Here is a 72,089-nt window from a genome sequence, read left to right on the forward strand (position 1 = left end):
GCTGCAAAAAATTAAAAGCCATATTACATACAGAGAGTGTGTCATGAGATATAAATTGAATTAAGAGGACTTAAAGGACACTAAATGATCTCGAATATAGCTACAAATGAGGCATAATGATGCAATATGTACATATAGCTAGCCTAAATAGCATGTTAGCATCGATTATCTTGCAGTCATGCAGTGACCAAATATGTCTGATTAGCACTCCACACAAAATTTGTCCCGGGAGGTTTTCGGGAGAGACGCTGAATTTCGGGAGTCTCCCGGAAAATCCGGGAGGGTTGGCAAGTATGCCCCCAGGGGTACGCGTACCCCCATTTGAGAACCACTGCCCTAGAGGGTCCTCTCCAAGATTTCTCATAGTCATACACATCGACGTCCCATTGGGTTGTGAGTTTTTCCTTGCCCTTATGTGGGCTCTGAACCGAGGATGTCGTTGTGGTTTGTGCAGCCCTTTGAGACACTTGTGATTTAGGGCTATATAAATGAACATTGATTGATTGATAAAGTGTTACCAAAGATACTTGCTGCATTATGCTTTCACTGACAGTGACAGGCTTGGTATATTCATTCAATGATTCAACGCACCAACGTCATGTTTTCAACTGAAACCTTTTATTAAACACGTTGACATTATTGGAAAAACAAAAATCACAAATATTGCCATTTTAAATAAATTAGATTCAAATGCTTCGCCGTATTTGTGACTACACAGAGGAATCACGCTATCAACCTAAGGCATGAATATTGCAAGTTGAAGTCGCTGCAGTACAGACAACGTCAAGTGTCGTCCTATGAAATGTGGATCTCCAAGTGTTCTGCTGGTGTCGAGCCCAGGCAAACAGGGACCTTTACATCTGAATCCATTTTCAAGTAACACTACGAGCAGTCCGTTCTTTTCGGTCGTGTGTGGCTTTTTTTTTTTTTTTTTTAAGGCAGTGCAGTTATTGGGCTCAGTGTGAATTGGTGGCGGACCGGGGACTGCAGGCAAGAGGTAGGGAAAGTGAATACAGACGGCTCGAAGGATTTGGTGTTGAAAGCGGTGATGTCGCTGGCGAAGAAGGACGCAGACTCTAGGACGCTCGGCGTGGTGGGCTCCGGCGTGGCGGCGTGCGCCGGCGCCGTGGAAAGGACCTCTGATTCGAACTGCAGCAGCTGGCCCATGAAACTAAAGTTGGGCGAGACCACGGCCCGCCGCTGCTTGATGATGTCGAATGCTGCATCCAGTCTCAGCTGCTGGGTTCTCATGATGTACGCCATGCAGATGGTGGGAGAACGTGAGATGCCCGCTTCACAGTGGACCAGGACCTTTCCCCCCGTTTGCTTCACGTGGTCTGGAGGACAAAAAAAAAGCACGCCGGTCAATGATTTGAGATCGAGGCCCAAACATTAACAATGTAGTGAGGAACACAAACTGCTTTGTCAGGAAACTTATTTGGATTTTTAAAGTCAAGTGACTAGAAAATACACCTCATATATATACATTTTAAAGGGGAACATTATCACAATTTCAGAAGGGTTAAAACCATTAAAAATCAGTTCCCAGTGGCTTATTTTATTTTTCGAAGTTTTTTTCTAAATTTTACCCATCACGCAATATCCCTAAAAAAAGCTTCAAAGTGCCTGATTTTAACCATCGTTATAAACACCCGTCCATTTTCCTGTGACGTCACATGGTGATGCCAACACAAACAAACATGGCGCATAGAACAGCAAGCTATAGCGACATTAGCTCGGATTCAGACTCGGATTTCAGCGGTTTAAGCGATTCAACAGATTACGCATGTATTGAAACGGATGGTTGTAGTGTGGAGGCAGGTAGCGAAAACGAAATTGAAGAAGAAACTGAAGCTATTGAGCCATATCGGTTTGAACCGTATGCAAGCGAAACCGACGAAAACGACACGACAGCCAGCGACACGGGAGAAAGCGAGGACGAATTCGGCGATCGCCTTCTAACCAACGATTGGTATGTGTTTGTTTGGCATTAAAGGAAACTAACAACTATGAACTAGGTTTACAGCTTTGAAATACATTTGGCAACAACATGCACTTTGAGAGTGCAGACAGCCCAATTTTCATCAATTAATATATTCTGTAGACATACCCTCATGTCAGCAGGCCAGCTAGGGTCGATATTCTTCTCTTGATCATCTTCGGTGGCATAAGGGACGGTGTGCGCCAAGACATCCAGGGGGTTTAGCTCGCTCGTCTGCGGGAACAAACTGCCGCCATTGTTTGCCGTGCTACCGAGGTCCTTTGTCCCTGAATTGCTCACACACTCCGGCAGATTCAATGGGGGTCTGGCGGCAGATTTCTTTGACTTTATCGTTGGAGATGCATCTGCTTTGAGTGTCGCAGGATATCCACACATTCTTGCCATCTCTGTCGTAGCATAGCTTTCGTCGGTAAAGTGTGCGGAACAAACGTCCAATTTCTTGCCACTTTCGCATCTTTGGGCCACTGGTGCAACTTGAATCCGTCCCTGTTCGTGTTGTTACACCCTCCGACAACACACCGACGAAAGTGAGAAAATGGCGGATTGCTTCCCGATGTGACGTCACGTTGTGACGTCATCGCTCCGAGAGCGAATACTAGAAAGGCGTTTAACTCGCCAAAATTTACCCATTTAGAGTTCGGAAATCGGTTAAAAAAATATATGGTCTTTTTTCTGCAACATCAAGGTATATATTGACGCTTACATAGGTCTGGTGATAATGTTCCCCTTTAAGGAATTGCTTTACCCTATTCAAGATTCAAGATTGTTTATTGTCATATGCACAGTTAAACAGACAGTTTGCCGTACAATGAAAATCTTACTTTGCTAGTCCACCCTTCAACAAGTCACACGGTACTTAGGTAAAAATAAAAATGTATACACAAGGCACAGTAAGTAGCATTACATCATTGCACAATCTGATTGACAGTCAACAGTATAAATATGGAGGTGACATTTGGTCACAGCAGCAGTTAAAGTGTCTTTAGTGATCAAAGGTGAAAAGTGTCTACAGTGACGGTTCACAGTTCGGGGGTGGTCATGGTAGCTGTCTTTTGTCCAAAAAGAAAAAAGTAAAACGGGTGGGGGGGAAGCTAGCATTCATAAGTTAGTCACCCTATACCCACTAATTATGCACAGGTGCGTCAAAGTAAGTGGCGAAGATGGGCTTTTGTGGAGTTTCAAGCTTTTTTTTGTCTGTCATTTAATCAGTGATTCTCAAACTGTGGTACGCCAAAGAATCACTTGGTTAAATATTCAAACACAGTGTGACTGTTCAAACTCTGTGTTATGTTACAGTGACCAAACAGATGCAATATGCTTGTTAAATAAAACCTTTGTCTTGTTTTTAATGAATACTTAGGCCTAATGTGTTACTGTATTTTAATGTTGGTCATTGTGGTGACACTTGGAGAGCCGATTGTTTTCTGAGAGGGTACTTGGTAAAAAAAATAAAATAAATAAAAAAAAAACCCACTGATGTAAGTTATAAAATACGACGTCATAAATGTTAATGTGAAATTAATATAGCCGTGAATGTTTAATAATAGACAACGTTTACTTACACCCTCCTATTTGTACCGCCGGGATAGTGGAACTCATCACTTCACACAAACGTCACTTTTAAGCATTCACACACAGCACCGACATTTTGGAACAACGATAATCTATAAAATAAAATATAATAAATATTTTTGTGGCTGCATAGGAGAAAGTTATGTATAAGTTTCACTTTTGCATCTCATTGTCCGTAACTGTGGTGCATTCAAGGAGCCTCGATTAAAGTTATAAACAAAGGCGACACTAGTTTTAAAAGACGGGGGGAGACTTAACTCCCAGGAGATTCACTAATAATGACATCATCATGATGATGTATCATTAATCACTTAATTCCACATGAATCAGCTCATCTCCACATTACACTCTGAGGGAAAGGAAATAGTGATTATAATCATATTCAAGTGAGTAATGACAATATGAATATTCTAATTCATGTATATTAAATCTGTAGGCACTTTTTAAATGATTTCGGGGGTTTTTCTCAATAGGTTCTTGATATGTTAATCCCATCTTTAAGACTTAGACTTAGACAAACTTTATTGATCCACAAGGGAACTTGTTCCAAATTGTTTAAAAAGACAAAAAAATGTGTTTTACGAAGCTGGTTTCAACCAAACCCATGCAATAATTAGTTTTTTCATGCATGTAAACATACCAAGTGTGTGTGTGTGTGTGGGGCTTTAGGTTTAGGGTGGGATGGGGGTCCAGAGTTCAGTGCTACCCCCATGCTTACTCCAACCCACTAATTATACACATTACAGTTACGTAAACAGCATAATAGTAATTATCCATACTATTTGAAATAAATCTTTGGTTGATTATGAAACCATTGTGGGGGCGATGGGTGGTGTCGATGTGACACCGGAGGGCATCATTGAAAGTCCGAGCACTCCTAAGTGAATGAGGTCGTTCTAAAACCATATCCGCCTGTCATGGTCATGAATAAGTGATTTACATTTTAACCACTTCCCTCGCAGGTCATGTCAATCATGACCATAACTCATCCTCATCCTGTCATTTCAAAGGAAGGAGCAATAATGTTGACTTTTGCCCACTAAATCAGCGGTTCCCAAACTATTTTTTGCCACGCCACATTTTGGCACATAAGAATAGATCATACATCGAGGGTGTGTACAAAAAATACAGTGTAATCCGACAATAACATGGTTTGCAGTCAAACATGTGTATTCTTTATAATGAAAACAGAAACAGGAGGTTACATTTCAACAAAAATATCAAGGCTTTGTGTTCACCAACATGAAGTGTGTGTTATTGTTAGGTAATGATTATTTATAGCATTTCAGCGTTTGCTCATTTGCAGGTTTCTTTTTTGTTTAGTAATTTAATTTGAGAGGCCAGAAAAAAGCGACAAATGTTCATTGTCACTTTTGTGTCACCCTCCCCCATTTTGGTGCATCGCTTCATTTTCTTTGTCTGCTTTTTTTTTTGTCATTGTCTCTTCCCCAAACGTCATAAAACCCATTTTTATTTTCTGGCTTTTAAAACGGTGTGAGTCGTGTGGTCCTCTGTGTCTTTAATTGGACCCATTACCCCCCTGCTTGGCACTCAGCATCAAGGGTTGGAATTGGGGGTTAAAGCACCAAAAATGATTCCCGGGCGCGGCCACCACTGCTGCCCACTGCTCCCCTCACCTCCCAGGGGGTGGAACAAGGGGATGGGTCAAATGCAGAGGACACATTTCACCACATCTCGTGTGTGTGTGTGACAATCATTGGTACTTTAACTTTAACTTTATTCTATGTTATAGATGAGTTTTTACATATTTTGATGTTTTTATTGTTATTATTATCATAATTTTATATTATCAAATTTTATTTATTTATTTAATTATAATTTTTTAAAATTGATTTTATTATTATATCTATTGTTATTTTAAATGATCGCATCTAAATGACTTTTTATGTTTTTAAGCCATTATTAGTGCATTGTTTAATTGTATTTTTTTTTAAATTGTATTGTTTTCACCCCCAAACATCTTAAAACCCATTTTTATTTTCTGTCTTTTAAATCAGCGTGAGTCGTGTGGTCGGTCCTCTGTGTCTTTAATTGTTTTATTCTATTTTATAGTTTAGTTTTTACTTATTTTGATGTTTTTTATTATTATTATTGTTATCGTCATTATTTTATTTTTTTATTAAACATTTTATTTAATTATTTATAATTTTTTTCTAATTGATTTTATTATTATATCTATGGTTATTTTAAATGATCTTATCCTAATGAATGTTTATGTTTTTAAGCCAGTATTACTGAATTGTTTAATTTTATTTGTCTGGTTTTTTTTTATCGTTGTCTCCCCCAAACATCTTAAAACCCATTTTTATTTTCTGGCTTTTAAATCGGCATGAGTCGTGTGGTCCTCTGTGTCTTTAATTGTTTTATTCTATTTTATAGTTTAGTTTTTACTTATTTTGATGTTTTCTATTATTATTAGTATCGTCATTATTTTATTTTTTTATTAAACATTTTATTTATTTATTTATAATTTTTTTCTAACTGATTTTATTATTATATCTATGGTTATTTTAAATGATCTTATCCTAATGCATTTTTATGTTTTTAAGCCAGTATTACTGAATTGTTTAATTTTATTTGTCTGTTTTTTTTTTTATCGTTGTCTCCCCCAAACATCTTAAAACCCATTTTTATTTTCTGGCTTTTAAATCAGCGTGAGTCGTGTGGTCCTCTGTGTCTTTAATTGTTTTATTCTATTTTATAGATTAGTTTTTACTTATTTTTATTTATTTTATTATTATTATTATTATCGTCATTATTAAAAAATTTTATTAAACATTTTATTTATTTATTTATCATTTTTTTCAAATTGATTTTATTATTATATCTATGGTTATTTTAAATGATCTTATCCTAATGAATTTTTATGTTTTTAAGCCAGTATTACTGAATTGTTTAATTTTATTTGTCTGGGTTTTTTTTATCGTTGTCTCGCCCAAACATCTGAAAACCCATTTTTACTTTCTGGCTTTTAAATCGGCGTGAGACGTGTGGTCCTCTGTCTTTAAATGTTTTATTCTATTTTATAGATTAGTTTTTACTTATTTTTATTTATTTTATTATTATTATTATTATTATCGTCATTATTTAATTTTTTTATTAAACATTTTATTTATTTATTTATCATTTTTTTCAAATGGATTTTATTATTATATCTATGGTTATTTTAAATGATCTTATCTAAATTACTTTTTATGTTTTTAAGCCAGTATTACTGAATTGTTTGATTTTATTTGTCTGGTTTTTTTTTTATCATTGTCTCCCCCAAACATCTGAAAACCCACTTTTATTTTCTGGCTTTTAAAATCTACATGAGTCGGATGGTCCTTTGTGTCTTTTATCGTTTTATTCTATTTTATTGACTAGTTATTACCTATTTGTGTTTTCATTATATTTTTTGTTTGTTTTTTTAATAGATTTTATGATTTTATCTATCGTTATTTTGAATGCTCTTAATTGAAAATCGTGTTATTGTTTATTTTAAGTGCACCACTCTGGAAACAGTCTTGTTGTTAATAGTGCTATTATATAAATCAGGTGGATTGTCATTGTGTCGCGCTTTAGCAGAGGGGACGCATGACCCACTTTGGGAATAACCGCGGCTAAGTCGATGAATTGTAGGAGTCCTTGCTAAATGTAGGCGAAAGCTGCTCCTGGTACAAGTGGCTGCCTTATGCAATGTGCAGGCTTACGAGTGTAGGCTGCATCCTCACACAATACACAATGGCGACAATAGCAGCCAAGCAATACTGGACGAGTTCTGTCCTTGCTTATGCCTGGCTAAAAATAACCGTTCAGCATCGCTCTCCCACACATCCAACAGGCTGCCGCCCTCAGGCCCACCTGTGAGCAAACCGTCTTCCTTCCTGTTTACCCTCCCCACCCAGTCGTCCTTCATCCTCCTCCGCCTATTCATTACTGCTCAACCCACTTGTCACACTGACTGACTGCCGCCCCGGCCCCGCCCGACGGATTAGACAACTCGGGGATGTCTTTTTCCCAGCTCAGGAGGGATTCGTGAGGGTGGGACATGAGCAAATCCTGAAACGGCTCGCTGTGTTGGTAGAGGCGATCAAGCTAAACTGATTACCGCTGGCTTTCCGAGAACCCTCTATTTGTGAATGGTAGCAGGCCAGGGGCTTATTGCAGAATGAGGACTTTTAAAAATAAATGCCTATGTATAGGAGTGCAGGTACGCTGCCTGCGTACAATCTGCAAGTATAAATAAATAAGCAGTCACTAAAGATGAGGTTATTCTGGGTAGAGACTTCATCCTTAGGAAGTTGGATGTCAGTCAAGACAAAAAAAAAAATGCACAAGGCGATTCTGAAATAAACCTTCAGACCAAAGCCTCGAATAAAACAAAAACTGGATGTTCTTGAACTCACCGATGAATTCTATTGCTTCCTGGAAGTGGGAGCTGATGTCCGCCATGTGGTTGTCCTCCACCGGGATCCACTTGTAGTCGTAGCGGCCCTTAGCCGGCTGCATGTCCCTGCGCGACACGTTGAGCAAGGCAGTGATGTGAAGGTCGGCGAGATAGTCCTGCCTGGAGGCGTGGTAGGCACTACCGAGGTAGAGGAAAGGCAGGATCTCGACAGGTTTACCCTGGAAGAGAGAGCGGCGAGAGAGATGTGAGTCGAGATAAGCGAGACCAATCCGCGACAAGGTGTGATTTTTGAAGCCCTAAGCGACAAACATCATCACTCTTCTCACCTCGTCTTTGAATTTGTGGCAGTAAAAGGCAAATAACAGTGGAACCTCAAAAGTGTTACAATTTGGACTTCGACCACAACGTAATAATCAAAAATAATGTTAACAAAATGGTGCGTTTTAAAGTCCTTTTTTGCCTCTTATTTGTTTGTTTTTTAAGGTTTCTGTGATGACACCCCAAAAATGTGCCAGTAAATATGTGACGATAACCACAGAACTACTATTTTACAGGTTTGGACTTCGACCACAACGTAATGATCAAAAATAATGTTAACAAAATGGTGCGTTTTAAAGTACTTTTTTGCCTCTTATTTGTTTGTTTTTTAAGGTTTTTGTGATGACACCCCAAAAATGTGCTAGTAAATATGTGATGATCACCACAGAACTACTATTTTACAGCCCATCCATCCAGTTTCTACCGCTTGTCCCTCTCAGGGTCGCGGGGGTACTGGAGCCTATCCCAGCTGCACTCATAAATAATAATAATAATGGATTCGATTTTATATCGCACTTTTTCTATTATTAGATACTCAAAGCGTTCACAGAGAAGTGGGAACCCATCATTCAATCACACCTGGTGGTGGTAAGCTACATTTGTAGCCACAGCTGCCCTGGGGTAGACTGAGGGAAGCAATGCTAAATATGTAATTCCTCAATATTGAAGACGCAACCAAATTGCTCAAATCGTGTTGTCATAAACACACATACACTGCAAAAAAAGAGCTGTCAAAATATAAAATAAAAAGACTGGATTTTAGGGAAAAATTGTAAAAACTAGTGAAATTAGTGGACAGATCATTTTATATGATAAAACATCCTAAATTAAGATTTGTATATCTATAAATTATAGTGAATTTTTTAAAATATATAAATAATGATCTTATTTTGAAAACAAGCATTATTCAACTTGCAAAATTAAGCATCCTTAGTCTTTAAACAATATTTTCATTGTGGAGGAAAACCAAAATATCTTATTTGAATAGTTATTTTCTCAGTTTTAAGAAACAAGGAAAATATGTAATAATTATTCATGCTAAGATCAATACTAGTCAATGACTAAAAATAAGTAAATAGCTCTAAAAAAAAACAGGACAATTTCTAGAAATACATTTTGAAATCTTGGCAGGTGGAAAATAATTTGCAGTGTAAATATCTCATTCTCATCAGAAACTGCATCCCCTGCAGTGGGTAATTGTTTTTGGTATATTTTTATTGCCAGAGGTGAACATTTGGGGGAGAAACCATACAATAAATGTCCACAGCAGAGGACGGCGGAGCTGAAGAGATAACATACACAGTAGCAGTACCTATAAAACACCACTTGGTGACAGCACAGCTTAGCAAACACCCCCCCTTGTTCTCCATTTTCCGTAGTAGTTTTACTGTATTTTACTTACATTTTCTTGAGAGTATGAACATATTACTTCAAACAGTTACAGTTGGAAACGGGTTTTAGACTATTCCTGTCAGATTTGTTATTTCCTAAGAGGGAAATTTTGTCTTGCAATTTTTGAATTTGGAGGTTGTGATGATATCTCGACTTTATTTCAATTGAATTTGAATTAGTTGAGCAAAGGCACCACTTTTATTACTAGTAAGAATAATAGAAATGTATCTGTGCTTTATATGTTGAGCTCCACCAATTCCATGTATTTACGTTCGTGAAATACTTGCCTACTATCAATTAGTTGAAATGTGTGTTTTTCAATGTCCTGATTGATTTGAGTGAGAGAATTAGAAAAGTCATGGACAAAAGACTGCTTTTCTCCATGGAAGCCTCTGACCTGATCCTTTTCAGAGCTCCATGGGGTCAGGAAATATCACAACAATGTATGTTTGGTATGCTGTCGGAAGCCAATGTTATTGGGGTCTTAATGGCCGTGATTACCTGATCATAATCCGGTTTGAGGTGAGACAGTTTCTCGCTGTTGGCCCGTTTTTCGCTTTCGCTTCCGTTCTGCTCGATGCTTTTCACCTCAGTGCAAAGGTCTGGGTATTGCGAGTGGAAGTTCTCGTATCCTCCTGCGAGAAGGGGGAGGAGGGCATAAACACATCATGTAAGAAATAAGCCTAGAATAATCACACCCGCCCGCCCGCCTCCTTTCACCACCCCCCGAATACACACCTTGTGAAACAACACTGTTTATGAAACAGACTTAAAGCCGGATTATAACCTGATTATAAGAACGCAATTAATTACTGTTAGCAACCGCTAATCCCCCTCATTTCCCCAGGATGTAAAGGTGGCAGACGGAACACGGTATATAACTTTGCAGTCTTTGCTTCTTCTTTCTTGCCACACAAAGTCGTTTGCACAATTTGTTCATATTTCTCAGCACTGACTCATCGGCTGTGTTGACGCACGTTCATATAGGGAGCGCATAACAGACTGTTTGATATAAATAATGGCTTAAACTAAGGCTTCTCAATTGTTTTCTCTTAGGGAGAAAACATTTCGCACGACTATTAGAAAATTGTTATAGGTACACCTCTGCATAAAGACGTGTCATTAAAGACAACAATAAAATAATAAATGTAACATTATTTACAAGTCTGTAATAGAAAATATTTAAAGTGCATCAATTTGCCTGAAAAATTTTTTTTATATCCTTATTTGTATGTATGTATATTATGTATGTAAAACGCTGTATTTGATGTCCAGGACAAATGTCCCCTCTGAGACAATAAAGCTAATTATCATTATTATTATAACTATAAAAAAAATTGACTAACGTGAACCATTTGATACTGACAAATAAAATGAGATAAACTCAGTAAGTAATAATGCATTTAAATTGATCAGCAACATTAACTCAGGAGCACAATAGGTGAAACACTTTGACCTTCAAAACAAAAATGAATACCACAGTTGTGCTAATGTAATTGAATGTATTTATAAAAAAAAAAGAAAAAAAAAAAGACAAAGTCAGGTTTAATGGGTAGTAGTCATGCATCTTTTCGAAGCGAGGTTTGTAGTGTGATACTAAAAATGCATGTTTTCCAGAGTTCTCATGTGAAAAACTGGTTTAAATAGTCCCCAAACGAGACAAATGACTGGTTGAAGAACATTGGATTTAGTCCGCATGTTTTTATCAAGGGCAAGAAGGACACCGAACAATTAAAGGCTGCAAGGGACTTCTTATATATATTTATTTTATTATTTGGTGCTTGAAAAAAATATTATTGTGCCTTTTTGCTGTATTTCTTCACATTTTGTAAATATAAATAGATAAATAGATAGTACTTTATTGATTCCTTCAGGAAAATTACAATTCCAGCAGAATTGAGACGAATTTAAAACGTAAATAATGGAGGTATAAATGGAAATAAAATAGAAAATATAACAATAAGAATACAAATAAAAAGCAACAATAAGAATTAAAAATATAACAGTAAAAATAAGAATATAACAAGAGATTTAATATTTAACTGGTGGACAATAAAAAAAAATCATAGACTGCTAATGGCCCCCGTACCGCACTTTGGACACCCGTGTACAAAATGACCATTTAAAAAAAAATAAAAAAATAAAAAATGTAATAAATGTTACCTTTCAAGAAGCAGATGTTGGTCCCGCTGGCCAGGTGAGACAAGGTGTTTATTACTATTTGTGCTACGCTGTCCTTCCTCAGCTTCTGCCAGTGGGACGTCCTGTCGTCCAACGCGACCACCGCCGAGATGCTCCCCTCCCGTAGCCGACGGAGGGCCCTCTCGTCCGGGATGACGAACTGCAGAGGCACCGGCCCTCCCCGCGACCTCCGCACTACCACGGAGTTTAAGTTGACGTTGACGGAGCCTTCGACGTGGGAGTTGGTGAAGGACAGATAAGGTCGGCAATCCAAGATAAGGCAGTCCTCCTTCCTGATCATCTTCCTCAGACGGCGGCAGTCAATGCTGGACATTTTCATGATGGCGTCCTGGAGTCTTTTCTTGTTATTATTGCCCAAAGAATGCGTGCGGGTTCCCGATCAGAGAGTGGCGGCGATCAGCCCTGAGCGCCTCTGTGCCTACATTTCCTCCAAGGGGATTCCGGCCGAGCCTTTTTGATGTGAATGACTGGCTTTGTGACGTCACGACCCATGTATGGACGCCGGTGGGGCGTGGCGGCAGACAAAGACACGCCCACCGGCAACGACAGCAGGCCTCTAACTCCGCCCCTTGGCTGTGTGACGTAGTGAGAACGCCGATTGATTAAACCGTTACTCACGGGGGACCGTGCACACATCCTGTTCTTTTGACGATATGCTTGCATCACTTTGAAGAAATATGAGCTTTGATGAAACTAAAATACGAATATATGAATCATTATGGGCCAAGTATGATGAATCCCACTGGGGCCATTTGGGGCCCGCATCTAATTACACGCGCACATTCTACAAATATTATTAAAAATAAAATGCATTAAAAAAAGCGAGATAAAAGAGCAAAAGTAATGCAAATATAACACAAAGCTGCCATTAAAACTGCCATTACTCAAAATATACCAATGAATAAAAATCAATGTTATTATTTACCCATTCAAGGCTCCAATTACTTCACATTAAATGCCATTAAAAAATAGGGATTTGACAAAAAGGGCATAAAACTTAAAAAACAAAAACTTCATAGCAACAGACAGACAAAGTTAAGGGAGAGATCAAATCAATTAAAAAATGCAAAAAAAATTATGACTTATTTAAAAAAAAATATGACTGAGCCCAGTTGGGTCATAAACATATCTGAATTATGTTTATGGGCCAAGTATGATGAATCCCACTAGGACAGGGGTGTCCAAAGTGCGGTCTGGGGCCCATTTGTGGCCCGCATCTAATTACACCCGGACATTCTACAAAAATTATTAAAAATAAAATACAAAAAAAAAGCGAGATAAAAGAGCAAAAGTAATGCAAAATAACACAAAGCTGCCATTAAAACTGTCATTACTCAAAATATAACAATAAATCAAAATCAATGTTATGGATTTTTTTTTACTAATTTAAGGCTCCAATTACTTCACATCATAGGTGAACATTTTTGGTGGGGAATGTGTTTGCCATAAAAAACCCAAAAAGGGCATACAACTTAAAAAACAAAAACTTCATAGCAACAGACAGACAAAGTTGAGGGAGAGATCAAATAAAAAATGCAAAAAAAATTATGACTTACTAAAAAAAAATTATGACTGAGCCCAGTTGGGTCATAAACATATCTGAATCATTATAGGCTAAGTATGATGAATCCCATTAGGACAGGGGTGTCCAAAGTGCGGCCCGGACATTCTACAAATATTATTAAAAATAAAATACAAAAAAAAAGCGAGATAAAAGAGCAAAATTAATGTAAATTAACACAAAACTGACATTAAAACGGTCATTACTCAAAATATAACAATAAATCAAAATCAATGTTATGGATCTTTTCTTGGACTTACGCCCCTCACTCAACACGCACCTTCCACAACTCCCTGTAACACTCAACACATAACCACTACACATAGTCGCACACATATACATTTTGGTTTAGTTACACGCCTCATTGCATATTTTATATATAAAATAAATAGAGCTAAAACGACATCCCTGCTGTCTGCGCCGTCTTCTTCTTCTGTACTGTAACAGTTAAAGGCCTACTGAAACTCACTACTACCGACCACACAGTCTGATAGTTTATACATCAATGATGAAATCTTAACATTGCAACACATGCCAATACGGCCGGGTTAGCTTACTAAAGTGCAATTTTAAATTTCGCGCAAAATATCCTGCTGAAAACGTCTCGGTATGATGACGTCTGCGCGTGACGTCACGGATTGTAGAGGACATTTTGGGAAAGCATGGTGGCCAGCTATTAAGTCGTCTGTTTTCATCGCAAAATTCCACAGTATTCTGGACATCTGTGTTGGTGAATCTTTTGCAATTTGTTCAATGAACAATGGAGACAGCAAAGAAGAAAGCTGTAGGTGGGAAGTGACTGCAGCAACACAAACACAGCCGGTGTTTCATTGTTTACATTCCCGGAAAATGACAGTCAAGCTTTACCATTGGCCTGTGGAGAACTGGGTCAACAGAGACTCTTACCAGGAGGACTTTGAGTTGGATGCGCAGACGCGGTACCGTGAGTACGCATGCAGCTGCGGCTTCCAAACATTTGATCGCTATGTGCATGTCACGTACGTAACTTTGGGGAGGTGAACAGTACTTTGGGCTGTGGGATTGAGTGTGTTGTGCAGGTGTTTGAGTTGTATTAGTGGGTTACATGGACGGGAGGGGGGAGGTGTTTGTTATGCGGGATTAATTTGTGGCATATTAAATATAAGGCTGGTTGTGTTGTGGCTAAAAGAGTATATATATGTCTTGTGTTTATTTACTGTTTTAGTCATTCCCAGCTGAATATCAGGTCCCACCCGCCTCTCACACCATCTTCCCTATCTGAATCGCTCCCACTGCCCTCTAGTCCTTCACTCTCACTTTCCTCATCCACGAATCTTTCATCCTCACTCAAATTAATGGGGAAATCGTCACTTTCTCGGTCCGAATCGCTCTCGCTGCTGATGGCCATGATTGTAAACAATGTGCAGATGTGAGGAGCTCCACAACCTGTGACGTCACGCTACTTGTCTGCTACTTCCGGTACAGGCAAGGCTTTTTTATCAGCGACCAAAAGTTGCAAACTTTATCGTCGATGTTCTCTACTAAATCCTTTCAGCAAAAATATGGCAATATCGCGAAATGATCAAGTATGACACATAGAATGGACCTGCTATCCCCGTTTGAATAAGAAAATCGCATTTCAGTAGGCCTTTAAGTGATGAAGGAACAAGTGCATCAATAGGTTAAGTATGATAAAATATTATTCACATTCAACTACATTCATTTAACTCTTTGATCGTGTCAGTCAAATCTCAGCATTATATTGTTGCATGAATACAGAAACTTTGATATGTGGATCTTAATAAAGTGCAGTAGGTACTGGGCAGTTACAGTGTAACAAAGTCTGGCCATTACTGGGACTGGACAAGTAGCTGACCCAGGCAAAGCGTTAACTTCCTCTTAGTCCCATGTATAGCAAAGTGAACCGGACTGTATATCCGCTGGCATGTAAGCCTAAGCCGGCCAGTGAATTAACAGGTTTAAATGTCCCACTGCATGCACTCACATGACATGCAATCAATCCCGGGGGGCTGAGAAGTACCTGTGTTGGGTTGGTGTAGGAAAGCTGTGTGCTATAGATGTAAATACTCTCAGGAAGCAACTATGAATTGTTTTAACTGCATGTCACAAAATGTATTTTTGCAGCAGTTTCTTCTTTCATGTACGGTAAATGCAGGACAAGCACGTGTACAGCAGTGATTTTCAACCACTGTGCCGCGGCACACTGGTGTGCCGTGATATGTTGCCTGGTGTGCCGTGGGAAATTATGCAACTTCACCTAATTGGTCCAAAAAATATTTTTTGCAAATCAATAGTCATAATAATGTGCCGTTGTCTAGTGCCTGTGCTCTGTAGAGCTTGGCAGGGTAACCATGTAATACTCCATATCAGTAGGTGGCGGCAGGTAGTTCATTGCTTTGTAGAAGTCGGAACGCGTCGAGGATGGTTTGTCGTGATCCCAATAGGCAGAGCACAGCGGGTGACAGCGTGCAGGTAAAAAGGTATGTAACGCTTAAACCAAAAATCAACAAAAGGCAAGTCCCGCTAGGAAAAGGCACTGAAGCAAAGGGATGGCTATGTAAAACAAAAGTAAAACTGAACTGGCTACAAAGTCAACAAAAACAGAATGCTGGACGACAGCAAAAACTTACAGCGTGTGGAGCAAATACGGCGTCCACAAAGCACATCCCGTACATGACATGACAATCAACAATGTCCCCACAAAGAAGGATAGCGTACGCACAACTTAAATAGTCTTGATTGCGAAAACAAAGCAGGGGCGGGCAATAGCGCTCAAAGGAAGGCGTGAAGCTGCTACAAGAAAACACCAACAAAACAGGAAGGGTCACCAGAATAACAGCGCAAGACAGGAACTAAAGCAATACACACAGGAAACAACAACAAACTCAAAATAAGGCACGACAACCTGGTGGAGTTTAAGTTTTTAACCTTTTCTGCTGGTGGTGCGCCTCCGTATTTTTTTTTATGAAAAAAATGTGCCTTGGCTCAAAAAAGGTTGAAAAACACTGGTGTACAGAATACATGATTACACAAAAGTTTGTAACGCAATAATATTTCCTCCTAGTCGCCAAAGTTGCGCACGCTAATAAGATAGTTAGTGTCAGTTTGAAGTGAACGCTACTTAACTCACGACCGCCACTTTGTTGCTTCATCAACCCAACTGTCCAGTGATCCACAGGCCAATATTAATCCACTCAAAAAAGTGAACATTTTATTTACAGAATACACACGAATGTGAGTGGGAACGTTGTCTGTGTTGGCCCTGCGATGAGGTGGCGACTTGCCCAGGGTGTACCGCGCCTTCCGCCCGAATGCAGCTGGGATAGGCTCCAGCGCCCCCCGCGACCCCGAAAAGGACAAGCGGTAGAAAATGGATGGATATGCGACACAGACACATGGTCACTGCCGTTGTGTCCTAGAGCAAGACAATTTACCCACCTGCTCCCAGTGCCACCCACACTGGTTTAAATGTACAAACCCCGTTTCCATATGAGTTTGTAAATTGTGTTAGATGTAAATATAAACGGAATACAATGATTTGCAAATCATTTTCAACCCATATTCAGTTGAATATGCTACAAAGACAACATATTTGATGTTCAAACTGATAAACTTTTTTTTTTCTGCAAATAATCATTAACTTTAGAATTTGATGCCAGCAACACGTGACAAAGAAGTTGGGAAAGGTGGCAATAAATACTGATAAAGTTGAGGAATGCTCATCAAACACTTATTTGGAACATCCCACAGGTGAACAGGCAAATTAACAGGTGGGTGCCATAATTGGGTATAAAAGTAGATTCCATGAAATGCTCAGTCATTCACAAACAAGGATGGGGCGACGGTCACCACTTTGTCAACAAATGCGTGAGCAAATTGTTGAACAGTTTAAGAAAAACCATTCTCAACCAGCTATTGCAAGGAATTTAGGGATTTCACCATCTACGGTCCGTAATATCATCAAAGGGTTCAGAGAATCTGGAAAAATCACTGCACGTAAGCAGCTAAGCCCGTGACCTTCGATCCCTCAGGCTGTACTGCATCAAAAAGCGACATCGGTGTGTAAAGGATATCACCACATGGGCTCAGGAACACTTCAGAAACCCACTGTCAGTAACTACAGTTGGTCCTTACATCTGTAAGTGCCAGTTAAAACTCTCCTATGCAAGGCGAAAACCGTTTATCAACAACACCCAGAAACGCCGTCGGCTTCGCTGGGCCTGAGCTCATCTAAGATGGACTGATACAAAGTGGAAAAGTGTTCTGTGGTCTGACGAGTCCACATTAGAAAATTTTGTTTTTGGAAACTGTGGACGTCGTGTCATCCGGACCAAAAAGGAAAATAACCATCCGGATTGTTTTAGGCGCAAAGTTGAAAAGCCAGCATCTGTGATGGTATGGGGGTGTATTAGTGCCCAAGACATGGGTAACTTACACATCTGTGAAGGCGCCATTAATGTTGAAAGGTACATACAGGTTTTGGAGCAACATATGTTGCCATTCAAGAAATGTTACCATGGACGCCCCTGCTTATTTCAGCAAGACAATGCCAAGCCATGTGTTACATCTACGTGGCTTCATAGTAAAAGAGTGCGGGTACTAGACTGGCCTGCCTGTAGTCCAGACCTGTCTCCCATTGAAAATGTGTGGCGCATTATGAAGCCTAAAATACCACAACGGAGACCCCCGGACTGTTGAACAACTTAAGCTGTACATCAAGCAAGAATAAGAAATAATTCCACCTGAGAAGCTAAAAAAATGTGTCTCCTCAGTTCCCAAACGTTTACTGAGTGTTGTTAAAAGGAAAGGCCATGTAACACAGTGGTGAACATGCCCTTTCACAACTACTTTGGCACGTAGTCATGAAAATAAAGAAAACGCATTGAAATGTGAAGGCGTGTCCAAACTTTTGGCCTGTACTGTACATCCCAGGACCGGTTCTAGGCAGGCATATACTGTATGAGGGAGTCATCATGTATACAAGCTGTTCCATCCACTCCACAAACTCCATCCTGCAGAAGTGGATTCCTCTTAGTCAGGCCTCGACCTTTAGACCTGTACAACTTGGGTGTCTCACCTGAGGACTAAACTCCGGCTTATTGACCACAATAAGGTGGCAATCCCTCAGTTCTTAAACTGAATTTAACCTTAATACACAATAGTCAAGATTTACAAAACTGAAAAGTACAGTAGTCTTATGAATAATACAAAACCATTCTTCTCAAATTAGTTTATCATCAGGTCAGCTGCTTAATGTCTCAAAGTTTCTGCATTCTCCACTCATTTACACAGAGAAACTGTGCTGTGCCTCCGGCTAAACAGGCATGTACAAAAGTATGCTTGTTGTGAAACTGAGTTATGATGCATGCCTGCAGCATCATCTGTTTACGAGTGCGGTAGAAGCAGCAACTACACATAGCTAACTTGCAGTTGTTTACATGTCACGACGACTCGCCTGCTGATGGCATCATATAACGTCAAAAATAAAATATCTGCTCTTCACTTCCCCTCAGGTGTTCACATTAGAGCCACGATTTTTTGTTTTGGCGCCGCCTGTGAGGAATTCAACTTCCTTATCCAACAAGGAAAAGCATTGATTCTGCTTTGTTGCAAATCCCCACCCTCTGTCATATGTACGCTATTAAAGAACGGTGATTGGTGTGTGTCCGTGTGTGCCCCTATGTAGAGCTGGCCTCCATACATCCCTATAACTACTACTAATAATAATACGCACTTGGTCACCTATAACAGTGGTTCTCAAATGAGGGTACGCGTACCCCTGGGGGTACTTGAAGGTATGCCAAGGGGTACGTGAGATTTTTTTAAAATGTTCTAAAAATAGCAACAATTCAAAAATCCGTTATAAATATAAATAAAAAGCTATCTTTTTTTCCAAATAGTTCCAGAAAGACCACTACAATTGAGCAATATTTTGCACTGTTATACAATTTAATAAATCAGAAACTGATGACATAGTGCTGTATTTTACTTCGTTATCTCTTCTTTTCAACCAAAAATGCTTTGCTCTGATTGGGGGGTACTTGAATTAAAAAAAAAATGTTCACAGGGGGTACATCACTGAAAAAAGGTTGAGAACCACTGACCTATAACATCGAGCTGACAATGTTTGTCTTATAATTTCTGTATTTAGCTTCTTTTTTTTTTGTGTGTGTGGTGTTCGGGTCTGTGGGACCCGTTTTAATTTTTTATTAAAAGAAAAATGATACAATTAAGTAATTTTTCAAACTGAGACTCACTGACTTTGGCTCATTTTCTGTGAAGAACATATATCAGAATACATATTTAATGACCACACACCCCCCCTACACATTTCTATTACATATAAGATGTCCGGGTCCGGGGCTAATAGAAGTGTGGAAATTGTTGTTCTGTCTACCACATGCACCCCCCACCCACACACACACACAGCAGGCCTAGACAGGAGGAGGACAGAGTGCAGGTGCACAGAACATCAGAGGGTCAAATGTGCGAGAAAATGAGAGCAGACAGTGTTGACAAACAATGTTGTTTGAACGTGCAGAAACACAAAAGAAGAATCCCTGTGGGATGCAGAAACCGGCAGAGAAATTTTCCGTGCAACATTCATATTGTTGTTACTCAGCCAGCATTTGTGGGTCTGATGGACCCGTTGCATTGTGTGGCTTTTAATGCCTCAGAATCAAACACTTTTATGTTAAAATACTGAACAGATGTTTATTGGGATAAGGTAAACACCTGGCCTACATACATCCCTATAACTACTACTAATAATAATACGCAGTTGGTCACCTATAACATCAAGCTGACAATGTTTGTCTTTTAATTTCTGTGTTATAGGGATGTATGTAGACACTTTTATGTTAAAATACTGAACAGATGTTTATTGGGATAAGGTAAACACCTGTTCAGTATTTTAACATAAAAGTGTTTGATTGTGAGGCATTAAAAGCCACAAAATGCAACGGGTCCATCAGACCCACAAATGCTGGCTGAGTAACAACAATATGAACATTACACAAGGGTTAAATATCAAAATGGCCTTGCATGCTTTCAGTTTTTTTGTGTATGGACTTTGGTGGAAAAAGTTTGGACACCCGTGATATAAATATTTTTCAATTTCTTCATTAATGATGTTCACAAAGTACTTATTGAAGCTTTTAACTACTTCGTTCATATTGTCATTTTTTACATTTCCATCTAAGAAGCATTTAAGATAGTCCTTTTTAGCACCATTTTTTATAATGCTATTTAGGACGCCCCATGGCAGCACGGTGAAACAGGGGTTAGTATATGTGTCTCGCAACACAAAGGTCCTGGGTTCGATCCCCGGGCTCAGGGTGTTTCTGTGTGGAGTTTGCATGTTCTCCCAGTGACGGCGTGGGTTCCCTCCGGGTACTCCGGCTTCCTCCCACCTCCAAAGACATGCACCTGGGGATAGGTTGATTGGCAACACTAAACTGGCCCTAGTGTGTGAATGTGAGTGTGAATGTTGTCTGTCTATCTGTGTTGGGACAGGCCTTACTTGCCAACCCTCCCGATTTTCCCGGGAGACTCCCGAATTTCAGTGCCCCTCCCGGGGCAACCATTCTCCCGAATTTCTCCCGATTTCCACCCGGACAACAATATTGGGGATGTGCCTTAAAGGCACTGCCTTTAGCGTCCTCTCTCACCTGAAAAGGAGACTATTATATATGTCTCCGTTATCCATAGGTTTATCTATAACCCATTAAGTAGGCAGGTACGGAGCTATTTCTCAGTGTGTGTGTATTCCAGCCGGCACGTAAATACACTGACACACAACATCCGGATTCCCATCACGCATTGCTTCAAAACTACGGCAAGTAGTAATGTCCAAAAACATAACAGAGACGAAGCAGAAGAACGAAGAAGAGACATGGCGACGACAAGTAAGAAGAAGAAGTACGCTTGCAAGTTCTAAAATGATTGGAAAAAATAATTTCAGTTCATCCAGGACAGCTCGAAGGGGAAGGGGTATGCTGCCTGCAAATTTTGTAGATCAGTCTTCTCCACCCCACCTCAACCCCGCCCACATCTACCGAATTCGGACGTCTCAAGGTTGGCAAGTATGGGATAGGCTCCAGCGCCCCCCGCGACCCTGAGAGAGACAAGCGGTAGAAAATGGATGGATGGAGGATGCCCCATGTTGCTCTCATATTGTTTTTGTTCTGGTCCAATGATTGACTGTAATATTATTTTCTACATGTTCTTAGTATGCCAGTTAGCTCGGTCTTATACGTTTTGTACTTGTTTTCTGCTTCTGTAGATCGTTGTGTTATAATGTTCTATCAATGTTCATCAATCAATGTTTATTTATATAGCCCTAAATCACAAGTGTCTCAAAGGGCTGCACAAGCCACAACGACATCCTCGGCTCAGATCCCACATCAGGGCAAGGAAAAACTCAACCCAATGGGACAATGAGAAACCTTGGAGAGGACCGCAGATGTGGGGACCCCCCCCCCAGGGCGACCGATGCAATGGATGTCGAGTGGATCTAACATAATAGTGAGAGTCCAGTCCATAGTGGATCTAACATAATAGTGAGAGTCCAGTCCATAGTGGATCTAACATAATATTGTGAGAGTCCAGTCCATAGTGCCATTTTCTACCGCTTATTCCCTTTTGGGGTCGCGGGGGGCGCTGGAGCCTATCTCAGCTACAATCGGGCGGAAGGCGGGGTACACCCTGGACAAGTCGCCACCTCATCGCAGGGCCAACACAGATAGACAGACAACATTCACATTCACACTCACATCCACACACTAGGGCCAATTTAGTGTTGCCAATCAACTTATCCCCAGGTGCATGTCTTTGGAGGTGGGAGGAAGCCGGAGTACCCGGAGGGAACCCACGCAGATCTAACATAATAGTGAGAGTCCAGTCCATAGTGGATCTAACATAATAGTGAGAGTCCAGTCCATAGTGGATCTAGCATAATAGTGTGAGAGTCCAGTCCAAAGTGGATCTAACATAATAGTGAGAGTCCAGTCCATAGTGGATCTAACATAATAGTGAGAGTCCAGTCCATAGTGGATCTAACATAATAGTGAGAGTCCAGTCCATAGTGGATCTAGCATAATATTGTGAGAGTCCAGTCCATAGTCGATCTAACATAATAGTGAGAGTCCAGTCCATAGTCGATCTAACATAATAGTGAGAGTCCAGTCCATGCAATGGACGTCGAGTGGATCTAGCATAATTTTGTGAGAGTCCAGTCCATAGTGGATCTAACATAATAGTGAGAGTCCAGTCCATAGTGGATCTAACATAATATTGTGAGAGTCCAGTCCATAGTGGATCTAACATAATAGTGAGAGTCCAGTCCATAGTGGATCTAGCATAATATTGTGAGAGTCCAGTCCATAGTTGATCTAACATAATAGTGAGAGTCCAGTCCATAGTGGATTTAACATAATAGTGAGAGTCCAGTCCATAGTGGATCTAACATAATAATGAGAGTCCAGTCCATAGTGGATCTAACATAATAGTGAGAGTCCAGTCCATAGTGGATCTAACATAATAGTGAGAGTCCAGTCCATAGTGGATCTAACATAATATTGTGAGAGTCCAGTCCATAGTGGATCTAACATAATAGTGAGAGTCCAGTCCATAGTGGGGCCAGCAGGAGACCATCCCGAGTGGAGACAGGTCAGCAGCGCAGAGACGTCCCCAACCGATGCACAGGCGAGCGGCCCACCCCGATGTAATGTTTTCTTCTTTTTTGCAAGCATTTTTCAGTCAGGTTAGAGTGTCCGCCCTGAGATTGGTAGGTCGTGAGTTCAAACCCCGGCCGAGTCATACCAAAGACTATACAAATGGGACCCATTACCTCCCTGCTTGGCACTCAGCATCAAGGGTTGGAATTGGGGGTTACATTACCTAAAATGATTCCCGGGGCGTGACCACCGCTGCTGCTCACTGCTCCCCTCACCTCCCAGGGGGTGATCTAGGGTGATGGGTCAAATGCAGAGAATAATTTTGCCACACCTAGTGTGTCTGTGACAATCATTGGTACTTTAACTTTAATATTTTACTTTTGCTTCTTACCAAGTTGTTTCAATAGACAGTGTTTGTCATAATTTCTTCATTAATATTTGTGTTATTTCTTATCCGGACTACTTTAAGTTGATTTCATTTTAAAATAACAACAATTTAGCCACAATTCACACATTAGGCATGTCCCGGGATTCTCACTCAGTCCTGTTACCCTCACATCTCTGTTCTTTTGTGTCCACCCTGAGATCGGTAGGTCGTGAGTTCAAACCCCAGCCGAGTCATACCAAAGACTATAAAAATGGGAGCCATTACCTCCCTGCTTGGCACTCAGCATCAAGGGTTGGAATTGGGGTTAAAGGCCTACTGAAACCCACTACTACCGACCACGCAGTCTGATAGTTTATACATCAAAAATGAAATCTTAACATTGCAACACATGCCAATACGGCCGGGTTAACTTATAGAGTGCAATTTTAAATTTCCTGCGAAACTTCCGGTTGAAAACGTCTAGGTATGATGACGTATGCGCGTGACGTCGATGGTTGAAACGGAAGTATTGGGACGCCATTGTATCTAATACAAAAAGCTCAGTTTTCATCGCAAAATTCCACAGTATTCTGGACATCTGTGTTGGTGAATCTTTTGCAATTTTTTTAATGAACAATGGAGACTGCAAAGAAGAAAGCTGTAGGTGCGATCTGGCTACAGCAACACAACCAGGAGGACTTTGACTTGGATAGCAGATGCGCTATCTGACGCTAGCCGCCGACCGCATCGATGATCGGGTGAAGTCCTGGAACGCAGGTGAGCTTCGGTGTTGATGAGCAGATGAGGGTTGGCATAGGTGGAGAGCTAATGTTTTTATCATAGCTCTGTCGAGGTCCGTAGCTAAGTTAGATTCAATGGCGTCGTTAGCAACAGCATTGTTAAGCTTCGCCAGGCTGGAAAGCATTAACCGTGTAGTTACAGGTCCATGGTTTAATAGTATTGTTGATTTTCTGTCTATCCTTCCAGTCAGGGGTTTATTTCTTTTGTTTCTATCTGCAGTTAAGCCCGATGCTATCACGTTAGCTCCGTAGCTAAAGTGCTTCACCGATGTATTGTCGTGGAGATAAAAGTCACCGTGAATGTCCATTTCGCATTCTCGACTCTCATTTTCAATAGAATATAGTATCCGAGGTGGTTTAAAATACAAATCCGTGATCCACAATAGAAAAAGGAGAGAGTGTGGAATCCAATGAGCTCTTGTACCTAAGTTACGGTCAGAGCGAAAAAAGATGCGTCCTGCACTGCACTCTAATCCTTCACTCTCACGTTCCACATCCACGAATCTTTCATCCTGGCTCAAATTAATGGGGTAATCGTCGCTTTCTCGGTCCCAATCGCTCTCGCTGCTGGTGTAAACAATGGGGAAATGTGAGGAGACTTTCAACTTGTGACGTCACGCTACTTCCGGTACAGGCAAGGTTTTTTTTTTATCAGCGACCAAAAGTTGCGAACTTTATCGTCGTCGTTCTATACTAAATCCTTTCAGCAAAAATATGGCAATATCGCGAAATGATCAAGTATGACACATAGAATGGATCCGCTATCCCCGTTTAAATAAAAAAAAATCATTTCAGTAGGCCTTTAAATCACCAAGAATTATTCCCGGGCGCGGCCACCGCTGCAGCTCACTGGTCCCCTCACCTCCCAGGGGGTGATCAAGGGTGATGGGTCAAATGCAGAGAATAATTTCGCCACACATAGAGTGTGTGTGACTATCATTGGTACATTAACTTTTTATTTTTTATTGTCGACTGCATGTGGGAGGCGGGAGGTCAAATGACTTGCAGCGTGTACAGTGTGGGATGTTGTGTTGTGTTGTGTCTGCACTAATGTTGCACACAGTCAGACGCGTCGACAACTCACGAGACAGACACTAGACAGTGTCAGCGCAAAATCTTAGAAGCCATCATGGCGTCAGAGAGATATATGGAGCATGTTAAGAGTGGTTTCTGCTTGAGGATATAGAGGAGGCGGAATGAATGAATGAATGTGGGGCGAATACAACATGGAGGCTGAGGCAGAGAAGTCTGGAAGGCAGAGGATTAGAGGGCCAGCAGGCAGCGTGCCATATGGTCCGGTCTAATCTGGGCTTGTGACATCACGGCCGATGAGCGTGGAGGCCCACCATCCGTTTCCAAGCCCTCATTTCATTACGGGGGTTTGGTGGTGTCAGCTGTAAATAACAACAGTGGACTGCTGTGAGCCAGACAAACATACTGTGTCTTCTTCTTGCCATCACTAAAGCCTTTGCTTTTCCCCCCCCCCCTTCTTGACTGGCTGTCACATGCGGTGTGAGCTCCTACACACTAATGACCACGCTGCATGTGTTAGTTTTATCGATTGAGCTGCGAAGACAAACAATGGACAGAGAAACCTCCGCCTCTGTGCTTGTCAACATATTTGGAGCATCAGAAATAAAAATCATATACCGTACATATTGTTTATTCAGCAATATCATCTACAGCTGCTGTTATGACTTACGGAACTGATTAAAAATAATACATTTAAAAATTAATAATAATAAAATACATTTTGTTGTCTGCTTGCGTTCTATGATCACTAGCGCCCTCTACCACCGGGAGGCGGGATTACTGCGAGCCTCACACAGTGCGTCTTCGCAGCCGTTTTATGATTGCTCAGCACAAGAAATACGTTACACACATACAGTTGTTGACAAAATACACTGTACATTATATACCTCAGCTAACTAAACTATGGAAATGTATAATATAATTCATATAGCAATACGGTCTCACTGCACAGCAGGCCAGCAGTTAGCCGAGTCATTGCGCAATCCATGGTGAGGCTCAACTGGCTGGTGACTCACCGCAAGTCTCTTCTCAGTATTTGAACGGCAAATGTGAAAATTCAGCGATTTTGAATAAAAATAATCTAGAACTGGTGAAGTTAAATGGAAAATAACTTTATAGTATAATCACTGGATACATAACAATTTAAATTTTTTTTTTTCTTTCCATGATGGCACGTGAGGCCCCGCCTCACCTGCCTCCCCTGACTGCACGTCACTGATACACACACACATACATACAGTATATATATTAGGGATGTCTGATAATATCGGATCGCCGATATTATCGGCCGATAAATGCTTTAAAAAGTAATATCGGAAGTTATCGATATCAGTTTCCAAAAGTAAAATTTGTGACTTTCTAAAACGCCGCTGTGTACACGGACGCAGGAAGATGTACAGAGCGCCAACTAATCCTTGACGGCGCTGCCTTTGCGTACCGGCCCAGTCACATACCATCTACGGCTTGACACACGCACTGGCGAATGCAACCATACTTAGTCAACAGCCATACAGGTCACGCTGAGGGTGGCCGTATAAACAACTTTAACACTGTTACAAATATGCGCCACACTGTGAACCCACACCAAACAAGAATGACAAACACATATCGGGAGAACATACGCACCGTAACACAACATAAACACAACAGAACAAATACCCAGAACCCCTTGCAGATGCTTGTTTTCATTCAGAAAAATCTACCTCTCACATGTGAGGACAAGGAGAAAAAGAATTAGCCCACTCTTTGAGCGTCATCTGTTGCACAAATAGACTAATAGTCTGGACTCAGTGAAGCTGTTTTATTTATGTTTTGTGCCTTTTTTCCCCATGCACTTTAAAGGATGGCTGTGTTTCCTACTCGTCTAGACTGAAGCAGTTGTATTAATGTTTATGCACTTTAAAGGATGGCTGTGTTATCTACTAGTCTAGACTGAAGCAGTTGTTTTATTTTTGTGCCTTTCTTGCTTTTATTTGCACATTTTTGTTACTCATACGAATACGTTAAGAACAGGGCAGATTGAGCCCAGTTTATAGTATACTTTGGACTGAAGCTGTGTGCCTTCATTGTTTTTGTAGCTGTTGTTTTGAGGCATGTTTAAAAAAAAAAAGCACTTTGTGAAAGTCAAAGTACAGTGTTTCCTATAGTTGTAGTGGGTATCAGGATTATTTCAGGGAGAGCATGTCCCACATTTCAAGCTGCTATATTGAGGCATGTTAAAAAAATAATGCACTTTGTGACTTCAATAATAAATATGGCAGTGCCATGTTGCCACTTTTTTCCATAACTTGAGTTGATTTATTTTGGAAAACCTTGTTACATTGTTTAATGCATCCAGCGGGGAATCACAACAGAATTAGGCATAATAATGTGTTAATTCCACGACTGTATATATCGGTATTGGTTGATATCGGTATCGGTAATTAAGAGTTGGACAATATCGGAATATCGAATATCGGCAAAAAAGCCATTATCGAACATCCCTAATATATATATATATATATATATATATATATATATATATATATATACATACATATATATATATATATATTAGGGATATATATATATATACATATATATATATATATATATATATATATATATATATATATATACACACACACTTATATATGTATATATACAGTTGTGCTCATAAGTTTACATACCCTGGGAGAATTTATGATTTCTTGGCCATTCTTCAGAGAATATGAATGATAACACAAAAACCTTTCTTCTACTAATGCTTAATGGTTGTGTGAAGCTATTTATTGGCAAACAACTGTGTTTACTCTTTTTAAATCAAAATGGCAAAAGAAAGTACCCAAATGACCCTGATCAAAAGTTTACATACACCATTGACTTTGATCTGATAACATGCACAAAAGTTGACACAAACAGGTTTGAATGGCTAATCAAGGTTCCAATCCTCAACTGTGACCTGTTTGTTTGTAATTAATGTGCGTGTATAAAAGGTCAGTGAGTTTCTGGGCTTCTGACAGACCATTGCATCTTTCATCCAGTGCTGCACAGATGTTTCTGGATTCTGAGTCATGGGGAAGGCAAAATAATTGTCAAAGGATCTGCGAGAAAAGGTAATTGAACTGCATAAAACAGGAAAGGGGTATAAAAAGATATCCAAGGAATTGAGAATGCCAATCAGCAGTGTTCAAACGCTGATTAAGAAGTGGAAAATTAGGGATTCAGGTAGACCAGCAAAGATTTCAGCCACAACTGCCAGAAAAATTGTTCGAGATGCAAAGAAAAATCCACAAATAACTTCAGCTGAAATACAGGACTCTCTGAAAAATTGTGGTGTGGCTGTTTCAGGATGCACAATAAAGAGCCACTTGAAGAAAAATGGGCTGCATGGTCGAGTTGCCAGAAGAAAGCCATTTCTGCGCAAATGTCACAAAGTATCCCACTCACATTACGCCAAACAGCACAGAGATAAGCCTCAAAACTTCTGGAACAAAGTAATTTGGAGTAATGGCTTTCTTCTGGCTTGTTATTTTGCAGAATATACAGTACAGGCCAAACGTTTGGACACACCTTCCCATTTCAATGCGTTTTCTTTATTTTCAAACTGTTCGTAGTTTGTGTTTCTATTGGAAACACAATAGAAATAATCAGGAATCATACATAATGAGGCTCTCCTCCATGTGTTTACTTTGACATGTTATCTAAGCGGAGACTGAGGGCAGCAAGACAACTGTCAGCTACAGCAAACAATCCTGTACGAATAGAAATACGTTTAAAATTGACAATTTATTTTTAATTACTTCACTGCAAAATTTTGCAACAAAGTGGAGACTGTGGGATGGCAACAGGGTAAGCTAACAAACAACAGTGGCCTCCCAATTAACTCACATTTTAGTAAATGTGAGAAAAAAAATGACGCAATTTTTTTCTCTACAAATAGTAACATAATGCACTTACCATCCCAATTAACATACTTTTAAATATACTGTATATATACAGTATAGGCCAAAAGTTTGGACACACCTTGTCATTTCAATGCATTTTCTTTATTTTCATGACTATTTACATTGTAGATTGTCACTGAAGGCATCAAAACTATGACACCTGTGAAGTGAAAACCACTTCAGGTGACTACCCCTTGAAGCTCATCGAGAGAATGCCAAGAGTGTGCAAAACAGTAATCAGACCAAAGGGTGGCTATTTTGAAGAAACTAGAATATAAAACATGTTTTCAGTTATTTCACCTTTTTTTTTTTTTGTTAAGTACATAACTCCACATGTGTTCATTCATAGTTGTTGTTCAGTGACAATCTACAATGTAAATAGTCATGAAAATAAAGAAAACACATTGAATGAGGAGAAGGTGTGTCCAAACTTTTTGGCCAGTACTGTACATACAACAATGACGGCGGTTTTAGACCTTTTTTTCTTAGAGTGGTTTAGACAGAATAGAGCAAATCCTATTACTGTACCTCCATTGTTGGCTGACTTTTGCTAGCGTTCATTTACTAGTTAGAATGCATTAAAAAAAACAATTGGATTGTAAATTTAGGTAAAATTCCAAAAAAGGGCAGTTCCCCTTTAAGTTTAAGAAATTGCCGTCATTTATAAATTATTGAATATTTCTGTGCGGCCGAGTCGCAAACGCGTCACAGACCCCAAGAATGCAGAGAATGGCTGTCAGAATGCAAGTAAAAAAACAATTTATTACTCACAAGAAAGCAGGGAACAAATAGAAACAGCACACTCAGCATCAGTTTCTGAGGAACGAGGATCCAGCACCGACGGAGGCACCCAGGTGGAACTCAATAAAACTAATTAAACGAGGAACAGGTGTAATGACAGGACATGGACCAGAAAGTAAAAGGTGCTTCAAAACACAGAGACCAAACAGGAAACACTTACAAAACAAGAGCACCAGGACAGGAGGTGATACACAGAAAAACCCAAACTGTGACGATCTGTGAAATTTCAGTTCTTATGTGTCTTGTACATGTTAAAGAATGGACAATAATAAAGCATCTTGAATCTTGAATATTGAATTTCTTTTCTGTTCGTTTCCTTGTTTTTGTATTTACTTCCCATCAGTGCTCTTATTTTGTTCCATTTCCTGTTTGTCCCTGAGCACTGTTTGATCGCTCACCTGCCGTTGATTGGCAGGCGGTCAATCAGCGTGTCCTATTTATGCCTCGTCTTCGAGCACTGAGATGGCTTTATGTTGTGGAAACGTTTATGTGCGAGACTGCTTTATTTCTGTTGACGATATTAAAAAAAAACCATCTTACCTTCTCGTCGTCTCCTGGTTACTGCATCTTGGGGTCTCAAAAACTGCAGCCAATGCGAGTTTCTCACACAAACATAACCAAACTGTCAGTAACAATTCTAAAAAAAAAAAATACATCTAAAAAAAAGAAAATAGATTCTTCATGGACATATTAATTTGATGTGTGGTGAGGAATTACCAAACAACAAAAAATAAACGCGAAAATTAATTTTTGATCTAATACTTTTGCTCCAGATGCACGTTTTGTCATGTTCTGTGGTCTGGATTATGTTTTGCTATTTTTTTGACTCTTTTAGTTCCTGTTTGCGCTTCCTTGTTTGTTTTGTCACCATGGCGACTCATTAGTTTCACCTGCCTCATTTGTTCAGGACAAGCACCTGCTTTAATCAGGAGATGACTATTTAAACCGCCTTAAACGTTTTGAGTTTATTTATATTTTTGTTAATTTAGAGGTCAGGTTAGTTCTGTTTTTGACAGCCTGTTTTGTTTCTCCCATTTTGGACCCTTTCCCTTGTCGGAATAAATATCTGTTTCCAAAATCCTGCATCTGTGTCCAGAGTCCTATTCGGGTCGTGGCAGTACACTCTGGCCAGTATGGACAAAGATGCAGGAATTCGGAAACAGGTATTTATTCCGACAAGGGAAAGGGTCCAAAAGGGGAGAAACAAAACAGGCTATCAAAAACAGAACTAACCTGACCTCTAAACTAACAAAAATATCAATAAACTCAAAACGCTCAAGGCGGTTTAAATAGTCATCTCCTGATTAAAGCAGGTGCGTGTCCTGAACAAATGAGGCAGGTGAAACTAATGAGTCGCCATGGCGACAAAACAAACAAGGAAGCGCAAACAGGAACTAAAAGAGTCCAAAAAATAACAAAAAATAACAAAACATAATCCAGACCACAGAACATGACACATTTCAGGAAAAAAAAAAATCCTTCTTATGCAGAACACAAATGTCCACTGCAGTGGCTCTCAAGATGCAACATGATCGGTAGGTTGTGAGTTCAAACCCCTGGCCGAGTCATACCAAAGATTATAAAAATGGGACCCATTGCCTCCCTGTTTGGCACTCAGCATCAAGGGTTGGAATTGGGGGTTAATAACCAAAAAATGATTCCCGGGCACGGCCATCGCTGCTGCTCACTGCTCCCCTCACCTCCCAGGGGGTGATCAAGGGTGATGGGTCAAATGCAGAGAATAATTTCACCACAACTAGCGTGTGTGTGACAATCATTGGTACTTTAACTGTTATTATGTGTTACATAAATATTTTACATGTTTTATAAACCTGCATGTTCACCGCCAAAGTAGTTTTTTTTTTTTTGGCGAGGGAGATACAAAGTGTTCCAGCCGAATGTTGTTTATGCTTCATGCAAATCCTGTCACACTTTTCATTTTCACGACTGACAATACCGCGAGGACGGTATGCGAGTGCGTCATGTCACTTCCTGTCCAGCGAGTCCCCCCTTTTTTTTTTTTTTCCGTGCGACTTATAAAAAGCACCCAAACACAATAGGCCCACCCCCTCCTCGGCTGCACAGGTGTTTCCTGGTTTGCCAGCGGCGTCTGCAAAACCGTGCTGTGTCTCAATAAGGCCGCATGACTCATTTGCAGTCACATGACCCCCCCCCCACCGCAGTGTGCAGTCTCAAAATACAATAGTTCCAAAACCTGCATTAGGCTGCACTGCAAAAAGTCAGTGTTCAAAAAGAATAAAACAAAATACAAAAATTAGGGGTATTTTATTTGAACTAAGCAAAGTTATCTGCCAATAGAACAAGAAAATTTGGCTTGTCAAGACTTTCCAAAACAAGTAAAATTAGCTTACTTCAATGAACCCAAAAATACCTTAAAATAAGTATATTCTCACTAATAATAACTCTACTACTATATGAGTACGTATTTTCTATTGTTTCATTGAAAATAAAACAGCAAAGTCCATTTGGCTGTCATCCGTTTTTAATATGAGACACAATTGTGTCAAAGTCATGATTTTTTTTTTTTTGTACATGCTTGAAATAAGAAATGATTACTTTAAAAAAGTAGTTTTATACTTGTGAGTGTTGATGACACAGCTTTGCAACAGTTGATATTCTAGTTTCAAGCATGTTTTACTCAATATAGGTCATAACATCTCAGCAAAGAGCTGTAATATCTTACTGAGATCATTTAGGACCAAAACCCTTAAAACAAGTAAAACACTATCATAAAACCTGCTTAGTGAGAAGAATTATCTTATCAGACAGAAAATAAGCAAATATCACCCTTATTTGAGATATTTAATCTTGCTTAGATTGCAGTTTTTGCAGTGTGTTGGTTGTCAAACTACTGCAGACATTTCATTTTGGTATTTTTTCGTCAGTTACAGGGGCGCTCTGCTGATTTTAGGGACCTTCTGCACAAAAAAAATAAAAAAAACAAGATCATATCCAGGATAGCACCCTCGTGTTTTTAGGAATCCGCTGAGTGTGAGTCTTTTTGAACTGAACTCACGGGCCACCAGATGAATAGCCCTAATAATGCAAAATGGAAGATCAAAAATAGAACACTAGCAGTAGAACTAAAGACATTGAGCAAATGAGTACTGTAGAAGCCAATAACAACACCGTAGTTACCATATTTCACGGGACTATACGCCACTACATTTTTCCTCCGCTTTGAGCCCTGCGGCTTATAAAACTATGCTGCTAATTTATGCATTTTTCTACACTAACAGCCATAATGTTTTGTACACACCTCACTCCTACCCACTTCTCCAAAGTGGGCTGGCTCAGGGTGGAGGACAGAGTAAAACAACTTGCACTGAGCCTAGTCTATAAAATCCGCTACACCTCCCTGATACCGAAGTACATGTCAAACTACTTCCTTAACGTAAATGACCGCCATAACCACAACACCAGGGGGAGCTCCACTAACCACGTTAAACCCAGATTCCGAACTAACAAAGGTCTTAACTCATTCTCCTTCTATGCCACATCAATATGGAATGCACTCCCAACAGGTGTAAAAGAAAGGGCATCTCTATCCTCCTTCAAAACCGCACTAAAAGAACACCTCCAGGCAACTTCAACCCTAAACTAACACCCTCCCTTCCTCATTATACCTCTTCGGATTGTAAACAATCAAATGTCGTCACTTTTTCTTATAATTTCTGATCTCTCTCTCTCTGTGTCCAATACTTGCTGTACATATGTACTAAGCCAGACCTACACTGTTCCAATGTCAATTTCTCAGATGATGCAATTGTTGATGACTGAAGTGTTGATACCAACCAAACTTAACCCCCCCCAATCCATATCCCACACCCCGGATTGTAAATAATGTAAATAATTCAATTTATATACTGTGATGATTAACTTATGTGATGACTGTATTATGATGATAGTATATATCTGTATCATGAATCAATTTAAGTGGACCCCGGCTTAAACAAGTTGAAAAACTTATTCGGGTGTTACCATTTAGTGGTCAATTGTACGGAATATGTACTTCACTGTGCAATCCACTAATAAAAGTTTCAATCAATCAATCAATCAAACTCAACAAATAGTTTTCATAAAACCCCGACAGAAACACTGAAAAGGTATGCTATTATTTGTGCCATGGCGCCATCTTTTGGAAGAGTTCGCCCACAGGTGTTGCGGGTTGAAAATGTGAAGTGAAGTGAATTATATTTATATAGCGCTTTTCTCTAGTGACTCAAAGTGCTTTGACATAGTGAAACCCAAAATCTAGGTTACATTTAAACCAGTGTGGGTGGCACTGGGAGCAGGTGGGTAAAGTGTCTTGCCCAAGGACACAACGGCAGTGACTAGGATAGCGGAAGCGGGGATCGAACCTGGAACCCTCAAGTTTCTGGCACGGCCACTCTACCAACCGCCAAAATGTACTTCCTGTTTTGTGCCTTGAATCATAAGTAAATGGTAAATGGGGTATACTTGTAAAGCGCTTTCATACCTTCAAGGTACTCAAAGCGCTTTGACACTATTTCCACATTCACCCATTCACACACACATTGATGGAAGGCCATGCAAAGCCCTAACTACGACCAATCAGGAGCAAGGGTGAAGTGTCTTGCTCAAGGACACAACGGACGTGACGAGGTTGGTAGAAGGTGGGGATTGAACCAGGAACCCTCGGGTTGCTGGCACGGCCACTCTCCCAACTGCGCCACACCGTCCCACAGTCCATAGTGGATCTAGCATAATAGTGTGAGAGTCCAGTCCATAGTGGATCTAGCATAATAGTGTGAGAGTCCAGTCCATAGTGGATCTAACATAATAGTGTGAGAGTCCAGTCCATAGTGGATCTAGCAAAATAGTGTGAGAGTCCAGTCCATAGTGGATCTAACATAATAGTGTGAGAGTCCAGTCCATAGTGGATCTAACGTAATAGTGTGAGAGTCCAGTCCATAGTGGATCTAGCATAATAGTGTGAGAGTCCAGTCCATAGTGGATCTAGCATAATAGTGTGAGAGTCCAGTCCATAGTGGATCTAACATAATAGTGTGAGAGTCCAGTCCATAGTGGATCTAGCAAAATAGTGTGAGAGTCCAGTCCATAGTGGATCTAACATAATAGTGTGAGAGTCCAGTCCATAGTGGATCTAACATAATAGTGTGAGAGTCCAGTCCATAGTGGGGCCAGCAGGAGATCATCATGAGTGGAGACAAGTCAGCAGCGCAGTGACGTACCCAACTGATGCACGGATGAGTGGTCCATCCTGGGTCCCGACTTTGGAGAGCTAGCGCCTCACCTGTGGTCACCGAATCTGTGACAGAAAAGAGACGGCAGATCAACTGGTCTAAACTAAATGTCTACACAACAGGAGTACTCTACTGTTTTTAGGAATTTGTTGCAAAAATGTTTGTCTCCCAACGTTTGTATTGAACTCAGAGTGGCAGGTATTGTGTCATACCCGGGCCAGATTTAGACTTAGACTTAGACAAACCTTAATGATCCACAAAGGGAAATTGTTCAACACAGTAGCTCAGTTACAATGATTGAAAGTGTAAGGATGGAAAGGAAAATGCAGGTATAAATAGACTAAATATAGCGATATAAAATATATCATATATATGTAATATTTACATAATATAAGTACAGCATATTATATATACTGATATATTATATTATATTATGTCTATATCATATATACAATATATAACAATATTACAGTATATGTGACAGCTGCAGCATAAAATAGAGGGTAGATCCAGCAGAAAATAGAAAATAGACATTAAAAACAAAGAGAAGTAGCTAACATAGAAGGTGTCAGGTAATAATAATAATAATAAATAATAATAAAGAATAAAGAATAATAAAACGTTATAAATACAATAGGGTCCTCTGTCCCAAAGGTTCCTAATAATAAAGATATTGGCCCCCTAGGCTGCCAGTTGAATAGCCCTGGCGTACAATTATAGTCTAATATTATCAGATCAACTATCATTGGCGACGGAGGAGATGATTAGCACACGCTAAAAGACTTGAAATAAAAATGACATTTTGAAAGTCAATGGAGAAGATGCATTGCACCGCCGGTGGTGTAAATTAATGTCAGATTCAGAATGCCACAGGAGTGTTCGGCCTTCTTTAGTACAAGTCATGATCAGATGGCACATATGACACATGCAGCACACACATACACACACACACACACACACACACACACACACACACACACACACACACCCACACACGCTTCAAAAGCTTGACTCACTCCCCAATCCCTCCCACTCTGCACCGTTATGACTCTTTGAGACAAGACGAACCTTTGACAAGAAAGACGAGGGGAGTGGACACACACACACACACACACACACACACACACACACACACACACACACACACACACACACACACACACACACACACACACACACACACACACACACACACACACACACACACACACACACACACACACACACACACACACACAAAAATCAATATCTTCCGATGCAATAGTAATGAGCTCACCCGCTGGCTTAACTCGGTTATTGTCTCACAAAAAGCCACTCTGAGTGAAATTTCCAGGCGGTAAAAATAGTTCAGGCCTCTGGAGGTGACACATTTTGATTGTTTGTGCTGCAGAGGTAGGAGTGTTGTGGGTTTTCACTGAGGAATTCCGAGCATTTTTTTTTTTTTGTGTGTGTCGTGTTCCCGATGTGTGATGCAATCTTAGTCGGTTTGCACATGCTGCACAGTTCTATTTATGTTATTTTTTTCTTCAAATAACAGAAGCGTGCATGTCGATCCGTGAAAAAGGAGCACATATGGTAACATAATGATCTCGCCTGCTTCACACGTACACACAGTCATATCTCAACGCTATATCACAACTGCATATAAATCAGGTGAATCACTGCATTAATGCTTCATTCCTGTTCCATTTCACAGGAGAGGTTGAACAGAAAAACATTGCATCATCATTGGCGCATATTTTTTTTCTGTGTTTACATGGCGACCAAAATAACAGATCTGTAATGGCTTTCGGCGCCTTTACTTTACTGGTATTTGCAACGGCATTATAAGCACACAGCTAAGTAACCTTTTGTCGTTCAATGGAATATTGCATATTTGCATAGCTGACGATGCTATTGCCATCCTGCCTACGCACGTCCGCCATAAGGCTGATCGGCGTTTACTGTACTTAGGGAAATGCAGCTAAATGATGTGGCTTTGGGGACAGATGTGAGACCTGTTCAAGACCCATAAAGAAATGATAGTTAGGGATGATATGCCAGGCTGTTTCCCGAGCATTGCTATGATCAAAACTCTGTTACGTACGGCGGGGGAAGGTGACGACACCAAAACCAAGATCGGTTCTACAGGTTTATTGAACCCTTTGATGAGTGTGTCTGAGGTGTATGCTACTCTATGTGTTTGGTGGGAAACGATGTGTAAGACTAACAATGTAAATGTTACCAGGGTTTGTTGTATGTGCGCGTTGGATGAACCTTTCGCCAGTCCAGAGGGGCAAGGCAAGAAGACAGTCCGTGGGCAAGCAAGCGGTCGGGGGGCTGGAGAGAAGCAACGAGGTCCGTGTCCAAGCAGGGGTCGAGGATCGAGGGAGGCAGTCCAAAATCTAGAGAGGAGTCGAGGCACATAGCTCGATCACGTGGGAACAGGAAAAACACTGCGGGGAACACAGGGAGAGAACAAGTACGCATGAGGGGAAGCCAGAGACGGGATACTTACTACAGAGAGTGAACTACGTTCCGGCGCAGGATCCTCGGGTCCGCTGGTCTTTATACTGCTTGCCTTCATTAGTGTCAGGTGTGCAGATTGCTGATTGCTTGCAGCTTTGCCGGCGTGTGGCTGCGATGTCCTGGTGCGTTGCCAGCGGAGGCGCCGGTAGAGCTTGCCGCAGATGACATGCGGGATTGAGAACGCGCCGTGACAAACTCCTAACGCATAAAATAACACCCAAATACAGTGTGTGCAATCCTATAGTATATGGAGTCAGTCCTGGTCAAAAATGTAAGTTTGTTTACTGTGTACTCGGCTGTCTTTGACTGAGGATTTCATAGTTGAATCTGAGTCGTTAGAGATTTTGCTCATAGTTGACGATCAGTCGAATCTATATTGACATTTTTTTAAAGAGAGAAATAAACAGATTGTGATGATATGAAGTACACAACAATATCAATATATGTCGAGATGACCAGGTAATCAATATCAAGAAGAAATGGGTGCGATAAAACCTTTCGTATGTATTTATATATATACGGTATATATATATATGTATATATATATATATATATATATATATATACGGTAGTCAAGGATTCTGTGGTATATCCGTTATACAGTGCTCAATACCGGGGTAGAGCGGAATATACGTTAGGTCAGAAAAAACACAAAGGCTATATCATCCCTACAAGCCTGTTTCGCAGGTTTCCGTGCTCGAAAATCCCCTGACTAGCAGGGAAACCTGTGAAACAGGCTTGTAGGGATGATATAGCCTTTGTGTTTTTTCTGACCTAACGTATATTATAAATATATATATATATATATATATATATATATATATACATATATATATATATATATATATATATATATATATATATACATACATATACATATATATATATATATATATATATATATACATACATATACAGGTAAAAGCCAGTAAATTAGAATATTTTGAAAAACTTGATTTATTTCAGTAATTGCATTCAAAAGGTGTAACTTGTACATTATATTTATTCATTGCACACAGACTGATGCATTCAAATGTTTATTTCATTTAATTTTGATGATTTGAAGTGGCAACAAATGAAAATCCCAAATTCCGTGTGTCACAAAATTAGAATATTACTTAAGGCTAATACAAAAAAGGGATTTTTAGAAATGTTGGCCAACTGACAAGTATGAAAATGAAAAATATGAGCATGTACAATACTCAATACTTGGTTGGAGCTCCTTTTGCCTCAATTACTGCGTTAATGCGGCGTGGCATGGAGTCGATGAGTCTCTGGCGCTGCTCAGGTGTTATGAGAGCCCAGGTTGCTCTGATAGTGGCCTTCAACTCTTCTGCGTTTTTGGGTCTGGCATTCTGCATCTTCCTTTTCACAATACCCCACAGATTTTCTATGGGGCTAAGGTCAGGGGAGTTGGCGGGCCAATTTAGAACAGAAATACCATGGTCCGTAAACCAGGCACGGGTAGATTTTGCGCTGTGTGCAGGCGCCAAGTCCTGTTGGAAATTGAAATCTCCATCTCCATAGAGCAGGTCAGCAGCAGGAAGCATGAAGTGCTCTAAAACTTGCTGGTAGACGGCTGCGTTGACCCTGGATCTCAGGAAACAGAGTGGACCGACACCAGCAGATGACATGGCACCCCAAACCATCACTGATGGTGGAAACTTTACACTAGACTTCAGGCAACGTGGATCCTGTGCCTCTCCTGTCTTCCTCCAGACTCTGGGACCTCGATTTCCAAAGGAAATGCAAAATTTGCATGGTTGGGTGATGGTTTGGGGTGCCATGTCATCTGCTGGTGTCGGTCCACTCTGTTTCCTGAGATCCAGGGTCAACGCAGCCGTCTACCAGCAAGTTTTAGAGCACTTCATGCTTCCTGCTGCTGACCTGCTCTATGGAGATGGAGATTTCAAGTTCCAACAGGACTTGGCGCTTGCACACAGCGCAAAATCTACCCGTGCCTGGTTTACGGACCATGGTATTTCTGTTCTAAATTGGCCCGCCAACTCCCCTGACCTTAGCCCCATAGAAAATCTGTGGGGTATTGTGAAAAGGAAGATGCAGAATGCCAGACCCAAAAACGCAGAAGAGTTGAAGGCCACTATCAGAGCAACCTGGGCTCTCACAACACCTGAGCAGTGCCAGAAACTCATCGACTCCATGCCACGCCGCATTAACGCAGTAATTGAGGCAAAAGGAGCTCCAACCAAGTATTGAGTATTGTACATGCTCATATTTTTCATTTTCATACTTTTCAGTTGGCCAACATTTCTAAAAATCCCTTTTTTGTATTAGCCTTAAGTAATATTCTAATTTTGTGACACACGGAATTTTGGATTTTGATTTGTTGCCACTTCAAATCATCAAAATTAAATGAAATAAACATTTGAATGCATCAGTCTGTGTGCAATGAATAAATATAATGTACAAGTTACACCTTTTGAATGCAATTACTGAAATAAATCAAGTTTTTCAAAATATTCTAATTTACTGGCTTTTACCTGTATATATCTTTATACCAGCATTATCCTTTCCATCCTTACCCTTTCCGTCCTTTGTAACCGAGCAACAATTTCCCTTGTGGATCAATAAAATTCGTCTAAGTCTAAATAATATGGATACACAAATATCGATTGCTGTATGAACGCTGTAAAAATGTACCAAAATTTTACAACATATTTTCACAGTAAAATACTGTACCATTCCTTGATACCTTCATATTTCACAGCAATCAACCACTATTTCCCCAGTAAATTACTGTGAAAGTACAATGCCAATAATTAACAGTAAATTTACAATGAAAATGTTTACAGTGGGCCCTGCGATGAGGTGGCGACTTGTCCAGGGTGTACCCCGCCTTCCGCCCGATTGTAGCTGAGATAGTCTCCAGCGCCCCCGCGACCCCAAAGGGAATAAGCGGTAGAAAATGGATGGATGGATATATATATATATATATATATATATATATATATATATATATATATATATATATATATATATATATATACACACACACAGTACAGGCCAAAAGTTTGGACACACCTTCTCTTTCAATGGGTTTTCTTTATTTTCATGACTATTTACATTGTAGATTGTTACTGAAGGCATCAAAACTATGAATGAACACATGTGGAGTTATGTACTTAACAAAAAAAAGGTGAAATAACTGAAAACATATTTTAAATTCTAGTTTCTTCAAAATAGCCACCCTTTGCTCTGATTACTGCTTTGCACACTCTTGGCATTCTCTCGATGAGCTTCAAGAGGTATCCATCCATCCATTTTCTACCGCTTATTCCCTTTGGGGTCGCGGGGGCGCTGGAGCCTATCTCAGCTACAATCGGGCGGAAGGCGGTGTACACCCCGGACAAGTCGCCACCTTATCGCAGGGCCAACACAGACAGACAGACAACATCCACACTCACATCCACACACTAGGGCCAATTTAGTGTTGCCAATCAACTTATCCCCAGGTGCATGTCTTTGGAAGCGGGAGGAAGCCGGAGTACCCGGAGGGAACCCACGCAGTCACGGGGAGGACATGCAAACTCCACACAGAAAGATCCCGAGCCCGGGATTGAACCCAAGACTACTCAGGACCTTCGTATTGTGAGGCAGATGCACTAACCCCTCTCCCACCGTGAAGCCTGCTTCAAGAGGTAGTCACCTGAAATGGTTTTCACGTCACAGGTGTGCTCGAAGCTCATCGAGAGAATGCCGTTAAACTTTAAGCACTTCCTGTTTAGCATTCTAACGTTGGCAGTTTATTAAAAGTGTTTGGAAAAGCAACCGATTGTTACCACAAACCGCCGCATTGGTGAAATACGCATACTGCCACAACACATTCATTTATCATCATTCATCACAATGGCATTTTAAAATCGTGTTTTTATCATCTTCGTCTTCTAGCAAAGGTAAAACCGTTTTTATCTTTTAACCTTTTTGAACAAGTCGTGCATGCTTTTATTTCAAGTCGCCTGGACTACTGCAATGCACTTTATGCTGGCATTAGCCAAAAAGCTCTCTCCTGGTTGCAGTTAGTCCAGAATGCGGCAGCACGACTTTTAACAGGGGCCAGGAGACGCCAGCATATAACCCCAATCCTTGAGAGTTTGCACTGGCTCCCTGTTCATTTTAGAATTGATTTTAAAACCTTGCTGTTTGTTTTCAAAGCTTTACATGGACTGGCACCTCAGTATATCTCGGACCTCATCCAAACTTACAATCCTGCGCGCGCTCTGAGGTCCGAGAGCCAGCTCCAGCTCGTGGTGTCCAAGACGAGACTTAAAACCAGGGGAGACAGGGCCTTCTCTGTGGTCGGCCCTAAGCTCTGGAACACTCTGCCCCTCCATATTCGAACTGCTCCCACAGTGGAGTGTTTTAAGTCTCGTCTTAAGACCCACTTTTATTCTCTGGCTTTTAACACTACGTGAGTTGTGTGGTCCTCTGTTGTCCTCTGTGTTTTTAAAATTTTTGATTTCTATTTACTGTTTTAATTGGTTTTACCCTTTGAAATTGTTTTTAATCATATTTATTTTATATTGTTTTTAATTGTGTTTAATATTGTTGTGCAGCACTTTGGAAACATTTTGTTGTTTAAATGTGCTATATACAGGTAAAAGCCAGTAAATTAGAATATTTTGAAAAACTTGATTTATTTCAGTAATTGCATTCAAAAGGTGTAACTTGTACATTATATTTATTCATTGCACACAGACTGATGCATTCAAATGTTTATTTCATTTAATTTTGATGATTTGAAGTGGCAACAAATGAAAATCCAAAATTCCGTGTGTCACAAAATTAGAATATTACTTAAGGCTAATACAAAAAAGGGATTTTTAGAAATGTTGGCCAACTGACAAGTATGAAAATGAAAAATATGAGCATGTACAATACTCAATACTTGGTTGGAGCTCCTTTTGCCTCAATTACTGCGTTAATGCGGCGTGGCATGGAGTCGATGAGTTTCTGGCACTGCTCAGGTGTTATGAGAGCCCAGGTTGCTCTGATAGTGGCCTTCAACTCTTCTGCGTTTTTGGGTCTGGCATTCTGCATCTTCCTTTTCACAATACCCCACAGATTTTCTATGGGGCTAAGGTCAGGGGAGTTGGCGGGCCAATTTAGAACAGAAATACCATGGTCCGTAAACCAGGCACGGGTAGATTTTGCGCTGTGTGCAGGCGCCAAGTCCTGTTGGAAATTGAAATCTCCATCTCCATAGAGCAGGTCAGCAGCAGGAAGCATGAAGTGCTCTAAAACTTGCTGGTAGACGGCTGCGTTGACCCTGGATCTCAGGAAACAGAGTGGACCGACACCAGCAGATGACATGGCACCCCAAACCATCACTGATGGTGGAAACTTTACACTAGACTTCAGGCAACGTGGATCCTGTGCCTCTCCTGTCTTCCTCCAGACTCTGGGACCTCGATTTCCAAAGGAAATGCAAACTTTGCATGGTTGGGTGATTGTTTGGGGTGCCATGTCATCTGCTGGTGTCGGTCCACTCTGTTTCCTGAGATCCAGGGTCAACGCAGCCGTCTACCAGCAAGTTTTAGAGCACTTCATGCTTCCTGCTGCTGACCTGCTCTATGGAGATGGAGATTTCAAGTTCCGACTTGGCGCCTGCACACAGCGCAAAATCTACCCGTGCCTGGTTTACAGACCATGGTATTTCTGTTCTAAATTGGCCCGCCAACTCCCCTGACCTTAGCCCCATAGAAAATCTGTGGGGTATTGTGAAAAGGAAGATGCAGAATGCCAGACCCAAAAACGCAGAAGAGTTGAAGGCCACTATCAGAGCAACCTGGGCTCTCATAACACCTGAGCAGTGCCAGAAACTCATCGACTCCATGCCACGCCGCATTAACGCAGTAATTTAGGCAAAAGGAGCTCCAACCAAGTATTGAGTATTGTACATGCTCATATTTTTCATTTTCATACTTTTCAGTTGGCCAACATTTCTAAAAATCCCTTTTTTGTATTAGCCTTAAGTAATATTCTAATTTTGTGACACACGGAATTTTGGATTTTCATTTGTTGCCACTTCAAATCATCAAAATTAAATGAAATAAACATTTGAATGCATCAGTCTGTGTGCAATGAATAAATATAATGTACAAGTTACACCTTTTGAATGCAATTACTGAAATAAATCAAGTTTTTCAAAATATTCTAATTTACTGGCTTTTACCTGTAAATAAAGTGGATTGGATTGGATCATTCAAATATTAATACCATAATTAAACATGGTGTTAGTTATCAAAACCACACTATAGCTTTTTGATGAGGCTTTTGTGAACAGAGCCTGCCAAGACTTAAGACCTTGTTTTAATTCTTCCACCTTCTGTAGCCTTTGTGCCGTCTCCATATTATTGTCTTTTTGTTTCTTAGACATTTCATAGTGCCTTCTTAGATGATATTCTTTGCCTTTTACCTCCGTGAACATGTATTTTGCCTCCCACCTGGCTTGAAACCCCCTGTTCTCACCGTCCACCTTCCGTTTAGCCATTATTGGGGAGTGGGGTTGTCGAAAGTTGACGTCTGCCCTGAATGCTGATGAATAATGAAGCCGAGGCCCACTTGCGGGCTACCATTGCATTGTGGGTAATGGAGTATTGGTGCGTGCAAAACAGCAGCAGGCGACTGTGGCCTGCGGGCCGGTTCTAATACTAATCAAATATCATCCCGCGGGCCTTGACTTTGACACCTAGGGTTTAGATTGTTATTAGCTATCCGACATGGTTGTTAGTATTGATGCGAGCACACATGGGGTTGGTGGTCAAATAAACTTATATTCATACATTTCACATATACAGTAGCATGGCCTAAATGTGAGTTTACTGTTTGTCCTTTGCTCGTTTTTGTTACGATGCATGAAGTTACTGAGTTCTCCTTACTTTCCTTTCCCCCCCCCCAATTGTACTATTAAAATAACATTGTGACCATTTGTAAAGCTCAGCCAGACTGTGTGGGTCTGCCCCGCGGCACCTTTCACTGCCTATATATGTACATGTGCCGCATGCCAAGTGTACGTGTTATCTGTGCGCTACAGAGGAGAATGAGGAAGGAAGTCGGAGAACACACAAAAGAAAACTGAGCGCGTGTGATGTTTGAAAAGGAAAGAAATATCACAAAAAAATCCTACGCCTTTGAATCATCGTCATCATCATCATCATCATCGTCCAAGAGCTGCCAAGTAAACTCCATCACACGCCGAAAATGTTTATTTGCATCAATGCTGTTTGCATGAAGACTATTTCAATTTATCACCCTGACTGTTAAAAAAGGGCCACATGCAACAGCAACAATAATATCGGATAAAAAAATGATTCATTGGTTTTAATCACACTGCTATTTTATGGAAGTAGAATTGTCTCACATCAACTTATATATATCAATATGATATTAATATATATGCATATATTATTAAATATACAAATGTGATATACAAATAAATAAATAATTTGTATGAATAAACGCGTATTTGTAAATATATTTTTGAGATTTGAAAATATATACGGTGCAAGAAACACAAATAAAATATTAGCAAACTGATTTGTTTCCAAGCATGGTCTTTCTTGAACAAGTCAGACTTTTACTGCTGAAATACACTATATTGCCAAAAGTATTTGGCCACCTGCCTTGACTCACATATGAACTTGAAGTGCCATCCCATTCCTAACCCATAGGGGTCAATATGATGTTGGTCCACCTTTTGCAGCTATTACAGATTCAACTCTTTTAGGAAGGCTGCCCACAAGGCTGCGGAGTGTGTTTATAGGAATTTCCGACGCATTGGTGAGGTCACAAACTGATGTTGGTCAAGAAGGTCTGGCTCTCAATCTCCGTTCTATTTCATCCCAAAGGTGTTCTATCGGGTTCAGGTCAGGACTCTGTGCAGGCCAGCAAAGTTCATCCACACCAGACTCTGTCATCCATGTCTTTATGGACCTTGCTTTGTGCGCTGGTGCAGTCATGTTGGAAAAGAAAGGAGCCCGCTCCGAACTGTTCCCACAAGGTTGGGAGCATGGAATTGTCCAAAATGTTTTGGTATCCTGGAGCATTCAAAGTTCCTTTCACTGCAACTAAGGGGCCAAGCCAAACTCCTGAAAAACAACCCCACACCATAATTCCTCCTCCACCAAATTTCACACTCGGCACAATGCAGTAAAAAATGTACCCTTCTCCTTGCAACCTCCAAACCCAGACTCGTCCATCAGATTGCCAGATGGAAAAGCGTGACTCGTCACTCCAGAGAAGGCGTCTCCACTGCTCTAGAGTCCAATGGTGACGTGCTTTACACCACTGCATCCCACGCTTTGCTTTGTACTAGGTGATGTATGGCTTACATGCAGCTGCTCGGCCATGGAAACCCATTTCATGAAGCTCTCTGCGTACTGTACGTGGGCTAATTGGAAGGTCACATCACGTTTGGAGCTCTGTAGCAACTGACTGTGCAGAAAGTCGGCGACCTCTTTGCCCTCTCTTGTCAGTTTCACTTGGTGGCTGAGTTGCTTATTGTTCCCAAACTCTTCCATTTTCCTATAATAAAGCCGACAGTTGACTTTGGAATATTTAGGAGCGAGGAAATTTCCCGACTGGATTTGTTGCACAGGTGGCATCCTATGACAGTTCCACGCTGGAAATCACTGAGAGCGGCCCATTCTTTCACAAATGTTTGTAGAAACAGTCTCCATGCCTAAGTGCTTGATTTTATACACCTGTGGCCGGGCCAAGTGATTATTACACCTGATTCTGATCATTTGGATGGGTGGCCAAATACTTTTGGCGACATATTGTACATTCATGATAACAAATGTCACAAATGTACCATTACTGTAAGGACGACGATGACATGAGAACTACTGACTTTTCCTAATTTAGAGACATTGTATTAATAGATGGACACACCCTCCCCCTCGGCTGTCATTAGTTTCCCCTCCTAAAGTCCAGCCTGCTTCCCCTCTCATCACCTGTGTGGGAGGCACAAAACCCAATTCACTCAGCTGAGATTAAACTCAGTGGGACCTTACAGATTGTGCTGATCTGCTTTAATACCACACACACACACACACACACACACACACACACACACACACACACACACACACACACACACACACACACACACACACACACACACACACACACACACACACACACACACACACACACACACGCCTGTACATTACCACAGATGTTCTCACATTGACACAGAAGCGCTCCCACTCAGGGGATGGAAAGACATGCAGAGGCAGGGATGGAAAAGATGTAATAGATAGGCGCACCGGGAGAGGGTGGTGATGGGGGAAGTAGCACACGTCACAGGAAGTGGGCAGGACTGTCACACACTCACGCACTCACACACACACACACACACACACACACACACACACACACACACACACACACACACACAACACACTACACACGCAGTGTAGGCACACACTGTTATCACTGGAGGCAAGTGCCAGTGTGTCACAGAAGGGAGAGGAGAGCTTGGGAACACACTGGTGACAGCTGAGGGAAATAACATGAATGTTGCTGGTGTTTAAGCACTAGGAACTATTCAGACTAAAAGGAAAAAAAACAATCAGTCCCAGGGAGGCGAAATTAAATAATTAAATTCCCACCCTGTTATTATTATAGAAAGACCATGGTGTTTTTTTTTTAAACATTTGAATACAAAGAAAAAGTATTATTTGTTCGATTTTTTTGGAGGGGGATTTTTGTTTATTTTTTTATTCCAGAAGTGTCCAAACTTTTCGACTGGAGGGCCGCATTGGGCAAATATGTTTTGGCCGGGCCGGGGGCCAAAAGCCGACTGCATGCAAAGTAACCATACATGCACACGCACATATATATATATATATATACATACATATACAAAATATATATATATATATATATATATATATATATATACATATATATACACACACAGTACAGGCCAAACGTTTGGACACACCTTCTCATTAAATTGGTTTTCCTTATTTTCATGACTATTTATATTGTAAATTGTCACTGAAGGCATCACAACTATGAATGAACACATGTGGAGTTATGTACTTAACAAAAAAAGGTGAAATAACTGAAAACATGTTTTGTATTCTAGTTTCTTTAAAATAGTGGGATAGGTTGATTGACAACACTAAAAAAATTGGCCCTAGTGTGTGAATGTTGTCTGTCTATCTGTGTTGGCCCTGTGATGAGGTGGCGACTTGTCCAGGGTGTACCCCACCTTCCGCCCGAGTGCAGCTGAGATAGGCTCCAGCACCCCCCGCGACCCCAAAAGGGACAAGCGGTTGAAAAAAAAAATATATATATATATATATATATATATATATATATACACAGGTAAAAGCCAGTAAATTAGAATATTTTGAAAAACTTGATTTATTTCAGTAATTGCATTCAAAAGGTGTAACTTGTACATTATATTTATTCATTGCACACAGACTGATGCATTCAAATGTTTATTTCATTTAATTTTGATGATTTGAAGTGGCAACAAATGAAAATCCAAAATTCCGTGTGTCACAAAATTAGAATATTACTTAAGGCTAATACAAAAAAGGGATTTTTAGAAATGTTGGCCAACTGAAAAGTATGAAAATGAAAAATATGAGCATGTACAATACTCAATACTTGGTTGGAGCTCCTTTTGCCTCAATTACTGCGTTAATGCGGCGTGGCATGGAGTGGATGAGTTTCTGGTACTGCTCAGGTGTTATGAGAGCCCAGGTGGCTCTGATAGTGGCCTTCAACTCTTCTGCGTTTTTGGGTCTGGCATTCTGCATCTTCCTTTTCACAATACCCCACAGATTTTCTATGGGGCTAAGGTCAGGGGAGTTGGCGGGCCAATTTAGAACAGAAATACTATGGTCCGTAAACCAGGCACGGGTAGATTTTGCGCTGTGTGCAGGCGCCAAGTCCTGTTGGAACTTGAAATCTCCATCTCCATAGAGCAGGTCAGCAGCAGGAAGCATGAAGTGCTCTAAAACTTGCTGGTAGACGGCTGCGTTGACCCTGGATCTCAGGAAACAGAGTGGACCGACACCAGCAGATGACATGGCACCCCAAACCATCACTGATGGTGGAAACTTTACACTAGACTTCAGGCAACGTGGATCCTGTGCCTCTCCTGTCTTCCTTCAGACTCTGGGACCTCGATTTCCAAAGGAAATTCAAAATTTGCATGGTTGGGTGATGGTTTGGGGTGCCATGTCATCTGCTGGTGTCGGTCCACTCTGTTTCCTGAGATCCAGGGTCAACGCAGCCGTCTACCAGCAAGTTTTAGAGCACTTCATGCTTCCTGCTGCTGACCTGCTCTATGGAGATGGAGATTTCAAGTTCCAACAGGACTTGGCGCCTGCACACAGTGCAAAATCTACCCGTGCCTGGTTTACGGACCATGGTATTTCTGTTCTAAATTGGCCCGCCAACTCCCCTGACCTTAGCCCCATAGAAAATCTGTGGGGTATTGTGAAAAGGAAGATGCAGAATGCCAGACCCAAAAACGCAGAAGAGTTGAAGGCCACTATCAGAGCAACCTGGGCTCTCATAACACCTGAGCAGTGCCAGAAACTCATCGACTCCATGCCACGTCGCATTAACGCAGTAATTGAGGCAAAAGGAGCTCCAACCAAGTATTGAGTATTGTACATGCTCATATTTTTCATTTTCATACTTTTCAGTTGGCCAACATTTCTAAAAATCCCTTTTTTGTATTAGCCTTAAGTAATATTCTAATTTTGGGACACACGGAATTTTGGATTTTCATTTGTTGCCACTTCAAATCATCAAAATTAAATGAAATAAACATTTGAATGCATCAGTCTGTGTGCAATGAATAAATATAATGTACAAGTTACACCTTTTGAATGCAATTACTGAAATAAATCAAGTTTTTCAAAATATTCTAATTTACTGGCTTTTACCTGTATATACACATAATAATAATAAAAGAAGCATTTAAGTCCCATCTTAAAACTCATTTGTATACTCTAGCCTTTAAATAGACCCCCTTTTTAGACCAGTTGATCTGCCGTTTCTTTTCTTTTCTCCTCTGCTCCCCTCTCCCTTGTGGGGGGGGGGGGGGGGGGGGTCCGGTGGCCATGGATGAAGTGCTGCCTGTCCAGAGTCGGGACTCGGGGTGGACCGCTCGCCTGTGCATCGGTTGGGAACATCTCTGCGCTGCTGACTCGTCTCCGCTCGGGATGGTGTCCTGCTGGCCCCACTATGGACTGGACTCTTACTATTATGTTGGATCCACTATAGACTGGACTCTCACAATATTATGTCAGACCCACTCGACATCCATTGCATTCGGGGGGGGGGTTACCGACATATGCGGTCCTCTCCAAGGTTTCTCATAGTCATTCACATCGACGTCCCACTGGGGTGAGTTTTTCCTTGCCCTTATGTGGGATGTCGTTGTGGCTTGTGCAGCCCTTTGAGACACTTGTGATTTAGGGCTATATAAATAAACATTGATTGATTGATATAAATATGTACACATTATATATATATATATATATATATATATATATATATAGATATATCAAATTGTATGTATATACACACATACTGTATATATATATATATATATATATATATATATATGTATGTATATATATACATACATACATACATACATACACACACACATACAGTATATGTGTGTGTGCGTGTGATTGCATATTATAATAATATAAGTGAAATATAATTAATAATTATTACAATTGAATATTAAGAGTATGTGAAATTTCAACTCCTACTGTGTTTACTTCCGTGATGATCTCTTCAAAGCTTTGTAATCAATCAGAAATATCAAGCAGCTAAAAGTCCAACATGGATAAGTGTGGAGAGAGTGTTTTGCATTTTTACCATCATGCCCTGCAATGGATTTAAATGGGTAACATTTTGGAATGTGTTATTGTGATGGGGCGTTTTTTAATTTATTTATAATGTGAACAGCTTCTGTGATGTGTGACTTTTTGTGCTGGTTTAATTTTTTTTTCTGCACCGTGACTAAGAATAGTTGAGTCATAGAAGTGAATGCTGTACCTAAGATGTGAAGCAAGCACACATCATGGTCACGATCCTGAGTTTCTGACATTGTCCACGAGCGAGTGACAATTTCCCCCTGTCAGACCGCTGAGTAATCATATCTGAATCTGCTGTACAGATATACTTAACAAAAGAGAAGTGTAGGACACATCTTTTGTTGCATTATGTGATAACAGTATTCATAAAAACAAATTGAAGCAGACAGTAATAATACAGTACAGACAATGATCATTATTAGCCCATAGTTACAGCAATAATTATAATAATAGTACTAACAATAATAATAAATCCCATATTTTCCGGATCATAAGACGTACCAACTAAATAAAAAAATAAAAAAATAAAATAAAATTTTTTTTTTCATTTATTAGCCGCACCGGTTTATATTTTATAATACATACATACATATATATATATATATATATATATATATATATATATATATATATATATATATATATATATATATATATAATACATTTAATAATATACATTTATAAGTCGCAGATATATACCAGTAATTTTGCGAAATTAAATATTTACATACAAATATTTTGTAAATGTTTGTTTACATACCTTAATTGTTTCCAAACGGTCTCTGTAACTTAGACTTAGACAAACTTTAATGATCCACAAGGGAAATTGTTCCACACAGTAGCTCAGTTACAAATGATGGAAAAATGTAAGGGTGGAAAGGACAATGCAGGTATAAAATAGACAAAAAATGTACCATAGTAGCAATATAACATATAACATATAACATACATGTAATATTTACATAATATATGTACAGTATATGATATATACTGATATATTATATTATATTTGAATATATACAATATATAACAATTACCATGTACAATATTACAGTATATGTAACAGCTGCAGCATAAAATAGATACCACGGCAACACAGCAGTAAAATGGCTAATCAAACAACACAGAAAAGTCATAGATGTCTTTATTTATCCTTTATGAAATGAATAAGACCTTCTTTTTAATAAGGTTCAAGATGTTAATCAGGATTATTTTTCCTTGTACTTTGTAAACACTTTGAGTTTGATCAGTTTCTTAGACTACATTTACACTGCAGGCCAAAGTTGCCCCAAATCAGATTTCTTTTTTTTTTTTTTATCAGATTTTTTTTCAGCCGACTGTTTACACTGTAAGTAACTTGTAATCTTTATCAGACTCCAATGTAAACGCACACTGGCCCCAAAGTGGCCCCAATGTGGCCTCGACGTCATTTGCATGCGCAGTTTGATAAAGGGAAAACAAAGAAAGTTGACCGGGTTCCGTAAATGATCAATGAAGTCTCTACTACTACTTCTACTACTACTACAAATACAAATAAAAGTCACCACACCCTAAACATTTGTGGTTTATTTTACGTGAATATAAATTAAAGTAATATAATGTAGAATGTATATGTATATATATATATATATATATATATATATATATATATATATATATATATATATATATATATTGTGTAATATATTTTGGAGGGTTCTAATCTTTTTATGGCTGATTGAGACTTTTATTAGTAGATTGCACAGTACAGTACATATTCCGTACAATTGACCACTAAATGGTAACACCGAATAACTTGTTTAAGTCGGGGTGCACGTCCACGTTAATCAATTCATGGTATGCCTGAATCGACATTAACGCTATTTTTCAACTCACTTACGTAAACAACTTACACAATGTACGCAACATGTAAGCAAATACGTCACGGCGTCAATTCTAGTCCTTTAACAATCACTATTTCTTCAGAATTAAAATATATGTTTATATCTTACACATAACCTTATTTGTGCACTATTGACTAATGGTGCACCGAAAATTTGGCCGTCCAAAAATCACTTTGGTCACCGAAACCGGATGTTGTGCTGTGTCTTTCTCTGCGTACACGAGTGACGTAGCTTACCCGAATCTGAGGAAAAAGTCACATTCAGGTCGCATTGCGTTTAGACTGAAGTGACATTTGAAAAGATCTGATTCCAATCGGATTTGGACTACTTCCTGTTGTGGCCTGAATCTGAATCTTGAAGCACTTTGGAGCATTCAGACTGGCAAAAAAATCCGACCTGGGTCACTTTAGGGAAATAAAAATTCAATTTAGTGTGCAGTGTAAACGGGGCCTTAAAGTGGAAAACTTATTTGCTTAATGCAAAAATGTAGAAAGAGCCATTTTGGAACAAAAATACAAAAAAAAAAAATCTGTCTGGAGCCGCAAAAAAATAAAAGCCTTATATACATGTGTTATAATGAAGGCAAAACATGATGTAATGTCTATCATAGCTATATTAGCCTACTATCAAAGGCTGACGCAAATGTTGTATTTTAATATTCAATCTACACATTTTTCCAACATTGGAAATCATTAGTAAATCAGAGGCTTCTCACAGGATGAGATAACTTCTTCTAATGGATTTTAGGGATGTCCCGATCCGATATTTGGATCGGAACGGCCGCCGATATTTGCCAAAAAATGCGTATCGGCAAGGCATGGGAAAATGCCGATCCAGATCCAGTTTAAAAAAAAAAACTCTTGTCCGTGTTTTCCAACGCACAGATTTAAATAATACATTCCACTTTTCTGCTGCTCCCTAATTTCCGTTCCGCATTTTCCAGCACACCTTCAACACATCCACAGGTCTGTGGATTCTCACGCAGTTGCTTTTAGCTGCTGGCATTGCACTACAGGCTCTTCTCACTCTTTCCTGTGTCTCCCTCTCACAGACAGCGAGCGCACCTTCTTACACACGTCACATACTGTCACGTCATACGTCACATACTGTCACGTCATACGTCACATACGTATACATCCTCCCCGAGCAGAGAGGTAGCAGCATGGCTAACGTTAGCTGTGATGCTAGCGCAGCCGCTAAGGTGCGCGCCTGTGCAATTGCGCACTGCTCAAGTGTCCTCTGCGCACGGCAAATCTATGCCACGCACAAAATCAAATAAAAAAATAAGCGCATAACAATTTTCGACACACGGACACGACAGAGAAAACAGTTTTTGTCATCATTGTTCAAATATTGTAACGTCTGTCGAGACACTTAATTATCTCCATTCGGTGCCACACGCCCACACCATCAAAATGCCAAGGCAAACATTTCCAGATCAACACCGTATGAAAAAAATAGTGATTTTTTTTAGTTGTGATTTCCTTCTCTGCATGAAAGTTTAAAAGTAGCATATATTAATGCAGTATGAAGAAGAATGTTTTAATGTAGACACATAGAATCATCATACTGCTGTGATTATATTCATCAAGTGTTCATTCAAGGCTAAGGCAAAATATCGAGATATGTATTGTGTATCGCGATATGGCCTTAGAATATTGCAGTATTAAAAAAAGACAATATTGCCCAGCCCTAGTTCAATGATGCCATTTCTGTTTGTCATGTATAATTTTGTCTATTTTGTGTTTATCCTTGAATAAACAGGTCAGTTTCTTGTTACCAACCATTGTGTATTATTCAAACTCCCCTAATTCAGCTGGCTAGTTGTTATCAAGAGTACTAAAACCCTTTTTAACATGACTCTGACTAATAAGTAAGCAAAATAACTTTACACTTTAATACATGCCAGTATCGGTCAGTATCGGTATCGGATCGGAAGTGCAAAAACAATATCGGTATCGGATCGGAAGTGCAAAAACCTGGATCGGGACATCCCTAATGGATTTATTACAATATTGGCAAGCTGTGTAACGTTTGCTGTGGTCTGGAACAACATGGCGCACAAACAACTGAGAAATGCAGCCAATATTACATACAGATAATGTGTCATGAGACACGCAAATATAAATTAAATACACAGAGGACATAAGTACAGGAAATTAAATGAGCTCAAATATACCTACGAACGAGGCATAATGATGCAATATGTGCCTAAAATAGCACGTTAGCATCGATTAGCTTGCGGGCATGCAATGCAGTGACCAAATATGCCGAATAAGCACTCCACACAAGTCAACAACATCAACAAAGCTCACCTTTGTGCCTTCACGCAAAATAAGACAAAGGAGTGGCATAAACAGGTCTTTCTGTGGCAGCATCGGAGAAAGTTGTACATGTAAACAAACTATGATGAGTTCAAGGATCGCTGAAATTAGTAGGACAAACCGTTGCTTAGCTAATACTCTCATCAGTGAAGCATGTTTAACATAAACGGTGGGATTTCAAACAATTAAGGTTTGTGTCATGTTGTCCTCCTACAGAAAATATATTAAAACAAACATTTTTTTCTTCATCTTTTCCCTTTTTTACACATCTCTGAAAGAGGTCCATGGAGCCACTAAGGCGGCTCTAGAGCCACGGGTTGCTGACCCCCGGCTTAATGCATTCAATAATTTAGCCATTAGCAAAATAAAAACAGATTATCCGCACCTTTGTATTCAAAGCTTGACTAAAAGGAGTGGCATATATTCCGTAAAATAAGGTAATAATAACATGTACTTTTAGTATCGCCATTACTATAATTTCAAATGTACCAATACATCAACTAGATCAATAAGTAAATGGAGAAAAAAGGAGAGGAATATATGAATGTATACAGTAGTGATGGGTCCGGCAACACCGATGCATCGGCGCATGCGTCGAGCTCATAGAGCGAAACCCTGTGTCGGTGCGCGTACCGCTTTTAGAAAGTCACGTGACCGATCATGAGCTGTTTTGGTCACGTGACCGATACGCGAACTGTGTCGCACTGACGCCTCCTCTGTGCCCTGTGAGCGTGTCTTTTCTACAGCCGGAGAAATAATAACTAAGAGAAAGCGTCTAAAATTGAATACGTTGGAAAAACCGTTTTTTTTTAAAAAATAAAAATGTGTAAAAAAAAAATAAAAAAATTTCCAGGTCCACAAGCATCCTCATTCACAACACGTTCTCTTAGATTTCCATGTTATGATACATGTTCACATTATTTATTGACTGTATCTAAAAAAGACAAAAAATATATTTTTATTTAAATGAAGTTATGAAATAATCCTAAATGAAATACAATGACTTGGTTTATATTATTGTATATACTAGGTCAGTGGTTCTCAACCTTTTTTCAGCAATGTACCCCCTGTGAATTTTTTTTTTAATTCAAGTACCCCCTAATCAGAGCAAAGCATTTTTGGTTGAAAAAAAAAAGATGAAGTAAAATACAGCACTATGTCATCAGTTTCTGATTTATTAAATTGTATAACAGTGCAAAATATTGCTCATTTGTAGTGGTCTTTCTTGAACTATTTGGGAAAAAAAGATATAAAAATAGCTAAAAACTTGTTGAAAAATAAACAAGTGAGTGAGTGTGAATTACATTTATATAGCGCTTTTTCTCAAGTGACTCAAAGCGCTTTACATTGTGAAACCCAATATCTAAGTTACATTTAAACCAGTGTGGGTGGCACTGGGAGCAGGTGGGTTAAGTGTCTTGCCCAAGGACACAACGGCAGTGACTAGGATAGCGGAAGCGGGGATCGAACCTGCAACCCTCAAGTTGCTGGCACGGCCGCTCTACCAACCGAGCTATACCGCCCCAAGTGATTCAATTATAAATAAATATTTCTACACCTAGAAGTAATAATCAACTTAAAGTGCCCTCTTTGGGGATTGTATTAGAGCTCCATCTGGATTCATGAACTTAATTCTAAACATTTATTCACAAAAAAAAAAAATCTTTAACATCAATATTTATGGAACATGTCCACAAAAAATCTAGCTGTCAACACTGAATATTGCCTTGTTGCATTTCTTTTCACAGTTCTTTTTGACAGACATTTTAGTGACAAACCTGAGCTTGTGCTTCACGGAGTTTATGAACTTACAGTCATATTTTGTTGAAGTATTATTCAATAAATATATTTATAAAGGATTTTTGAATTGTTGCTATTTTTAGAATATTTTTAAAAAATCTCACGTACCCCTTGGCATACCTTCAAGTACCCCCAGGGGTACGCGTACCCCCATTTGAGAACCACTGTACTAGGTCATACAATCAGTGTCAGTTGAGTCGGTCCATAGGTTGCCTGTAGGGATTTTTAATGTCCAGCAGATGTCAGTATTTAGTGACACAGTGTCGACACAGTATCAATACAGTTTTGCAATGTGTCGAAACGCTTCATGGGGCCTCATCAACCCATCACTAGTACAGTGTTATGATAATAATAGGTTAAGCTTGGTGCTTGGTATTTACAGGTTTACCCCAGTTTCCGCCTTTTGTTGCTTTTATAAATAAAGTCGATCTAATTTGGCTTTTTCTGACAAGAAACTAAACTAATTTCATGCGCAAGTTACAGTGTCATTAAACTAAACATATACAGTATAATATAAGATTTTATCAAGTGTTTGCATTCCCCCCCTTTACAAGTGACTGACCTCATTCAGTAGACATCCAGCTAGTTAACGCCTGCTTTGTCACAATTAGTGAAATGGAGATCACCTGTGTGCAGCTAATGTGTGTCAAGCGGTTGTGGTCTAAGAACACCTGTGTCTGCCAGCAGCTGCAGTCTCTGGTTCATTAGTATTCCCGCCAAGATTGCAAATGAGGACCAAAGACCACGCTGAATGACACAGAGAAAAGGTCATTGGGACAAGATGTTTGCAACTCACTAGTCATACAGTTAAATCCAGAGTTCATTCCTGATAAAAGCATATGGCATGTTTTAAAAATCTGCCTGGAGCCGGCCCTCCACACAAACCTCCGTTGACCCCCTGACAAACTGGCTGGAAATGCCACCTTGCACCGGGATCAAAAAGCTCGCGACATGTCCCTGGAACAAGTTCCACATCTTGTCCAGGACAGACCGGGCTTGAGAAGACTATCATCAACGTGGTCAAAGTGTTTGAATTAGCGCACACACACACACGCACTCGACCTTCAGGCTTGCCCGACTACTATCTGTTGTTTTGGAGACATTGATGTATGTTTTAGTACTTCAAATTTTTTGGAACAGAATGTCTCTAAATGTAACCTGAAGTTCAAGCTGTCTTCAATAGCTAAAAAGACATGGTATAAAAGGTTAACATTTTTAATTTATGTCCAGGGTGTACCCCGCCTACCGCCCGGATGCAGCTAGGATAGGCTCCGACACCCCCCACGACCCCAAAAGGGACAAGCGGTAGAAAATGAACGAATCATTTTAATTAGCTACACATCCTTTTGACAAAAATTCCCCTCATCCATAGCACTCAAGTGTCTCCCCCTTCATTGGACTGGCCCAAACCCTTGTGAACACTCACTGACCATGGACTTGTTGACCCATTGGAAGACTCGTCTTTTTCAATGCAGAGAGTAAAGAATTCTCCAGAAGCTTGCTTGCGGCGGCGCTCACTCATAGTGTTTTCATACGTAATTGACAGCGGGCCCCCGTTCAGCAAAAAGTTCCTAACTTTTCCTCTTATCTTTCTCCTAAGTGATTTCCTAAGAGGAGTCCATTCAAATTCAAGACGTGTTCTTAAACGGCCAAATTGTTCCCACCTGCTGTTCTTAAAATTGCTGAATGCTAAATGGTTAGCGTGTGCTAGTCTATCATAATTTGCATATAAACACACCCTTATTTCTCCAATATGCATATGTAAACACCCTTAATTCCGTAATTTGCATAGGCAAACGCCCTTAATTCCCCATATAAGGGGACAATTCCGGCGGAAAAGCCGAACATCAAACACACGGAGAAAACACAAACAGATTACGGAAGAGAAATTCGTATTATCCTGAGGGGGGGAAATACATAATGTCAAAACGCAAGTTTAAGAAAGGGGGGACTGCTGAGGTAGCTTAAAGCGTTCAAATAAATATTCGTCACTTCGGGCAAATAGGTCTACATCAGGGGTCGGCAACCCGCGGCTCCGGAGCCGCATGCGGCTCTATGACCACTCTGATGCGGCTCAGCTGCATTCTTGCCAACCCTCCCGATTTTTCCGGGAGACTTCCGGATTTCACTGCCTCTCCCAGGGCAAACATTCTCTGATTTTCACCCGGACAACAAAATTGAGGGCGTGCCGAGATGGCACTGCATTTTGCGTTCTCTACAACCTGTCGTCGCGTCCGCTTTTTCACCTAAGAAACAGCATGCCGGCCCAGTCACATTTTGTATGCGGCGTCTGCTCACACAGTAAGTGACAGCAAGGCATACTTGTTCAAAAGCCATACAGATCACACTGACGGTGGCCGTATAAACAACTATGACACTCTTACTAATAGGCGCCACACTGTGAACCCACACCAAACAAGAATGACAAACACATTTCGGGAGAACATCCACACCGTAACACAACATAAACACAACAGAACAAATACCCAGAATCCCATGCATCCCTAACTCTTCCGGGCTACATTACACACCCTGCTACCACCAGACCCCTGGTTTATACATAGCACAAAGCAAAAAAAAACTTTGTATGTAGTGTTATTTCATTTTAAATTTCAAAAGAGTTTTGTGGCTCCCATTGTTTTCTTTAATTTGTGGAAACGGGTCAAAATGGCTCTTTGAGTGGTAAAGGTTGCCTACCCCTGGTCTACATGGTCGTGAAATATGCGCTCCCTCCCCAGGGCACGATCTTGCAGTTGCAGCAAAAGCATTGCCATTGTGTGAGTTGAGTTGCAACAGGGTGTGAGAGGCCTGTTGGTCTTTTAAAGAGTCATCAATCACTAAATCAACGCCCCGGTAATTGATGATTGTGTGTTTGTGTGTGTGTGTGTGTGCACACGGTATTTTGAAATGTCTATATATTGCTCATTTTGCTACATGTCCGTCTGTCTGTCTTATCTATCTATCTCTCTCTATATATATCTATATCTATCTATCTATCTATGATATTAATTTAGCATTAGACAATAGAAGTAAGGGAACTTGTCACACTTACGAACAAATAGGCCACCCTAAGAGTGCTCTGGAACACTCGTAGATTTTGTTCTTACCTACGAACAAATCACAGCTAATGAAACATTGGTGAATACAAAAATCTTCTTAAAAACTTCGTAAGTGGGCCCAAGAACAAAATTTGTTCTTAGGAACGGTTGCTGAATGGAACCCAATGCTTTTGCGGGAATGACAAACTGAAACATTTACCTGTGACCTGTTTTAATGAATGCTTGTGAAATCTTCTAGAAGACCTGACCTGTGACTGTTCAAGAAAATAACGCGGGTATGGAGTGTAACAGTACAATTCTGAATAAGAACATCTATAGACAACAGTTCATCTTTACGGAACATATTGCTAAAGAAAAACTACTACTAAAACACAGTCTAAATAATAGGATAAAAGCACCTTGTCGGGATTGGAACTTAAACCCCTTCTACACTAAGCCTGCTAAAGTTATCCAGGGTAAATCCCATCTAACCTTATCCTTGTCCACACACACAGACACACACACACACACACACACACACACACACACAATGGTCGTTTAATCTTATACTCATTTTAAAAGTATAACACAGGGGTCGGCAACCCAAAATGTTGAAAGAGCCATATTGGACCAAAAATTCAAAAACAAATCTGTCTGGAGCCGCAAAAAATTAAAAGCCATATTACATACAGATAGTGTGTCATGAGATATAAATTGAATTAAGAGGACTTAAAGGAAACTAAATGAGCTCAAATATAGCTACAAATGAGGCATAATGATGCAATATGTACATATAGCTAGCCTAAATAGCATGTTAGCATCGATTAGCTTGCAGTCATGCAGTGACCAAATATGTCTGATTAGCACTCCACACAAGTCAATAACATCAACAAAACTCACCTTTCATGCACAACGTTAAAAGTTTTGTGGACAAAAAGAGACAGAAAAAGAAGTGGCATAAAACACGTCCTAGAAAGTCGGAGAAAGTTATACATGTGAACAAACTACGGTGAGTTCAAAGACCGCCAAAATTAGTAGGACAAAACGGCGCTCGCCAAATACTCGAATCAGTGAAGCATGTTTAATATGAACAGTGTGCTTTGTAACAATTAGGGAGGCTTGTGTCATGTTTGTCCTCCTACAGAAACCATATTAAAACAAAAAATATATTTTTTTCCCCTCATCTTTTTCCATTTTTCATACATTTTTTAAAAAGCTCCAGAGAGCCACTAGGGCGGCGCTAAACATGCGGCTCTATAGCCGCGGGTTGCCGACCCCTGGTATAACATCTTGAATGCTGCTATTTTGACACAATCTAGTGGACAACATGTGTTTTTCCTGGTCAAAGACTTTTTATATTTGGAATGTGCAGCATCTATTTATATGACCGAATGCAAACAACCTTCCCTAGTCATGGTGCAAAAAAAAAATAAAAAATCCAACCAACACAAAATGTAAACAGACATGGTCACTGAACTTTGTGGATATTATAAAAAACTTCCAATCACCATAAAAAAAACAATAATTACAAAGCGTGATGCTGATGCTGAACACTCTCCATACCATGTTTGGTGCATTTTAGCTGCTTGATAATTCTGATTGATTACAAAACTTTAAGGAGGTTGTCACAGAAGTAAACAAGGTAGAAGTCAAACTTTTGCATACTTTTATATCCAATTATATTACAATTAATATAATGTGTGTGCGTATGTGTATATATATATATATATATATATATATATATATATATATATATATATATATATATATATATATATAAATATATATATATATATATATATATATATATATATATATATATATATATATATATATATATAGTTACTTTACATGCAGTCAGCTTTCGGCCCTCAACCACATTTTTTAGCCCAATGTGGCCCCTAAGTCAAAACGTTTGGACACCCCTGCCTTAAACAATGGTTTAAAGGGGAACATTATCACAATTTCAGAAGGGTTAAAACCATTAAAAATCAGTTCCCAGTGGCTTATTTTATTTTTCAAAGTTTTTTTCAAAATTTTACCCATCACGCAATATCCCTAAAAAAAGCTTCAAAGTGCCTGATTTTAACCATCGTTATATACACCCGTCCATTTTCCTGTGACGTCACATAGTGATGCCAACTCAAACAAACATGGCGCATAGAACAGCAAGCTATAGCGACATTAGCTCGGATTCAGACTCGGATTTCAGCGGCTTAAGTGATTCAACAGATTACGCATGTATTGAAACGGATGGTTGTAGTGTGGAGGCAAGTAGCGAAAACGAAATTGAAGAAGAAACTGAAGCTATTGAGCCATATCGGTTTGAACCGTATGCAAGCGAAACCGACGAAAACGACACGACAGCCAGCGACACGGGAGAAAGCGAGGACGAATTCGGCGATCGCCTTCTAACCAACGATTGGTATGTGTTTGTTTGGCATTAAAGGAAACTAACAACTATGAACTAGGTTTACAGCATATGAAATACATTTGGCAACAACATGCACTTTGAGAGTGCAGACAGCCCAATTTTCATCAATTAATATATTCTGTAGACATACCCTCATCCGCGCTCTTTTCCTGAAAGCTGATCTGTTCAGTTTTGGAGTTGATGTCAGCAGGCCAGGGAAGCTAGGGTCGATATTCTTCTCTTGATCATCTTCGGTGGCATAAGGGACGGTGTGAGCCAAGACATCCAGGGGGTTTAGCTCGCTTGTCTGCGGGAACAAACTGCCGCCATTGCTTGCCGTGCTACCGAGGTCCTTTGTCCCTGAATTGCTCACACACTCCGGCAGATTCAATGGGGGTCTGGCGGCAGATTCCTTTGACTTTATCGTTGGAAATGCATCTGCTTTGAGTGTCGCAGGATATCCACACATTCTTGCCATCTCTGTTGTAGCATAGCTTTCGTCGGTAAAGTGTGCGGAACAAACGTCCAATTTCTTGCCACTTTCGCATCTTTGGGCCACTGGTGCAACTTGAATCCGTCCCTGTTCGTGTTGTTACACCCTTCGACAACACACCGACGAGGCATGATGTCTCCAAGGTACGGAAAACAGTCGAAAAAACGGAAAATAACAGAGCTGATTTGACTCGGTGTTTGAGAAAATGGCGGATTGCTTCCCGATGCTCCGAGAGCGAATATTAGAAAGGCGTTTAATTCGCCAAAATCCACCCATTTAGAGTTCGGAAATTGGTTAAAAAAAAAAATTGTCTTTTTTCTGCAACATCAAGGTATATATTGACGCTTACATAGGTCTGGTGATAATGTTCCCCCTTAAGGTGGCTGACACGATGCTTAGGCTAAATAATTATTCGTTTAAGGGGTCATCCGGCTTAGTGTAGACATAGCCTTAGACCTGCTGGGTAAATTAAGCCATCAGTGAGGATGTGTGTTTGTTCTTTGGGTGGAGTTTGACAGTTCTCTTTACATGATTGGTTGAGAATTCTCTCAGAAGACCTGAGCTAGGCGGACAAACTGGTGACTCACGCACCATCTCCCATTTAGAGGATGTGCGAGTGAAGAACGTGACGCTAAATTTCCTGGAGGTTGTTCCTCCGCATACAACCACCTCTACCCGCTGAGTCTGGGGGGGATTCTTGAGTGAAAGGACAGAAAGGTCATACTTTTCATACTCCTCCCTTTCTGTCTTCCCACAGAGCTATCAGACGGAACAAGAGACTCATTTTATCTTAACCCGCAGCCTTGATTACGAAGAACCGCTGGATCTTGATAAAGCTGTTCCGTGGAAGAGGTGGCGGTTGTAGGGCTGTACGGGGCAGAGGGGACGGTGGAAGGGTGTGCAGCCAAGTGTTCAAGGCGCAGCATCCTTTCGAAGAAGGAAAAAGGAAATTGCTGGGAAGTCGGTTGAATGAGAACAAAGCAAAATGTTACCTGGTAAAGAACAGGGATGTGTGTACCCTTTAAAGGGGAATATTATCACCAGACCTATGTAAGCGTCAATATATACCTTGATGTTGCAGAAAAAAGACCATATATTTTTTTAACCGATTTCCGAACTCTAAATGGGTGAATTTTGGCGAATTAAACGCCTTTCTAATATTCGCTCTCGGAGCGATGACGTCACAACGTGGCGTCACATCGGGAAGCAATCCGCCATTTTCTCAAACACCGAGTCAAATCAGCTCTGTTATTTTCCGTTTTTTCGACTGTTTTCTGTAACTTGGAGACATCATGCCTCGTCGGTGTGTTGTCGGAGGGTGTAACAACACGAACAGGGACGGATTCAAGTTGCACCAGTGGCCCAAAGATGCGAAAGTGGCAAGAAATTGGGCGTTTGTTCCGCACACTTTACCGACGAAAGCTATGCTACGACAGAGATGGCAAGAATGTGTGGATATCCTGCGACACTCAAAGCAGATGCATTTCCAACGATAAAGTCAAAGAAATCTGCCGCCGGACCCCCATTGAATCTGCCGGAGTGTGTGAGCAATTCAGGGACAAAGGACCTTGGTAGCACGGCAAGCAATGGTGGCAGTTTGTTCCCGCAGACAAGCGAGCTAAACCCCCTGGATGTCTTGGCTGACACCGTCCCTTATCCACCGAAGATGATCAAGAGAAGAATATCGACCCTAGCTTTCCTGGCCTGCTGACATGAGGGTATGTCTACAGAATATATTAATTGATGAAAATTCGGCTGTCTGAAGGCGATCGCCGAATTCGTCCTCGCTTTCTCCCGTGTCGCTGGCTGTCGTGTCGTTTTCGTTGGTTTTGCTTGCATACGGTTCAAACCGATATGGCTCAATAGCTTCAGTTTCTTCTTCAATTTCGTTTTCGCTACCTGCCTCCACACTACAACCATCCGTTTCAATACATGCGTAATCTGTTGAATCGCTTAAGCCGCTGAAATCAGAGTCTGAATCCGAGCTAATGTCGCTATAGCTTGCTGTTCTTTCCGCCATGTTTGTTTGTATTCACTATGTGACGTCACAGGAAAATGGACGGGTGTTTATAACGATGGTTAAAATCAGGCACTTTGAAGCTTTTTTTAGGGATATTGCGTGATGGGTAAAATTTTGAAAAAAACTTCGAAAAATATAATAAGCCACTGGGGACTGATTTTTAATGGTTTTAACCATTCTGAAATTGTGATAATGTTCCCCTTTAAGAAAAAAACGATATATCAACCATGCAAACCCCAAAATACATTTTTGGAAAATCAATACTACATTTACAGGCTTCGAATTTGAACTTTTTAAGGTCAAAGCAAGTGTTGCCTTAACGGAGGGCTCATATTTTAGGGCACCAAGGCAAACATTTATGTTTGCGGTATGAAGTAGTGGGTAGAGCAACCGTGCCAGAAACCTGAGGGTTGCAAGTTCGCTCCCCGCCTCTTACCATCCAAAATCGCTGCCGTTGTGTCCTTGGGCAGGACACTTCACCCTTGCCCCCGGTGCCACTCACACCGATGAATGAATGATGAATGATAGGTGGTGGTCGGAGGGGCCGTAGGCGCAAATTGGCAGCCATGCTTCTGTCAGTCTACCCCAGGGCAGCTGTGGCTATGAAAGTAGCTTACCACCACCAGGTGTGAATGAATGATGGCTTCTCACTTCTCTGTGAAGCGCTTTGAGTGTCTAGAAAAGCGCTATATAAATCTAAGTCATTAAACATTATTTTATTTCGAGGCAGGGGCACACACACACACACACACATATATTTATATATATATATATATATATATATATGTATGCACACACACACACATATGTATACATACATACAAACATATATAACAGTTATATACAGTATACGGCCCTGCGATGAGGTGGCGACTTGTCCAGGGTGTACGCCGCCTTCCTCCCGATTGTAGCTGAGATAGGCTCCAGCGCCCCCCGCGACCCCGAAGGGAATAAGCGGTAGAAAATGGATGGATGGATATACAGTATACATAAATAACATGTTTTTTTTATTCATTATTAATATCAACTTGTCAGCTTTTTGTCATTACATGATGCTTTTATCTAATTTTTTTTACATTTTGATAGAGGGAGGTATTTTATCAAATGTATTTATGTTTTGAAGTTTTGTACATTTACATGTACATGTAGATGCTGTATCGCAGTGGTTCTCAAATGGGGGTACGCGTACCCCTGGAGGTACTTGAAGGTATGCCAAAGGGGAACGTGAGATTTTTTTTAAATATTCTAAAAATAGCAACAATTCAAAAATCCTTTATAAATATATTTATTTAATAATACTTCAACAAAATATGAATGTAAGTTCATAAACTGAACATCGAATCAAGTAGGCTATTCCATTCATTACCATAAACCCAGAGTTTCCCCCATGCCATGATGGTTTGACCCTCACTAAAATGTCTGTCAAAAAGAACTGTGAAAAGAAATGCAACAATGCAATATTCAGTGTTGACAGCTAGATTTTTTGTGGACATGTTCCATAAATATTGATGTTAAAGATGTATTTTTTTTGTGAAGAAATGTTTAGAATTAAGTTCATGAATCCAGATGGATCTCTATTACAATCCCCAAAGAGGGCACTTTAAGTTGATGATTACTTCTATGTGTAGAAATCTTTATTTATAATTGAATCACTTGGTTTTTTTTCGACAAGTTTTTAGTTATTTTTATATATTTCTTTCCAAATAGTTCAAGAAAGACCACTACAAATGAGCAATATGTTGCACTGTTATACAATTTAATAAATCAGAAACTTTTTTTTTTTTTTTTTTTTCAACCAAGAATGCTTTGCTCTGATTAGGGGGTACTTGAATTAAAAAAATGTTCACAGGGGGTACATCACTGAAAAAAGGTTGAGAACCACTGCTGTATCGCGACGGATCCATTAAGAGTTTGAGCAGAAATATGTCGTAAAAGATTTAACAGCATCAAGGGTTGGAATTGGGGGTTAAATCACCAATATGATTCCTGGGCGCGGCCACTGCTGCTGCTCACTGCTCCCCTCACCTCCCAGGGGGTGATCAAGGGTGATGGGTCAAATGCAGAGAATAATTTCGCCACACCTAGTGTGTGTGTGACAATCATTGGCACTTTAACTTTAACTTTAACTATACACAATAAAACATTAACAAAAATGCTGCGTCACATGAATGGTTTTTGAAGTAACACCTTTGTGACGTGAAAAAAACACAAGAAATGTAAAAAAAAACATGGCATTTACTTTTTGATATTAATATAAAACTGAAAGCAGTTTGGCTAATTAAGATGACGTCTAATAAACAAGCTTTGTTCTTCTCCAACAACGCCCCCTTGTAGTTCAGTGCAACCGTTGACCAACTCAAATGAAGAGGAGAGACACCTCTCAAATTTAATACACAATCTTTCAATTCAATGAGATGACAAAACATTTTAGCTAGTATTGATGTTATTTGAACACTGATACAGTTTGCAGTTAAATAAAGGACAATTGAACACCCCAGTAAACAAACTAAAGACTTTATAAACAAGTTGTGACACATTGCCTGCAGCATGTTTCCTCACATCATTAACTCTCAGTCACAGCAGCTGATGGACGCTGCATTGAGAAAATAAAAGCAACATTCAAATAGTTTTCTCCTTCGCTGTATACTTTTTGTGTGGGGATAAGTGCGTCTGTCTCCAATATTGTCCACACCTGTCTCCATCTAAACACAGCAGTGCGCTCTTAAACGCAGGCCGGGAAGCGAGGGAAAATTACGTTAAACCAAGCGCTTGGCTCGGTTTACTCTGAGGGGAAATCTCCGGAGCAAAGTCCATGTAGCTTGCCCGCCATGATTATCAAGCCAAACTACGCTAGCGCGCATGCACCTGACTTCGTGTTGCCTAAAATGCATGAATAAATTACGATTTTTCTGTAATTAAAAAATTAGACGGTATTATTGACAACGAAAAAAATGCGGCTAATAGCAGGGCACATATAAAGTCGAGTGGAGGTTAGTCTAAATGACTCTGGAAATAAACTGTAAAATCATGTTTATGATTTACTTTTCTGATCCTATTCAACTTGCATCAATTCCAAAATTAATCGTATACTCACATACAGTTGTACCTCAACTTAAGAGTGTCCTAACTTATGAGTGTTTTGAGATAAGAGCTGTCACGATGAACCTTGTATTTGGTTATACTCGCTGGCCAGAAATGGACATGGCTTTGTTTTGCCAACCATGGGAAGGAAGAAAGTGGATGAGAAGGACGGTGCTGAGAAGTGGATAATATTCTTTGAATTAAAGAAATAAATAATCAAAAACACGACCAAGTGTGTCTCCAATTTAGCAAAGCAGTATGAGCATCTGACAGTCTGCACCATACTGAAGTAGAATAAGTCTAATGCCAGCCAATAACGTTAATATCTAAACAGCGGACATTATTCCATGAAAATATGGAGAAGCTGCTGACGGAGTGTTGAAGAAGATACCATAGAAGTCCCATTTCCAAGATAAATATTTTAAATCTACTTCGAACATGTATACACATACAATATGATACATTATATAATTGACATATTCTCATTAGATGTCCGAAAAGAAGTAGGAAGAAGCAAAGCGTGTTTAATCCGACCCCTTTTCTGATTCTTAGCAATTACTATCACATTTGCTCACTTCCTTTATTTTTCTTGTAACACGATTTCTCTGATTAGTTAAGACAGTCATGATTCACATAAAATGGATATTCTTATTTTCAACAAAGTTCAAGCTGGCCATTAGATTATTTTTACTTTTTAACCACTTGTAGTTTGAATAACCTCTTAAAATGGATCATTTTAGCACATTGTTTGGCTTCTTTGCTTAATCTATTCCATAATTTAATTCTACATACCGACATGCTAAAGTTCTTAAGTGTTGTACGTACATACAGATGTTTTAAATTAGACTTTCCTCTGAGGTTATATGTTCCTCTTTTTCTGGAGAAGAATTGTATGATTATTAAATTACATTAAAAACTACGGTAGTTAGTGATACATTCTATGTATTGTTTTTATACAATTTTTGAAGCTTTTTTGTTTTGTTTTAAAAGCCAGGTTACATGTTAAATTTGTGCCGTTTTGGCCGTTTTGATTTTAAGGAGAGATGTCCGATAATATCGGTCTGCTGATATTATCGGCCGATAAATGCTTTAAAATGTAATATCGGAAATTATCGGTATCGGTTTCAAAAAGTAACATTTTGGACTTTTTAAAACGCCGCTGTGTACACGGACGTAGGGAGACGTACAGAGCGCCAATAAACCTTAAACGCGCAGTTTTTGCGTGCCGGCCCAGTCACATAATATCTTTCTTCACACACACAAGTGAATGCAAGCATACTTGGTCAACAGCCATACAGGTCACACTGAGGGTGGCCGTATAAACAACTTTAACACTGTTACAAATATGCGCCACACTGTGAACCCACACCAAACAAGAATGACAAACACATTTCAGGAGAACATCCGCAACACAACATAAACACAACAGAACAAATACCCAGAACCCCTTGCAGCACCAACTCTTCCGGGACGCTACAATATACACCCCCTGCTACCCCCCCACCTAAACCCCGCCCCCCCAACCTCCTCATGCTCTCTCAGGGAGAGCATGTTCCAAATTCCAAGCTGCTGTTTTGAGGCATGTTCAAAAAAATAATGTACTTTGTGACTTCAATAATAAATATGGCAGTGCCATGTTGGCATTTTTTTTCCATAACTTGAGTTGATTTATTTTGGAAAACCTTGTTACATTGTTTAATGCATCCAGCGGGGCATCACACATCATAATGTGTTAATTCCTCGACTGTATATATCGGTATCGGTTGATATCGGAATCGGTAATTAAGAGTTGGACAGTATCGGAATATCAGATATCGGCAAAAAAGCCATTATAGGACATCTCTAATTTTAAGTCATTTCAAATGGGAAACATTGATTTTGAGATACACATGTTTCGAGTTAAAAGCTCTGTCACAGGACAAATTAAGCTTGGAAGTTGAGAAACTACTATATTCTATAAATTAGATAACATGAAAAAAGACAGAATGTACAGCATTAATCGATGTCCAACAAAAAAACTAAATCAATTACCATGCTTTAATGAATAAAAAAATTGCTATCATAACATTTAATTTGTGGACCTATTGATGTAAAGAAATGATTTGCCTCCATACTTGTATACGTTTTCTCCTTGTGAGTGTGTTTCATCAGATAGTTTGAAAAATCCACTTGAGTGAATCTTGTGAAAAACATTTATTTTTAAGAGTATAAATCCACTCCATTTCCAGATATGTTTAGATGTAATCTGGTTTATATATTCGCCTCTAAACATTCATGATACTTTGACATCTGCACGGCTGAAGCTCAATGAACAGGAGTTATACTGACTGCGGAGAAAAAATTAGCCTCTAGGTGACGGAATTGACAAACTCACCTTTATGTTTTTCCTCTGGTCTAAATATGATTTATGCACAGACAAATCCTGCAAGATTGGGCTTGATTTAAATGAAACTAGAATGAAATGTTTGCATCTGCATTGCTCAATGACATGTTGGGAGTGCCTTCATATGCGGTGTTTTGAAACCAGGACGTGATGAGTCATTGTATGCCTTGACTAATATCCCATTGTCATCTTTGTGAACACAGCGCCTGATCTACTACAGCTTTGTGCATACTAAAACACGTGCAAACTTGATAGCACACGCAAACTGTATTAGACTGTATTATATTATTCACATGTGAATAATGCTGTATAATAGACTGTATTTATATTATTCACATGTGAATAATGATGTATAATAGACTGTATTTATATTATTCACATGCGAATAATGCTGTATGATAGACTGTATTTATATTATTCACATGTGAATAATGCTGTATGATAGACTGTATTTATATTATTCACATGCGAATAATGCTGTATAATAGACTGTATTTATATTATTCACATGTGAATAATGCTGTAAGATAGACTGTATTTATATTATTCACATGTGAATAATGCTGTATAATAGACTGTAATTATATTATTCACATGTAAATAATGCTGTATAATAGACTGTATTTATATTATTCACAAGTGAATAATGCTGTATAATAGACTGTATTTATATTATTCACATGTGAATAATGCTGTATAATAGACTGTATTTATATTATTCACATGTGAATAATGCTGTATAATAGACTGCATTTATATTATTCACATGTGAATCATGCTGTATACTAGACTGTATTTATATGATTCACATGTGAATAATGCTGTATAATAGACTATTTATATTATTCACATGTGAATAATGCTGTATAATAGACTGTATTTATATTATTCACATGTGAATAATGCTGTATAATAGACTGTATTTATATTATTCACATGTAAATAATGATGTATAATAGACTGTATTTATATTATTCACATGTGAATAATGCTGTATAATAGACTGTATTTATATTATTCACATGTGAATAATGCTGTATAATAGGCTGTATTTATATTATTCACATGTGAATAATGCTGTATAATAGACTGTATTTATATTATTCACATGTGAATAATGCCGTATAATAGACTGTATTTATATTATTCACATGTGAATAATGCTGTATGATAGACTGTATTTATATTATTCACATGTGAATAATGCTGTATAATAGACTGTATTTATATTATTCACATGTGAATAATGCTGAATGATAGACTGTATTTATATTATTCACATGTGAATAATGCTGTATAATAGACTGTACTTCACATGTGAATAATGCTGTATAATAGACTGTATTTATATTATTCACATGTAAAAAATACCTAAGTGTTTATTGTGAGCGAACTGTGGAGCTGAATTTCCCCCAGGGATCAATAAAGTACTTTCTATTCTATTCTAAAGCTGATCCATTAAACATGTGAGCAGAGGATCGCGTCTCTTTAGTGAGCCAAATAGGGAGCACATTTCATTTAGCATGTCTGTCTTCATGAATATGCAACAAGACTATATACTATCAAGACTACAACTCAACTACAAGCGCTAACTTCAGCTTCGTTCCCACATTGTTCGATTAACCTGCTCAGTGGCCTTGTGGTTAGAGTGTCCGCCCTGAGATTGGTAGGTCCTGAGTTCGAACCCCGGCCGAGTCATACCAAAGACTATAAAAATGGGACCCATTACCTCCCTGCTTGGCACTCAGCATCAAGGGTTGGAATTGGGGGTTAAATCACTAAAATTATTCCCGAGCGTGACCACCGCTGCTGCTCACTGCTCCCCTCACCTCCCAGGGGGTGGATCAAGGGGATGGGCCAAATGCAGAGGGTAATTTCACCACACCTAGTGTGTGTGTGTGACAATCAGTGGTACTTTAACTTTAAGAACTGCTTCATTCCGCACT

General features: G+C 39.8%; 1 protein-coding gene across 1 annotated transcript; it reads right to left on the bottom strand.

The window, feature by feature from the left end:
• Positions 1-599: 599 nt before the first annotated feature.
• On the bottom strand, positions 600-12,350 carry dusp5 (dual specificity phosphatase 5). The gene is made up of 4 exons (XM_061922762.2): positions 11,859-12,350; positions 10,197-10,330; positions 7,984-8,203; positions 600-1,337 (listed from the first exon to the last, which is right to left on the bottom strand). The coding sequence occupies exons 1-4, from the start codon at positions 12,214-12,216 to the stop codon at positions 934-936; spliced, it is 1,116 nt and encodes a 371-aa protein (XP_061778746.1). The 5' UTR covers positions 12,217-12,350; the 3' UTR covers positions 600-933.
• Between the last annotated feature and the right edge of the window lie 59,739 nt (positions 12,351-72,089).

The sequence above is a fragment of the Nerophis lumbriciformis genome, linkage group LG27, assembly GCF_033978685.3.
Source record: "Nerophis lumbriciformis linkage group LG27, RoL_Nlum_v2.1, whole genome shotgun sequence".
Taxonomy (NCBI): domain Eukaryota; kingdom Metazoa; phylum Chordata; class Actinopteri; order Syngnathiformes; family Syngnathidae; genus Nerophis; species Nerophis lumbriciformis.

What these genes read in the sequence shown, in the direction of transcription:
- dusp5 (XM_061922762.2), bottom strand. Translation starts at nt 12,216, where the DNA reads ATGAAAATGTCCAGCATTGACTGCCGCCGTCTGAGGAAGATGATCAGG. An exon ending in CAACATCTGCTTCTTGAAAG is followed by an intron (nt 10,331 to 11,858) that starts GTAACATTTATT and finishes CCCTTCTCGCAG; the next exon opens with GAGGATACGAGAACTTCCAC. An exon ending in TCAAACCGGATTATGATCAG is followed by an intron (nt 8,204 to 10,196) that starts GTAATCACGGCC and finishes TCTCTCTTCCAG; the next exon opens with GGTAAACCTGTCGAGATCCT.